General features: G+C 28.6%; 1 protein-coding gene and 3 non-coding genes across 4 annotated transcripts; 3 read left to right on the top strand and 1 right to left on the bottom strand.

Annotated features, from left to right (window-relative positions):
* Positions 1-32,504: 32,504 nt before the first annotated feature.
* On the top strand, positions 32,505-32,649 carry LOC149511374 (U4 spliceosomal RNA). The gene has a single exon (XR_016334438.1). It is a non-coding gene; the product is annotated as a U4 spliceosomal RNA (small nuclear RNA).
* Positions 32,650-33,527: 878 nt separating this feature from the next.
* Positions 33,528-33,688, bottom strand: LOC149511373 (U1 spliceosomal RNA). The gene has a single exon (XR_016334424.1). It is a non-coding gene; the product is annotated as a U1 spliceosomal RNA (small nuclear RNA).
* A 17,229-nt stretch (positions 33,689-50,917) lies between these two features.
* On the top strand, positions 50,918-51,024 carry LOC149511372 (small nucleolar RNA R71). Its single transcript, XR_016334452.1, has one exon. It is a non-coding gene; the product is annotated as a small nucleolar RNA R71 (small nucleolar RNA).
* Positions 51,025-59,235: 8,211 nt separating this feature from the next.
* On the top strand, positions 59,236-69,024 carry LOC149511371 (DNA (cytosine-5)-methyltransferase 1B-like). The gene is given in 15 exon segments (XM_089755253.1): positions 59,236-59,406; positions 61,570-63,082; positions 63,374-63,608; positions 63,610-64,177; positions 64,180-64,886; positions 65,312-65,475; positions 65,620-65,819; positions 65,921-66,032; positions 66,419-66,566; positions 66,692-66,754; positions 66,756-66,890; positions 67,213-67,491; positions 67,588-67,749; positions 67,917-68,135; positions 68,525-69,024. Coding segments are annotated over 14 exon segments (4,650 nt in total). The 5' UTR covers positions 59,236-59,406; positions 61,570-61,571; the 3' UTR covers positions 68,672-69,024.
* The last annotated feature ends 3,065 nt before the right edge of the window (positions 69,025-72,089 follow it).

Raw genomic sequence — 72,089 nt, 5'->3', positions numbered from 1 at the left:
TAGACCATTGAGAAATCTTGGTATGTAGCATATTGACTTTGTCTACACATCTTTTTGAAAGTTTTGGACAACTAAAAAGCAAAGCTAAAATGGTGGAGTTAGATTATAAATCTTAGGCACAAGTACATCGATATATTCTTTCATCATAACTCAATTGAATTGTTTCACATTTAAGGTTTCATACAAGGAAATCATTATTCTATTAAGCATAATTTTTTATATTTGTTATTCTTAATACTTTACTTTTTGCATGTAGTGAGTATAGAAACAATTTGAGAGCTCATGCATATTATTGATGATTAAACTCTTAAGAGCTTGATAAGTTGTTCACATTGAAAATTTTCATGATGGTTCAAAAAAACTATAAGTAGTGCAATACTTCCCATTATGAAAATTTTACATAAAATGCCTACGGTATAAATAAAATTAATAACATATATTTTATTCTATCTTTATAAGTTTGGAGTGAAAGGCTTGTTAGTGAAGAGGTGAAGTGTTTTTCACAAGGTCTAAAAAGATTGTGAAACAATACAAAGGTTTCATCATCAATGGATTTAGATTTCACACTAAATCCTATTAGAGATTTAAAAGAACATGATTTAGGAGTTGTTGTGACTTCGTCAATTACTAGAAAAACACAAACCTTTTGGAGTAAAATGTTGACTATTATGGCATTATTAATAACATCATAGAGTTGGATTATTATGGCAAGTGGAAGGTGGTCTTATTTGGTGTGATTGAGCTTATGTGAATAATGAAATGGGTATTAGGAAATATCAGTTTGGATTTACAATCGTGAATTTTTCTTGATTAATTCACACTAGACAACAACTCATCAATAAACCTTATGTTTTTTCCTCTTAAGTCAAATAAGTTTTTTATTTTGAAGACCCCAAAGAATCAGGTTAATTTTATTGTTCTTTGTAACACACCTGGGGACTTATTTGATATGGGGTCAGACACCAGAGATGATGTTGAACATAAAATCGAATGTTTCCCTTTTACTGAGCAAAACTTTAATGAAAATATCTTCGGTACTTTTATTTAGTGGGTTCATGAATATGTTAATAAAGACATTTATGAAGCATGATGGATCATATATATTTTGTAATTAGGATGTCAAAAACATAATGTAATAAATGCTTTTATGTAGTTTATGTGGCATTTGTTTTTCTATAATTATTGTGTTGTAAATGATACATTATCTTTTAATTTAATTAAAATGATATGTTCTTTATTCATCATTAGTTATGATTTCTTAAGTTCTTAATGTCTTTATACATGTTTTTTAGATATGTTCTTTATATATCATTAGTTATATTTACAATCTCTTAACTTTTCAACTTTTAACTAATTCATTTTTTTGATACTATTAAGTTACAATGTCAAGAAATAGATTAAGGGGAGTACATATTAAAGATATGGTTTAGAATCATCTGTAGCACTAGTTAATTTTGGTCATTGAGTGAATCTTTTGAAGAGGAATGTGTCTATAGTTGATTCTAACTCAGTCACTTTTAACCCTTTAACTGATACTGAATTTGGCAATATAAGAGGTCAAGTTTAGATAGTATCTCGTTAATCGATTCTACTTTTAATTTGAATGCAGTTATTGTAAACCCTATATTTAGATTTTGATTATAATCATTAAAGTATTCGTAATTTACTAATTGGCTTTTTATTTTTAATAGTTGACAATAATGGTCAATGAAGACCAAAGGTCCAACAACTTTGAAGAAATTGTGAACACTAACTCCGAATGAGTGTATTGTAGTGTTTGCAAACTATTATAGGCAACCAATTGGTGAAGAATGTCAACTGTTGGCAGGATTTCTAGGAATGATTACCCATAATGGAAAGAAATTACCTATTCATTACGAAACATGGCATAAAGTTTCAACAAAAGTTGAGACCGATGCTTCAAACTTTATTAAGGTATTAGTATAATTCATTAAATATAAAAAATATTAATTATTTTAAATTTGGTTTATTAATGTAACTTTTCTTTTTGTATTATTACAGTTAAGATTTTTACTTGAAATGCTTACTTCATTTGTGCTTAAGTGATTAGGAAAGAAATAAAAAAATTATAAGCATAATTTGAAGAAAAAGTACTTCGATCAAAATAGTATTGTAGAGGTTACAATGGGAAAGCTACGTTGTAGTGTGATTAGGTGACAATATGAACAGTTGGTTAAATTTTTGGTTCTTAAGGCAATGAGAGGTACTAATTTATAACTTTTAATATTATTTTTAATAATAAAGGTATTTTTTTTTTAGTTGGTAATATTTGTATTTTTTGCTATATATGTTTATTTTTTATGATAGGAAAAAGGAAAGATTAGGATTGCTAGTTGAAAGCAACAAAAATATAACCACACAAGTGGATTAAAAATCTTTGTAAGAAAGCAAAAAGAAAAAGTAAGTTAAGCATTAAAAGAGAAACTTGCAGTTTATGTTTGTTTAGAACTTTTTATGCCGTTAAAAGGCAAAAATGCAAATTTACAGTTATTGTTTTGTTTTAACAATTTCAATAGCTTCAATATATTATACTAAACAGGTCCGAATGATTGAACTTGGTTTTATAGCTATATATGTGTGAAAAAGTTACAGTTTATGCTTGTTTAGGACTTTTTGTGTCGTTAAAGGGTAAAATTATAATTATGTAGTTGTTATTCTATTATAATAGTTTAGATAGTTTAAATACATTATATTAAACTTGTCCAAATGATTGAAATTGGTTTCCGCATTTGATATGTGCAAAAAGGTTGTGGTTTATGTTTGTTTAGGACTTTGTACTGTTAAAAGGTAAAAAAGCAAGTTTGCAATTATTGTTTTGTTTTAATTGTTTAGATAGCTTCAATACATGATATTAAACTTGTTCGAATAATTGAACTTAGTTTCCACTATTGATATGTGTGAAAAAGTTGTGGTTTATGTTTGTTTATAACTTTTTGTGCCATTAAAGGGTAAAATTGTAACTATGCAGCTATTGTTTTGTTTTAACAATTTAGATAGCCTAAATAAATGATACTAAACTTGTCCAAATGATTGAACATGGTTTCCATAATTGATATGTGTGAAAAAGTTACAGTTTATGTCTATTTAGGACTTTTTGTGTTGTTAAAAGAAAAAAACGCAAATTTGCAGTTATTGTTATATTTTAACAGTTTAAATGGCTTCAGTATATGATATTAAACTTGTCGCAATTATTGAACTTGGTTTCTATGGTTGATATGCATGAAAAAGTTATGGTTTATATTTGTTTAAGAAAATTTTTGCTATTAAAAGGCAAAATTGCAAGTTTACAGTTATTGTTCTATTTTAACAATTAGATAGCTTCAATATATGATATCAAACTTATTCGAATAATTGAACTTGGTTTCTACATTGATATATTTGAAAAAGTTATGATTTATGTCTGTTTAGGACTTTTTATGCCATTAAAGGGCAAAATTATAATTATGCCGTTACTATTTTGTTTTAACAGTTTAGATAGCCTAAATACATGATATTAATATTTTTTGAATAATTTAACCTAATTTGCATTATTGGTATTTTTGAAAAAATTGCGTTTTCTATTTGTTTAGGATTTTTTGTGTTGATAAAAGGCAAAAATGTAAATTTGCAATTATTGTTTTGTTTTAATAGTTTAAATAGCTTTAATATATTATTTTAAACTTATCTAAATGATTGAACTTGTCCCACAGTTGTTATGTGTGAAAAAATTGCTATTTATGTCTGTTTATGACTTTTTGTGCCATTAAAGGGGAAAAATATAATTTTACAATTATATTTCTATTTTCACAATTTAGATAGCTTTAATACATGATACCAAACTTGTTTGAATGATTAAACTTGGTTTCTATGATTGATATGTGTGAAAAAGTTACCATTTATATCTATTTAGGATTTTTTGCAACATCAAAAGGTAAAAATGTAAATTTGCAATTGTTGTTTTGTTTTAACAATTTATATGGCTTCAATACATGATATTAAACTTATCAGAATGTTTACACATAATTGTCATGCTTGATATGCATGAATAAGTTACAGTTCCGTGTGTATAACAATAATATGTGTTTTCATGCAAAGATTGAGTCAAAAGATTAGACATGTGGAACTTTTTTGATTAACCCACGTGAAAAAAGATGGATCTTACCAAAGTGTCGAAACATAAGAAATTGTGATAATTTCTTGGATTCTTTTTATACAGAAAATAAGTATTTACTATTTCAAATATATTATAAATTAATTGTTAACCTTGATAACTTTATTTGATTAATTTACAGGAGAAAGGGATAGAGAAAATAACTGTTGAGATTAAAGTAGCATCCAATTATTCTATCAACATGTAAGAACTAGAAGATCAGATTTTTACAAAAATTATTGGAAAACAATTACACAGATGGGTCCGATGCCTTGGATTAGGTCCAACACCACCTAGCTACTATGAATGTAGCTCTCAGCAATTTACATTCTCAGTAATTCATTTCTCGCGAGACATCTCCATACCGAGAGAGGGATTGCAAACTACGCAACAACATGTCTAGCAAATGGAAGCAGAAAGAAAAGAGAAACATGCTAGAAGGGATTAAGAGTGTGTAAGATTTCAGCAGTTGCATGATTAATACAACATTTCTATGAATTTTGTGCATCAACAATTTCAAAGAACCAATCTAGGTGATCCACCAACTCAGGTATTATATTTAGCAACTATTTATGTTTTTTTAATATCAAAAATACCTTATTATGAAGTGTAAAATTTTGTTTTACTTTATTTAGTAGGTTTTTAAGTATGCTAGTGATCATGGTAGAAAAAAATTTTCATCAAATGCCAGTATTCAAAGTTTAAATGATCATCAATTTCATACATTTAAATTTTTAGCTAATGTACTGAAATAATTTGAATATTATTATATTAAATTTTGTGTTACATACACATTAGAACAAATTATGTATTTAGATATTTAAATATTTTTAATATTCAATTTATTAATTTAAATTCATTTTTATTTTTTTCAAAATGTTATATAATTATAGTAGTAAATATTGAAAGAAACAAAAAAAAAGTAAATTTCCTAATTTAGTGGCATTTGTATTGAAAAATGCCATTAAATTATAGAAATTAGAGACATTTTTCCTTAAAACACCGTTATTTTCCTCTTCAAAGGTATAGTCGACGTTCTTAGTGATTGTCTATTTCTGTAATATCTACAAGTGCACAAATCAAGTAATAAAGTGAAAGTATTCAATCATTGTCTTCTAAAAGATTATAGATTGTAATATTAGATAACTTTTCAAGTATTAAAGGTGAAATCTTAAACTCTTATATCTAAACTGATGAAAGATTGGGGTTGATTGCAAAACTAAATAAAAACAGAAAGTGAAAACAATGAAGGTTTGTTTCTTAACTGAACCAATAATCACTTGCAAGCTAGAGATGTTAGCGAAACACTAGATCTAAAAGAACAAGAATTGAAATCTTGAAAACAAAGAAACTTGTTATTGCTGAAAATAACAAGACGGTGGAGTTAGATGATAAATCTTAGCACAAGCACAATGATATATTCTTTTCATCATGAGTCAATTGAATCAATTCACATATAAGTTTTTGTACAAGGAAATCATTCATTCTATTAAGCATAATTTATTGTATTTTTCTTATTGTTAATACTTTACTTTATGCATGTAGTGAGTATAGAAACAACTTGAGAGCTTGTGCACATTATCGATGATCAAACCCTTAAGAGCTTGATAAGTTGTTCATGTTGAAAATTTTCGTGAATAGTTCAAAAAAACTATAAGTAATGCATTACTTCCCATTATGAAAATTATACATAGAATGCTTAGGGTATAAATAAAATTAATAACATATATTTTATTTTACCTTTATAGGTTTAGAGTGGAAGGCTTGTTAGTAAAGAGGTGAAGTGTCTTTCACAAGGTCCAAAAAGATTGTGAAACAATACAAAAGTTTCATCATCAATGGATTTATATTTCACACTAAATCCTATGAGAGATTTAGAAGAATGCAAAATTTAGTAGTTATTGTTACTTCATCAATTACTAAAGGAATACAAACCCTTTGAAGGAAAATGTTGACTATTATGACATGATTAATGACATCATTGAGTTGGATTATTATGACAAGTGAAAGGTGGTCTTATTTTAGTGTGATTAGGCTAGTGTGAATAATGCGAAGGGTATTAAAAAAGTTCAATTTGGATTTACAATCACAAATTTTTCTCTTTTAATTCACACTGGGCAACAACTCATCAATAAACCTTATGTTATTTTCCTCTCAAGTTAAATAAGTTTTTATTTTGAAAACCCTAAAGAATCAAGTTACTTTTTTATTTTTTGTAACACACTTAGAGATTTATTTGATATGGGATCAGATACCAGAGATGATGTTAAACATGAAACTAAATGTTTCCCTTTTGCTGAGCAAAACTTGGATGGAAATATCTCTAGTACTTATACTTAGTGGGTCCGTAAAGATATTGATGAAAACATTTATGAACCATGCTAGACCATATATATTTCATAATTATGATGTTTAAAACATAATGTAATAAATGCTTTTATATATTTTATTTAGCATTTTTTTGTATATTTGTTGTGTTGCAAATGATACATTATCTTTTAATTTAATTAAATTGATGTGTTCCTTACACATTGTTGGTTATGATTTTCTTAGGGGTGTAAATGAACAGAACTTTCAACGAACTATTCATGAACATGTTTTGTTTCTATTCGTTTATTAAGCTTAACAAACGATCTTGAAAAGTATTTTATATTTGTTTGTTAAACGAACCAAACATGAACAGAGGTTTGTTTGGTTCATTTATATTCGCAAACAAGCTCGTTTAAAGTTAGTGAACAAATTTGATTTTAATTTGTTTAAAACATTAAAAGTTGATTACTTTGAGATTTAATATCTTTTATCAATCTATAAATTATCATATAAAATTTATATCATCAAAAATTATATATGACATAAATCAAAATAATTTTTAACTTTTTTAAAATATCACTACTAAATAACTTTTTTTATATCCTTAAAAATTAGATAGTAACTTTGAAGGAAGTTTGAAAGAATAGAAACCTATTTTAACAATCCCACATCAATAGAGAATCAAAATCAGGGATGGCTAAAGTTCATAAATTCCTTCCTTTACCTTTATTATGCATGTGTGCCTATACAATGGATCCCACATGGTTTAACAATCAAAACAATGGATGGGTAAAGTGTATAAATATCCATTTCTTTCCTTTGCTGCACATCTTGAATCCCACATTGCTTAACAACTAATAAAAGGGATCGGTAAAGCCTATAAATTCTCATCCTCTTTCATTACTCTACATATGTGCATAAATAAATGAATCCTACATCACTTAAGAACTAAAACAACGGATGGGTAAAGCCTATATATTCCCATCCTCTTTTTTTCCTTGACATCTGTTCATGTTTAAATGAATCCCACATCAGTTAAGAACCAAAACAAAGGATGGGTAAAGCTTATAAATTCTGACCCTCTGCTTATCATTTATATAACCAATTTATCAGTTAGTTGTGAACACTACAGCTTTGGGCTATAATAAGGAAAAAGTCCAAGTATTGGAACTTAAAGCCTAAAGCTCATTTGTGTTCAGTTAAAGCTTATTGAAAGTAGTCAAACCGAGCTTGAACATATGTTTGTCGAGTCCATTAAGAGCTCATTTATCACTAACTAAATTAAACTTAAACAAGGGAAATTTTGGCTCTATTCGATTCATTTATAGCCTTAGATTTCTTAACTTCTCAATGTCTTTATACATGTTTTTTAGATTTTTTTTTATATATCATTGGTTATATTTAGAATCTCTTAACTTCTCAACTTTTAATTAATTCAAATTTATGATACTGTTAAGTTACAATGTCGAAAAATAGATTAAGGGGAGTGCATATCTAAGATATTAGTTTAGAACTATCTGTAGCACTTGTTAATTTTGGCTATGGAGTGAATCATCTAAATGGAAATGTGCTTATTGTCAATTTTAACTTAGTTGCTTCTAATCCTTCAACCGATACTAGATTTGGTAATACAAGAGGTTTAAGTTTAGATAATATCCTACCAATTGATTCTGCTTCAAATTTGAATGTAAGTATTGTAAACACTATATTTAGATTTCAATTATAATCATTAAAATATTGGTAATTTACTAATTTGACATTTTATTTTTTGCAGTTGACAACAATGGTCAACGAGGACCAAATGTCAAACAATTTTAAAGGAATTGTGAACACTACCTCCGAACGAGTGTATTGTAGTATTTGCAAACTCTTATATGCAACCAATTTGTGAAAAATTGTCAATTGTTGGCAAGATTTCTAGGAATGATTGCCCATAATGGAATGAAATTACATGTTCATTACAAAACATGGCATAAAGTTCCAGCAAAAGTTAAGATCGATACTTTAAACATTTTTGAGGTATTAATATAATTAATTAAATACAAGAAATATTAATTATTTTAAATTTGGTTTATCAATTGTAACTTTTCTTTTTGTATTATTACAGTTAAGATTTTTACTTGAAATATCTATTTTATTTGTGCTTATTGAGAAAGAAATGGAAAAAATATAAGCATAATTTGAAGAAAATTTTTTTTTATCAAAATAGTATTGTAAAGGTTATAATGGAAAAGCTAACTTGTGGTGTGATTAGGTGGCAATATGAACAGCTGGTTAGATTTTTTTGTTCTTAAGGCAAGAAGAGGTACTAATTTAAAACTTTTAGTATTATTTTTAATAATAAAGGTATTTTCTATTTTTAGTTGGTAATATTTGTATTTTTGTTATATATGCTTGTTTTTCATGATAGGAAAAAGGAAAGATTGTGATTGCTAGCAGAAAGCAATAGAAATATAGCCACACAAATGGATAAAAAAGCTTTTTGTAAGATAACAAAAAGAAAAAGTAAGTAAAGCAAAAACTGAGAAGCTTGTAATTTATGTTTGTTTAGAACTTTTTATGCCATTAATTGGACAAAAATGTAAATTTGCAGTTATTGTTTTGTTTTAATAGTTTAGATAGCTTCAATATATGATATTAAACTAGTTCGAATGATTGAACTTGGTTTAATAGCTATATATGTGTGAAAAAGTTACAGTTTATGTCTATTAAAGAGCAAAGTTATAATTATGCAATTATTATTCTATTTTAACAATTTAGATAGTTTAAAATCAAAATATTAAACTTGTCCAAATGATTGAACTTGGTTTCCACAATTGATATGTGTAAAACAGCTATGGTTTATGTTTGTTTAAGACGTTTTGTGCTGTTAAAAGGCAAAAAAGCAATTTTACAGTTAGTGTTTTGTTTTAACAGTTTAGATAGCTTCAATACATGATATTAAACTTGTCTAAATGATTGAACTTAGTTTTCATGGTTGATATGTGTGAAAAAGTTGTCGTTTATGTTTGTTTATAACTTTTTGTGCCATTAAAGGGCAAAATTGTAATTATGCAATCATTGTTCTATTTTAATAGTTTAGATAGGCTAAATAAATGATATTAAACTTGTCCAAATGATTTAACTTGGTTTCCACGATTGATATATGTGAAAAAGTTATAGTTTCTGTCTATTTAAGACTTTTATGCTGCTAATAGGAAAAAATACAAATTTGCAATTATTGTTTTATTTTAACAGTTTAAATAGCTTCAATATATGATATTAAACTTGTCCCAAATATTGAACTTGGTTCCCACAGCTGATATGTGTGAAAAAGTTACAATTTATGTTTGTTTAAGACCTTTTGTGCCATTAAAAGGCAAAATTGCAAGTTTGTAGTTATTGTTTTGTTTTAACAATTTAGATAGCTTCAATACATGATATTAAATTTGTCCAAATAATTAAACTTGGTTTCTACGGTTGATATGTGTGATAAAGTTATAATTTATGTCTGTTTAGGATTTTTTATGCTATTAAAGGGTAAATTATAATTATGCAGTTATTGTTATGTTTGAACATTTTAGATAGCCTAAATACAGGATATTAAATTTTTCTAAATGATTGATCTTGGTTTCCACGATTGATATTTATGAAAAAGTTGAGTTTTATGTTTGTTTAGGACTTTTTATGTCGGTAAAAGGCAAAAATGTAAACTTGTAGTTATTTTTTTGTTTTGACAATTTAAACAGCTTCAATATATGATATTGAATATGTCTGAATGATTGAACTTGGTCCCATGGTTGACATGTATGAAAAAGTTACCGTTTATGTCTGTTTAGAACTTTTGTGCCTTAAAGGGAAAAAATATAATTTTGCAGTTACATTTCTATTTTAACAGTTTAAATAGCTTTAATACATGATATCAAACTTACCCGATTGATTGAATTTGGTTTTCACGGTTGATGTGTATGAAAAAGTTACCGTTTATATTTATTCAGGATTTTTTGTCACATCAAAAGGCAAAAATGCAAATTTGCAATTATTATTCTATTTTAACAATTTAGATAGCTCTAATACATGATATTAAACTTATTCGAATGTTTACACTTGATTGTCACACTTGATATGCATGAATAATTTATAGCTGATGTGTGTTTAACAATAATATGTGTTTTTATATGTAGGAGATTGAGTGAAAAGACTAGATGTGTGGAACTTTTTTGATTAACCCACACGAAAAAAGATGGATTTTACATAATTGTCGAAATATAAGAAATTATGGTAATTTCTTGGATTCATTTTATACAAAAAGTAAATATTTACTATTACAAATAAATTATCAATTAATTGTTAGACTTGATAACTTTATTTGATTAATTTACAAGAGAAAGCGAAAGCAAAAATGGTCATTGAGATTGAACTAACATTCGATTGTTTTGTCAACATATAAGAACTGGAAGATTAGAATTTCACAAAAGTTGCTGGAAAAAAAAGACATGGATGAGTTTGAGACCTTGGATAGAGTTCAACACCATCTAGCTACTATGGACGTAACTCTTAAAAATTTATATTATCAGCAAGTTAATTCTCACGAGACATCTCTCTATTGAGAGAGAGCTTGCAAACTATGCAACAACATGTCTAGCAAATGGAAGCAGAAAGAGAAGAGAAGCATGCTAGAATGGATCAGGAGCATGTGAGATTTCAATAGTTGCATGACCGATATAACATTATTATGAAATTTGTGCAATAACAATTTCTAAGAACCAACTAGGTGGTCCACCAACTCAAGTATCATATTTAGTAACTATTTAGTTTTTTAATATGAAAAATAGCTTATTATTAAGTATAAAAACATGTTTTACTTTATTCAGTATGTTTTTTAGCATACTAGTGATCATGGTGGAAAAATTTTTTCATGAAATGCCAGTACTCTAAGTCTAAACGAACATCAATTTCATACATTTTAAATTTTTAGTTAATGTACTGAAACAATTTAAATGTTATTGTATTAAATTTTGTGTTATATGCATATTAGAACAAATTATGTATTTAGATATTTAAATATTTATAATATTCAATTTATTAATTTAAATTCATTTTTATTTCTTTCAAAATTTTATTATTTAATTATAGTAGTAAATATTGAAAGAAATAAAAAAAAAGTAAATATCCTAATTTAGCAGTGTTTGTAATGAAAAATGCCACTAAATTATAAAAATTAGCGAGGTTTTCCCTTGAATGCCACTATTTCCTTCAATGCAAGTATAACCAATGTTTTTAGTGATTGTCTATTTCTACAATATCTGCAAGCACACAAATCAAGTAATAAAGTGAAAGTATCAAGTATCATCTCCTAATGGATTATAGATTGTAATATTAGATAGCTTTTCAAGTACCGAATGGATTAGGGTTGATTGCAAAACTAAATAAAATAGAAGAGTGAAAACAATGTAGGTTTGCATCTTAACCCCACCAACTGTCACTTCGCAAGCTAGAGATAGTAGCCAAAAACTAGATCTAAAAGAACTAGAATTGAAATCTTGAAAACAAAGAAACTTGTGATTGCTAAAAATAACAAGACATAAAACAAGAATTGCATTAACTAAAACTTAAATTAAAGAAATAGGAATGATTGAACTTGAAACTTGTTGGAGAAATATAACATTAGTTGATACTTGTATAGCATAAAAGAATGAATGTAAACAACATTGCATGAAATCAAAAATAGAATAGGAGAAAAGAAAGTGATTGCCGAAAAGAATGAAGTAGAAAAACAAGATTGAAACTGAAAGTAGTGAAGTACTAATGCTTCGAAGAAAAAGAGATCTTGAAAATAAACATTTCATGAATTGAAGAAAAGAATTTGAGAAACAACTTTTGTTATTGGCAAATTTATCACCTGAGCCAATAACTTAAAAACTAAAAGAAAAAAACTAATAACTAAAGAGAAGTAAAGAATGAGAGGTGAAGGATGAGGAATGAGGAATGATGAAATTAAGTGAATGGCCTTCCTATTTATAGAAGGAGGTTCAACCATAAGGATAGGAATATACAAGAGTTTGATTCCTACTCAATTGCTAATGGATCAAACTAATCGTCATATTTAAAGAGCCTTGTCAAATGTGGTCTTTCTATGTTCAAGTTGCCTTGGCCGAATGGTACTTTTAAGAAGTAATCTTGGCTTTTGATCATGCTAGCTTTAATCTTAATCACATCTTCATCCTAATCAGCTAAGGGAGGATTACAAGATGATGAAATTTTGTTTCCATCCAAACTTGTTTGTTGTATAAACTAAAGAGTCCTTCTTGGATGAAAACTTCATTGGTCGATTGTTTTAGTGTCCATGTAGGCTTGAAATTCTTTAAATGGTGCATGTAAACTTTATCTTCTCCTTGAAACTAGATTGACCAAATGGATAAAGTCCCAATGATATTAAATTCCATGAAATTCTTTTTGAGATAGGTGCTGTCGAATATGATAAAGCATGATAGATCCTAGCACTTGCCAAATTCTTTAAACAAGCATTATCTTTTTTACATTTTGAAAAAGCCACAAGATATTCTTTTACGGCATGGCAAGTCTTCATGCAAGTGAGAGTCTTCAAATAATCTTTGCTTTGATCTTGCTTTGGCCAAATGAAAGGGTGATGTGAGAATCCATGTGCATGAAAATTTCCTTATTGGTCATACGTTTGCATGGTATTGAACCAATAAGGTTTGGCTATCCTAGTACATTACATGGCTGAAACTCTCTTGCATGCATAGAATGCATGTTTTCTTGATCCAAAGGCTTTAAACCCTAAAATGCAAGGAAATAATGTTAAGGTACCAAAAATTGACGAAGATTTAAATTTTAACACCAATTTTAACTTGTAAAAATACTATATTTTTAGGTGCTATCATATATCCCCTCACTTGAGTCATTGCTTGTCGTCAAACAAAACACTTAAATTAACAAAATCAAGAATCATTATGCATACTAACAAAGTCAAAAATTACTTAAACTTTTTTTCATGTACTGTCACATAATACAAAGTTAATTGTAAATAAAGAGTTACAAGAAATTCCTTCAAAATCAAGCTCATAATATCTTACATTCCTTACACATATGAGTTTACTCAATCTTTAATTCATACATATAACTCAAGTAAAAAGAATGCAAAACATTTCATTACATTTCACTCAAAGAATAAATAAACTTCATATGTTCACTTTCCCTTCCCTTTTCCACAATGTTAGACTTATATACTTGACTCAAGATCATAAGGTCTTTTCGACTTGTAATTTAAGGCTTGAGTCAAGGTAGGGAAAAGCATATTTGGGTTTAGAACCATTAGCTTACTTTCTTCAAATTTTATGGACTTTGATTTGAACAATTGAAAGCTTTTTGAAACTTTGAACTTTTGAGGCATCACTTTTATTTTTCATAGCTTTTTTTTTTTTAAGAATGAATATACTACTCAGCCACTTTCGGCTTTACTAGGCTTTGCCTTGTATTTGCCCTTTTCTTTTTCTTTTATTCTTTTTGCCTCCCTTTCTCCTAGATACATAAAAATATCCATTGTAGGTAGAAACAAAAGAAGAGATAATAATAATAAAAAAAAGGCTATTGGCTTATTATAAGGCTAAAATAAAGAAAGAAAATTATTAATGTAAAAGACTCAAAATAAAGGTACTAGGGATGCATTATAAAAAGTGGGCTTGAAAAAGGCTCAAATGATCCAAAAAACTACCTAGATTATCTCTTATGTCAGATATAGCCTAAAATTTTATCTTAAGGGTTGAGTAGGTGAATTATAGAGTACTTATTCAAATTTTTAAATTTCCATATAATTCAATATCTCACAAACTTTTACAAAAATCATGGCATTTTATTGAAAGAGAATAAAAACATATGTACAAAAATCATATCCAAATAGAAACATGCTTACGAATTTTTTTCAATTTCCACCATACTCATAATTAACTTCATATCACACTTAAGTCAATCTTTGAAAATTTATACAAAATTAATTAAGTGTGATTAATAATGAAATTTAGCATGCTAATTTGGTTTCATAGCAAAAATGGGGCAAAATTTTGAAAAATATTGAAGTTCAAAAAGCATTTCTTTCCTCCTCCCACACTTGAGTTGAATGATGTATTAAAACAGGACATAAGGGAAAAAGAAAGACTCCCTAAATCTTTTTTGCTTAAGGTTGAATCATCATTTTACTTGATATATCCTCTGTACTTCATTTCATCCTATCAAAACAAACTTAAAACAAAAACATCAAAACATAACAAAAAAAAATTAAGGTAAAACTTTGGTTACTTCCTAAGCAGTGCTAGTTTTGGTCAAACTTGACTATCCCTAAATCCAACAAAATCATTTTATCTTTTAAAAAGAAGTTTTCTTTATTGCATCATTGTCTAAAGAATCACATAAACTAAATTGGGCATAAGAGGTGTGCTAGCTCTCTTAGTTGGGATAACATAAACTGAGCTTGAGTTCATCATGGATTTAGCACTACTAGAGTAAGGTGTTACCAAATGATCTTGTGTCAAAAGATCAAGAGGTTTAGCCACTAAGTTAGACTCCTTAAGGTTTTTCTTTTCTCTCATTTTTGTTATTACATGTACATCATATTTATCCCTAAAGATACCATACCCACCAGTTATAAATTACATTTTCTTATTTTTAAATCTAAGTGAACGGCCATAGTTGTATACATCGATTAAGGCTTTAAAAGCCAATGGGAAAGGTTTACCTAACAGTAATGGGGCTTTATCATCCTCCATATCCAAAACCATAAAATCCATAGAAAATACATACTTATTAACTTTTATTGACACATTTTTCAATATTCCTTGCACTTTTTTAGTAGACTGATTAGCAAACTTAAGATTGCATCTCATAAGCTTTAACTCATTATAGCCTAGTTGTAAGAAAATATTTAAAGGCATTAAGTTTATACTAAATCCAAAATCACAAAGAGCTTCATAAAAATTTAAATGTCCAACTTTACAAGAAATAGTAAAATTCCTTAGACCTTTTTACTTTTTGGGTAAGAGTTGTTGAAGTTTAGAGTTGCAGTCTTTTAACAATATGACATTTTTCAATTCTTTTAACAGCTCTTTAGGAATAAACCTTGGAATAGGTGGTGCTACATCAAAACATTGCCTATGAGTAGACATTTTTATGATCATCCTTGGCTTTTCTCGTACTTCTTATTGTATCTTCTCTTCTAAAATTATTTCTTCATCCATAGGTTGGATGCTATCTAAGAGTGTTTTTTCCACTTGCAATAGCATTTGACATTCTTCAATAGATCCCTTAACATTTCTTAGGATCCTTCTCATAGTTCATCTCAAAATTTTCTTCTTCAGTGTCTTCTTTATAGGGTTGAATATCTTCAGGAGCTTCAAGTGCCATAATGTCAAAGTTTCTCAAAATTTCCCTTCCTAACCTCAATAGTTCTCATCTTTCATATATCTTATTTCCCAAGAAAGTCTACCTTAGGTTATTTTATAATGCTAGAAAGGCTTACCACTATTGGTATATTTATGATATCATCTTTATTAGAGTCATCCATCCTATCATCCCTAAATATATAGATTGCATTACAAGCTTCCTTACCTAGTCATTTAGGGTTGGATTCATTATTGTTGGACAAGTTACCTATAAGGCGATTGACTATGGCTTGGGCTAATTGACCTATTTAGATTTCAAGATTTTTAATAAATATAGGTGGGCTTTGAATATTAGCAATATTGGCTTGTATTAATTCGATTAACATGTCTTCAAAACTTAGTTTTTTTTCTTGGGATGTGAAAGTTTATGGATTAGGGTGAAAGTTATTATTTTGGGTGGTGGCTTGTTAGTTTGGTTGGTTTCAAGAAAAGTTGGGGAGGTTATGCCAACATGGATTATAGATGCTGCTAAGGAGTTGTAGGTAGGTTTGGATTGTTAAACAAACTAGGTTGGCTCTATCTTAAACTGGCATTTATAACTTGAATGGGTCTTTCATAAATATCATATGAAATAAAGGGACTTGGATCGCATTCACATGGTTAGATTAGGATTGGGCTCCTAAGGCTTTTATTTTTTTTGGTTAGGACAGCTAAAATGAATTTACGAAAGTGATTGCATCAATTTCAAATAGACTGCTTAATTTTTTGCTAACCCTTTTTTTCCATGCCCCATTGATAATTGTTAGCAGCCATCTTCTCAATTCACTCATTAGCCTTTTTAACAGCTTATTTATGATTACCCCTTCAGTAACTAAATCCAAAGTTGTTCTCATAAATGGTGTAAGACCATTATAAAATATCTGGATTTGTAACCATTGGGGTATACTATGGTTTAGGTATTTCCTTAGTAACTCTTTAATCTTTTCCATGCGTTATACAAGTTTTCACCATCTACTTGCATCAATATAGTGATTTTATTCCTTAACTTGGCTGTATTGGCCGGTGGGAAGAATTTTGCCAAATATTTCTATACCAAGTCATCCCAGGTTATAATGTAGCCAAATGCTAATTATGTCAATAACTTTTCGACATGTCCCTAAAAGAAAAAGAAAAAAGTCTTAGTGGAATAACATTGTAAAAAACACCATTATATCTAAATGTATCATATAATTAAAAAAAAATTTAAGAGATAAAGGGTAAGGTCATTGCTTGGAAGCTTTTTAGACTACATAGAAGTTTAGACCATTTGGATTATTAAAGGCTTGATTTTGAAGTTGTTTGCTTGAATGGCTGGCCTTCGAATGGATGGTTGAAATCCTTTAGAATTAGGGACTACATAATCCTTTAAGGTTCTTTGAGTTTCATTGTTTACGTTGGGCCATTAATGTTGGTGCAAGTGATTTTGATTGCTTTTTCTTTCTTTGCTTAAAAGTCATTTCAATTTCTTAATCCACGGGAGCTAAATCCACACTTTTAGATCTGCACATGCAAATAAGAAAAGATTAAAGAAAGATATTGAAAACACTACTATAATCCCTACAATGGCTTTAAAAACTTGATTGTCATTTTCTACAATATTTGTAAGCCCACAGATCAAGTAATAAAGTGAAAGTATTCAAGTATCATCTCTCAAGAAATTATAGATTGTAATGTTGGGTAACTTTCAAGTATCAAAGGTGATATCTCAAACTCTTATATCTAAACAGCTAGAAGATTAGGGTTGATTACAAAACTAAATAAAACAGATGAGTGAAAACAATGTAGGCTTGTATCTTGACTCCACCACCAGTCATTTGGCAAGCTAGAGATAGTAGCCAAAAACTAGATCTAAACGAACAAGGATTGAAATCTTGAAAACAGAAAAACTTAGTGATTGCTAAAAATAGCAAGACATAAAATAAGAATTGCATGAGATTAAAGAAGTAGGAATGATTGAACTCAAAACTTGTAGGAGAAATATAATATTAGTCGAAACTTGTATAGCATAAAAGAAAGAATGTAAACAATGTTGCAGGAAATCAAAAATAGAATAAGAGAAAAGCAAGTGATTACCGAAAAGAATAAGTAGAACAACAAGAATTGAAACCAAAAGTAGTGAAGTACTAATGCTTTGAAGAAAAAAAGATCTTGAAAATAAACACTTCTCGAATTACAGAAAAGAATTTGAGAAACAACTTTTGTTATTAGCAAATCTATCTCTTAAGCTAATAACTTAAAAACTAAGAGAAAAGAACTAATAACTAAAGAAAAGAAAAGAATGAGAGGTAAAGGATAAGGAATGATGAAAGAGGAATGATGAAATCAAGTAAATAGCCTTCTTATTTATAAGAGGAGGTTCGACTATAAGGATAAGAGTTTACAAGACTTTGATTCCTACTCAAAGGCTAATAGATCAAACTAATCTTTATCTTTAAAGAGCCTTGCCAAATGTGGTCTTTTTATGTTTAAGTTGCCTTGGTCGAATGGTACTCTTAAAAAGTAATCATGGCTTTTAATCAGGTTAGCTTCAATCTTAATCACATCTTCATCCTAATAAGCAAAGGGAGGATTACAAGATGATGAATTTTGTTTCCATCCAAACTCTTTTATTGTATAAGCTAAAGAGTCTTTCTTAGATGAAAACTTCCTTGGCTGATTGTCTTAGTGTCCATGTAGGCTTGAAATTCTTCAAATGGTGCATGTAAACTTAATTTTCTTTTTAAAACTAGATTAACTGAATCGATAAAGTCCTAACGATTTTGAATTGCATGAAATTCATCTTTGGATAGGTGGGGCCGAATATTATGAAGCATGATAGATTCCTAGTGCTTGAAATATTCTTTAAATAAGCATTATCTTTTCTTGCATTTTGATTTAGCCACATGATCTCATTTTGCCACATTACAAGTCCTTATACAAGTGGGAATCTTCAAATAATCTTTGCTTTGATCTTGCCTTGCCCAAATGAAAGGGTGACTTAGGAGCCCATGTACATGTAAACTTTTTCTTGGTCATATGGTTGCATGGCATTGAACCAATAGGTATAGCTATCCCAATACATTACATGGTTGAAACTCCCTTGCATGCATGGACTGCATATTTTCCTCATCCAAAGGCTATAAACCCTAAAATGCAAGAAAATAACATTAAGGTAACAAAAATTGACCAAAATTTAAATTTTACCACAAATTTCAACTTGTAAAAATACTATATTTTTAGGTGTTATGACTTAGTGGCCACTAAATATGAAAAAAAAAAAACCACTGTAAAACCTATTCAATTATAATAAATTAGCAAATATCTAACCTTTGAGAGATTTTTTTAAGTTCCAAAATGACTTGTAAAACCTAAAGTTTATTTGGTATAAAAAAAATGAGGTATCATCTCAAGCATTTTGTGAATTTTGGAAGAAACTCACTTTGAATTTAAATTTTTTTTTTTATCTTAGCCTTGAAATGTAGATATTTAGAGGTTATACCTTAGTCTTAAAAGATAGAGATTGTAAAGGTTGTATCTTAGCCTAGTATGTGTACATACATAAAAAAAAAAAAAAATTAAGGTGAACAAGGCCTAAGCATGATGCATGAATTAATAAGATAACTAAAAGAGGGGAAAAAGTATTAGCTCAAAAGTAATCCAATAAGACGAATTAGATTGACTTTAATTTTTTCTCAAATTAAATTTTTATGAATATATATATATATAAAATATCAATGTAAGAAATATATGAAAATTAAATCACAATTGAATTTGAAATTAAAAAAGAGAAGAAAGGATAGAGAATGAAAACCCAATAATTTAATAAGGTTTGATTTTCTTCTAAAGATACATATGTCTTCTCCTTTAACTTCTTTTGTCAAAAAGTTTAATCCACTATTTCTTCAATTTTACAAATACTTTTAGAATCATAAAAGTAATTTTTATTAATTATTTCAAAATATGGTATCATTTTATAAAAATTTTTATTAAACAATTTTTCTAAAATTTCTTGCTTTTAGTAATTTCATAATTTTTTTTTTAATAATTGCATACCCGTTCATAAAAAGGGAAATATTCTTTGAGCTAAAAGTAATATATATATATATATAAAGTGTATTCCAAGTGATTGATGCATAATTTTAGTATGTTTAAGGTACAGAGTTTGAAAACTAAATTTTCTTTTCCTAAAAAGAAAGATATTTATTAAACCAAAAATAAAATTTATTGAATTTTATATTTTTCAAATATTTTTATACTATCTTTATTTTGTCAACCCAAACATTACATTATATAGATATATATAATCAATAAATTAAAATTACATAATTATTTTTAATAATATAATAAATTCAATTATTAAATATAATATATTGCAAAATAAGATATCTTTGATCTATATGATATATATATATCATTCTTTAAACTTTAACGTATATTATAAATGTTAAAATATTATCAAATTTAGTTGAAAAATTTAGACCAGATCAATTGATTGAATAAAAAATCGAAGGCTTATTCAATTCAATGAAATAGTCAAATCATGGCCATAAAAAACTTATCAATATTTCAATTAAATTAGAGTTTTGAATTGATTAAATCAATTTACACTATCCTATTAAAATAACACCTAAAAACTTATGAAGGTGACAGTTAACCTTATTTTTGTTTGATGGACTTTTGGGTTTGTGGACTCGATGTATGTGGAATATTTACGTGGAAGGTTTATGCCTTAGTTGACAAAGACCTAGTTGTTTAGTACCTGTAGTTTCAAATGTGATAATTTATTACTCTCAAGATTTCAATGGGAAGATAGAAAAGACATCAATGATGTAAAATGGTGGACTTTTCTATGATTGCAAGAGATTTATTGTTATTATTTTTATTGCTTTTTTCCCTAGAGTTGTCTGCATCTTTCATTTTTTTTTATGGATGCTTTTTTCTTTGGGTTTTCCTTTTTTTTCATTTTTCTTTCTTATAGCATTGGACAAAAAGAGAAAGAGAATCCGAAAAGAAAAGAAAAGGAAAGCATTATGCAAGAACGGGTAGATTGGCTAGGTTGTCAATCAATCAGCTTCGAAATCAGTTTAGCACTAACAACTAAAAAGATTGAAACATGGAAAGGGAGGTAAAATTTAAGCAATTGTTTAAAAGGTAGACAATGTTTGTTAAGTTTTAATCCTTTCGACATCAATATATATATATATACATATATATATATATATATCTCTACTCTGAAACATGGCAATGTTTGAAATCCAATTGATTTTAAGAAAATTTTTCTCTTTTTTGATTTTAAACACATCTTATTATTTAGCTTTATCATTTATTTTGGTTACTAATTTTTTACATCTTACCAAAAAGTGATTGATTATTTATTTTAAATATAATTTTTGTTTTAATTATTGCCAATTATTTTTTAGCATATAATGCTATATAAGGTTTAATGTTCTTCTTGCCTTTGTATGTTGTAGATTTTTTACCAATTTTATTGGTTTTAGTTGATCAACAGCAAGAAAAAAGAGGCTTTCAGATTGTTTATTGTGATTGAGATAACTTATTGTTAGCGATTTCTTCTTTTGTATCATTTAATAATTAGTACAGTTTAGTTTTTTATTATATTTACTTTAAATTTAGTTTTCACTAAATAAAAGCATGTGCCAAGAGTCCTCACTCTTCTCATGTAATAAAAGTTTTAACTCTTTTTAAAAATCCTTTACATTTTTTTTGGTACAATAAAAACTTCATAACATGTATAAAACTCTTACTCTATTTAAATGAGAATAGAATGACCTATAAAAATTAAACCAACTTTTATTGAAATACCCGACACGATATGTTAGTAGCACACTAGCTTTTATTAAAATTTTGGCTTTAGAAAAAAGAAAAACTTAAATAAGATTTGAATTCTTACCCTTTTGATCATTAATTAAAACTCTAACTAGTTAATCAATTGATTTTTTAAAATCTTTTTATAATTTTCAAAAATGATTAAGATATTTTTTAAAAATTATTCGAAGTGATACATCATCTATTAAACATTCATCTACCTCCATATGTTCTATGTCATATTGAATACTTATTCTTTTATACATTATTGGATAGAATCGTATAGAATAGCATCAAAACATAACAATTGACATATGAGTTATTTAGTGATCTTAAACATCAAACTCATTTATACAATTGTCATATAAGAAGATTTTTTATATAAAAAACTTAAATAACATTCCAAATAGCATTTTACTAGTTAAGTGAACTTATTATTTTAAGATGTACCCTCATAGTTATTCAAGTAACCATATACTTCAATTTTTAAATCAATTGCTTATGTTAAAAGTAAAACATAACACATTTTGATCTCACAATTTTATCTTAATAATGCCTCCAATAGAAATCTCATAATTATAAATCAGTAAGATTCTCTTTACAAGACACATTTATTCCAAGAGTTTCATGATAATGATACACCTTAATTAATAAACATAATGCATGATTTGGCAAGTATATAATAGTTAATCCGTTATCAATCGAAAGGTTACCCAAGCACATGTCATGGGAGTTAAATCATGGGATTGTGGTTTTGGTTGGTATTGAAATGGTTGGCAGTGTCTATAATCACCCCTCTGTGCTTCTAAGCTTTACTTGAAAAGTTCATGAATAGTTGTTGGGATGTGTAACTAAAGTTGGGAGATTAATTAGCCTAACGAGATTATCTAAACAAGTGATTAGATAATCTCATTTATTATTTTATGTAATGTATTAATTAAGATGGAGCCAACAACGATCGTAACATGAAATATCCAAGAGATATTGGCACCAATGTTATGATAAGGAATTTTACATTATGACCAAATAATTGTCTAATCTATAGAAATGTCTGTTGTTGCTGACATAATATTATTGCCTTCAATGACTATTTTTAGCTTATGGATAATAGTCTTATCTCATCTAATGAATCGATAAGAGTAATTCGGCTAGACAATTCCTTCATTTAAAATGGATTTAAATATGAGACATCTTCTAAAGCGCGAATATAGAGAGATCAACAACCACCATTACTTTATTTCACAAGCATTTAAGTTTAAGTATTAGTTAGGCTATTTACTCTCATTGTAATGTAGCCAGCCATTTCTCCTATTCGAAACCATTTCATGTGTTATATTCCAAACCATTTCTTATGTTATGTGTTTATTTTGTTCACTATTAGTGATCTCTTCATTACTCGTTTATTATTTTATCTATTTTTCATTCCCAAAATAGGGTTTAGTAAATTTTATTCATCTCCTTTTTATAGCCTATACTATTGCCATAAACACCAATTTAACATTGTACCAAGCCACCATCAAAAGGACCTAATATTTCTCAACCATATTTGACCACTTTACATTGAGTTATGTTGTGGATTTGTTTAGGACCCAAAAAAAAAGGTGTTGGGCCAACATTTTTATTTGCGAAAACAAACAAACCAATCTTTTGAAATATTATTTCATTGCCATCCACCTTGTTTACCACATCATACATGTGAAAAAATCCCTCCCCAATAATGTCATTCAAGTGCTTGCTTTAATTCTTTCAATTCTTGTATCCAATTTTTATTCATTCTTCATGTGTCTCTCATTTTACTAAATTATCAAATATCCAACCTTTGAAAGATAATTTTAGTTTGTAAAATCACTTGTAAAACCTACAGTTTATTTGGTATCAAGAAGTAAGATATTATCTTGAGTTTTTTGTGAGTTTTAGTACTTTGAATTTAAAGGTTTTTTTTTTTGTTTTTTATCTTAGCCTTGAAAGGTTGGTATTTAGAGGTTATACCTTAGTCTTAAAAAGATAGTGATTGTAAATAATATATCTTAGCTTCCAAAAGATATTTGTAAAATTGAAGAATACTAAATTGAATTGATTGGCAAAAGAAGCAAATGGAGAGGATATATGTACCTTTGGAGAAAAGCTAAACCTATTTAAATTATTGTGTTTGCATTTTCTATCTTTTCTTCTCTATTTAATTTCAAATTAAATTGTGATTTAACTTTCACATATTTCATACATTGTTAATTTTCCATATATATTCATTAAAATTTAAAGTCAACCTAATTCATCTTATTTATTACTTTTGAGCTAGTGCTTTCTTCTTTCATTTAGCCATCTTATTAATTCATGCATCATGCTTAGGTCTTACTCACCTCAATCTTTTTTAAGTATATACACATTCTGGGTATGAATTACGGTCGATATTACTAACCTCTACCCTTTTGGTGCTAACCATCCTAAACGGTCAAATGAGTTTGAAGCTTAACCATCATAATGTAGACTACATGCAAAGGACATACACTCAAAAGATGACAAATTCTAATATTCTATGATGTTTTATTTTTCATTTACCTTAATCTATTCTTTACAACATAATATAAAATGTCGGTGATCAAAATACAAGTTTCTTTAACAAAGTGGTTAAAGCTAAGCAATCTCACAATTTTATCAAAATTCTTTATGATACCGATAGAAATAGGTTGGACTCTTTTAATCAAATGAGAAATGAGGCTTTCAACTACTGTCAAAATCTTTTTGGTAAGACATATTCTTAAATTGAGATTAATACAATTGATATACTTAAAGAAATTTTGCAAGTGACCATTCCACATGCTTTTAAAGAGTCTAAACTCTTACTATTTGATATCTCATATTATAATACTTTATACAAGTGTATTATTAGAATCTTGCAGATAACCTTAAATCGTGCCTTCTTTCCATCATTGGTCTTTGTTAAAGTGCCTTCATTAGAGGAAAAATATGGTGGAGAATATTTTCCTTGCTCAAGAAATGGTTGCATGTTATCAGAGGAAAATATTGTGACCTAGATGTGCTTAGAAAGTATATTTAAGGCATGTAACCTAGATATTCATAAGACGTATTCATATGCAACGTACATTACTACATATTATTAACCTATATCAAATAAGAGATGTTTATTAATAATTAGTCATTAAAATCTTTGATTTATAATAATACTCATAAATGTTGTTATATTTATGACTAAACATTAATATATGCTTTAAACTTGACCAAGTTGGATGCATTAGCTCATATATCAAATCAAAATTACTTACAAATTGAAGATAACAAATAGATTGAAGTCTTGAAGATATGAAAAAATTTAAAAAAATCCAAATGCGTAATAATTTGGAAAATGAGGGTTTATATTTAATTGTGGTGGTGGAATGGGGCAATCCAGCAAATTTTTCACCACTTATACATTTAAAAGTGGGATAATCCAACAAAATTCAAAGAATCCACAAGATAGACGACAATGGCTAGCGCTAAGGCAAAGGCAAGGCAAAGGCAATGGCAATGGCATGCCAGAGCAACAAATTTAAAGTGTTTCCTAAAAAACAAAGATTTAAAGCTCTAGAAAATCAAGAAAAATAATGGGTATTGAATGCTAGGAATTCATAAACCAATAAGGAATTGATGAGGTCAGCATTTGCTATTTGTTTCTTTTACTGATTTGGTTGCCTTTTTTAAGCGTTACTTCCTCTATTTTCTATCTCTCTTTTCTCTAATCTGCATTTATAAATAGAGAGAAGAAAGACTGATTTCATAAATTTTCATTTTGTTTTCAAATATTATTAATTTGAATTTAGAGTTATAATCAATTTGCTTTTCATGCTTCAATTACTACATATATTATTGCAAATTTATTTTTTTTCTTCATTGGTATATATTTTTATTACTTTAATCAACCATTTTATTTTAGAAGAATGAAGATATGTTGTTTGTTAAGGCATCAAATTAAGTTAATAATAATTCTTAATAATAGGTTTTATGTTCAATTTCATATCCCTCATAAATATAACTTTTTGGCTAATCATTCATGCTTTCAAATTTTCTATATGCTATGTAATAGTTCATGTGTTCATATCTGGGTATGCTTTAGTCTTTTGTTTAAAATGATGTAATTAAATTCATATATATATATATATATATGTATATATATCTACAATTCTTAGTTTTAATATCTCTCTGTGGCATATTGTTTTCCTTTCTTTTTTATCCTCAATATTTTTGTCACCCCAACTAGTTTGGAATATTTAGGCCTGGTTGAGTTATGTTTGATGGTTCACTGTAAAAATACATTGTTATTTCAAAGCTTATGTTCTTCCCATGTCTTATGAAGATTCTTCAAAAAGATTAGCATGGGTTATTAGAAGCTATGCATAGGAAAAGATATTTTTATCAATTGCATTTGTATTAGTTTATGCTTAAACATAAAACCATACTGGTACAAAGGGATTTTAGTGTCTTTATTGTAAAGCAAGTTTTTGGGAGGTCTTATGTAGGTTAATACAACACACACACACATATATATAATCTCACAAATTTTATTGCAACTAAAATATTTTTCTAGCATCAATAATCACTCAATGTAAGGTTTTTTTTTAATAAAGTTGAGGGTTAAATTTGTATTGGGATTGAATTTCATATGTGTGTCTCATAAGATTTCTTCACAGATAAACCATGCCAAGGAAGAATGGGAGTACATTTTCATAGCATGTAGTTTCTACTTCCTGCATGTCCTTTTTTTTCTTATCCTCGCTTATTTTACTTTAAACTTTTATGCTTGTCCTAATCTAGTGTTGTACCATGTTACAAAACAATTAGAAAGACCTAGATGATACAATAATTTAGGGAAGCTCAACTGTTATGCTTGTATGATCTAGTTTTGTACCATATTATAAAGCAATTAGCAAGATCTATATAATACAAGAATTAAGGGAAACTTACTTATCTTACTTAGTAAAAGCTAGTAATATTAATTATCCTCAATTAATTACCGTCATTATCTTAGTTAATTAATTCCTTTGAGAATATTTCTCATAGTGTAATAGTACAAAACTGTCTTGAACCATTCCAACAAGTTTCAAATGGCAAAACAAAGTTGTTCAAGTAATTATTTGGCCTTAGAAGCAAGAAAATCAAAAAGTCAATTCTTAAACTCTATATTTTATTGAAAAAGACTATTAAGATGGGTAAATATGTTTAAACTCACATTTAAGATCCTAAAACCATTTAGAAAAGTTCTATAGCATACTTTGACAAAGTCCAAATGGTTTTTATGCCAAAAAATATTCAAAAATAATATTTGATATTTTAAGCTCCAAAATCTTTTGAAACTTGCATGTAACACTTATGAAAAACTGAAACCATTGCAAGTTATCAAGTTTTCTTTGTTTGAATAAGTTTAAATCATTGAATTCAAAATATTCAAATTCATTTTAAAATTAAAAGCTTGCTAAAACAAAATTTCATATTTTAAGGCTTGCTCTAGCAAAAATCATTAAAACATAACATTTCAAATTCATTAAGCTTTGAATGTTCCCTCTAAGTTTGTGCATAAATGTAAAAACAATTTAGCACACAATTAATCACATTGAGCATATATAAAATATATCTCAAGCATTAAACACAATATCAACAAGCATATATGGGCATCTATTTTCTTCAAAACAATTTAAAATCAATCAAGATATATCAATAAAACATATAACAATTTAGCACTCAAAATTCATCAAGAATAGAGAACCAAATTCAAATTCAGAAAAGTTTAGAGGTTATCCATCTCCATTGTATATCTACAGTTTCAATCTTAAATATCATATTGTAGCTCTTTGCTCTAGCACACCTACAAGAGACTATCTCATTTGATTTTTGGTACCCAAATTGCTTTGGGTCCTTGAGAGTTAGTCACAAAGTCTCTTGTTCATTAAGGAACCCATACTTGCCTAATTCTAAATGGGACTTTTCTTCTAATAGGACAAGTAGGTGAAGTATGACCATGAAAATGACAAAAATTGTATCTAATCATTTTAGTACTTAATAAACTCTTTAAAAGCTTTTCTTTTTCATTCATCAATTCATCTATTTTTTTTTTCAAAACAATATTTTTTTTCTAAAAATTCATTTCTACTTTGAGAAGTTTCAAAATCTATTTTCAATTTTTCATTTTTTTTTTCAAAATATTTTTTGCATTCATCAAAAAATCATTTTAACATTCAATTTTGAAATCATTTTTTTTTATATTTCCTATTCATTGATTCACATTCAATATATAGCTCATTATAAGTATCTTGCAATTCATGAAAAATATATGAAATTGAATCAATAGAATTAGAGATTACCTCCGGATCTTCAAGAGCCATGTGACATGATGCATTCAATTGAATTGTTGTCTTTCATGTATTTCATCCAACTTCTACCATATCTTATTTAAGGTTGAACACTTTGATACCAAGTTAAAGTTGTGGGAGTCAAAAGCTACATATAGTAAGCACTTGGCTTTGGTATCCTCCATCATTTACCGCATTTAGTTTGCATCATTTGAAGGAATTCCAAGTCCTTTCTTTATCACATTCCAATCTCTAAAATTTTGGGCCATTATGAATACTTTCATCCTCATTTTCCATTCATAAAATTCAAATTTATCAAATATAAGAGCTTTGAGACTTCCTTACCATATTAGAACCTAAATTGAACCATAAGATATTTACTTAATGTGGTTAAACCTACAAAAAAATACCAAAGTTTTGATACTAATTATTAGCTTTTTAGGTGAGATAGTGTCCAAAAAGCGGTGAATTAGATTTCTCTAAGTTCTTCCCAAATAATAATTTCAAAATAATTGAATGAAAAATTAAAATCAATATCAAAATGCAATGCAAAAAATAACAATTGATATATCTAGAATTAAATATAATCAATAATGAAAATAAAGAGAAAGGGATAGGGATAGGGAAATCAAACATAAAGATTTATAGAGGTTTGATCTTTCTCCACAAGGCACATACGTCATTTCTTCTTGGTTGTCCACACCAAGACTTCAATCCACTAATCTTGAATTGAAAATACAACCCTATCTTTTTTTACTTAAGATAGAAACCTCTACTATTTATAGTATTTTACTTAATCTCACTACAAAGCTCCTAAGAGGATACCTCACCTCTTGTTCTCTTTCATCTTTGTATATCAAAGGTAATTTTGTAAACAATAGAACAACCTCTCTAAAGCTAGGTGTTTGCTAAGTTTAAGTACAAAGAAATGATGAATGAACAACAAATATGATTTGGATACAATAAATACAAGGATATAAACTTTAAAGCTCTAAAACTCTTGATTTTTTTTATAGAATAAATATATGGCTTGTTTGATCTTGCTTTCTTAACTCATAAACCTCTTTGGTGTGTTGGAATGCCCAATATATAGAGAAAATGAGGAACTAGCCATTTGAAGATGATTTAGAGTTGAAAATACCCATTGAAGCTTGAAAAACTAGTCGTTAAAGCACTTCTGGGCATAAGGGATCGATCCCTTTATGGGGAGATCAATTGGGTGAGTAAGAATTCAAACAATTTCATGTGTGAAAAGTCACAACAATTGATCCATAGTTTGTACCAATCAATCCTATTTTAGGTGATCAATCTTGATCAATTCCTTTTCAAAGTTTGGAGCAAAGTTTTTATTTTATGTAAAAAACCAATCGATCCCTTCAAGAGGGGATCGATCCATTCTTTAAAACCCTTAAACCAATCAATCCATACAAGAAGGGGATTGATTGATTTAGCTAGTGGATCAATTCGATCAAGCTGGGTGGTTGTTGTTTTCTATTTTGCACTCCACTCACTAATTTGATCATATCTTAAGTTATATAATTCCAAATCAAAAACCATTTGAAGATGTAGATACTAGACTTAAAAGGCTTTCTATCCATATAAAATCTATCACCTAATTCATTGCATACAAATTAAATTGAATTTTCAAATCTACCCTTTGTGCAGTTTTTAGATAATTGCAAAGTGTTTAGTAAATATTCAAAATCTTTTCTTAGAAAATTTGGATTTTGATTTTGTTTGATCCATTAAAAAGTAGACTCAAAGAGCTTTCTAATCATATGAAATTCAAATATTAAAACTTTATGAGTTAATACAAAAAAATAAAACAAGTTTCAATATTGGAAAATTTTATTCTTGTTAAACAACTTTATTAAATTATACTATTTCTCAAAACCAATATTATCAAAATTGTATTGAGTCCAAATGAATAAATTCACCTTAAAAACAAGAATTGGATTTTCATTTAAGCTCAAATAAATAATCTTTAAAGATAAATTTGGTTTAAGAAATATAAAAATAAAGAAAGGTTTGTTTACACTTTGAAAAACACATTATTTATTTAGTACAAAAAATAATAAAACTTAGGAACATGTACTAAATAAATCCTTTTCAAAATTTTATTCAAGCTTATTTAGCTTAATATTTTATCATTTCAAAATAACGATCAATTCAATGCTAACAGTAAGAGAGTATAATTGTTCATAAATAATAATTTATAATGTGTTATTTGTTGCTAACCATTGCTATTAACTAAGTATGGTATTAAATGTCTTCTTCAAATGGAGTAATAATAGGTGATCTCTTAATATCTTATATTTAAATATTTTTTTAACTAAATTTGATTCTTTTATGTTACGAAAATAGGGTTATGAAATTTCAATTAAGGAGCTGAGCAACATTGTCTCTTTCCTTGTAAAGAATAACAAAAAAATGGAACAAGAAGAAGTTGAAGAAATATGCAAAAATTGCTGAATTTTTTTTACCATGCTTATAGAAGTAAATGAAGTTCATCTACATGTAATTTTTCAATGTTTAATTTTTGTTCTTACCGATTAATTAGTGGCTAGAAGAGGTATGTGTTCAAATGATGATAATTATAATTTTTGGATTTCTTTTGCCATGTACATACTTTGCATCTTGGTTGCTGTGATGGCAATTGACGATGGCTATTTTTTTTATTTTGTATTTTAAATTTGCTTTTGTTTATGGTTAGGATGGTAAAAAATTATGAGCTAATATATGTAGAAAATGTCCAAGCCATGTTTTAAATATGAATATTAATTTTGTTGTTAATAAATGTGGTGATAGAGTGAGATGCATTGATATTTTTGCATCTAATGTAAGTGCTAAGGGAGGAGTTAGTATTGGATAGATTAAATTTCAATTTGAACAATAGTTGAGGTGTAATGGGTCATTTTATTTTTGGTAATGATTATGAGTTGTATACAATTTCAAAACAAAACTTCCATGACCGTTACTCCTCAATTTTCAATAAAAGTTGTACAAAGAAGTCAAGGTTTGACTTTTGTGTGATGGTTTTTTTTGTGGTTTGTATCTTGATTATTGTTTGTGGTTTATTGAATTTGTTATAAAGAGGACTTGAAAATAGAACATGTTTAATAGGACAAACATATTTAAAGTTAATAGATTTAGGATAGGGTGATTTTTTATTGTTTCTTCTATTTTCTTGCATGTGTGAGAAAAGGATAGCAAATTATCCTACTTAAACAAAATAAAGTATGAGCCATGATGAGCCTATTCTGCCTATTTTCAAGTTTTCATTTTGTTTGATGATTTAAAGTTATGTTCATATATAAAAAAAAATGTAAGAAATTATGTACTGCGATGGGGTTTTTGTGGGATGTGTGTCGATTATTAAAAATAAGTTGAGAAAGCTGAAAGTTATACATGTAGAGGGTGAGGAGTGTTTGTCCTGCTTAGCATGATTTTATTGAAATCTTTTGTACTTGGCATGATTTTATTGACTCCAAGTTGTAGAAAAGAGGAAAAAAAGGCAGATAGATTATTAGGTTGCTTTAACCTCATTGTCTTTGATATATGCTGAAAATTTTGGGCAGTAGTGATCATTTGAGATTTTGTTTTTGTGATTTTTTATAGTTTTATTCAAAATAGGCAGACTTGCAACTATTATGAAGATGTTTCCTTCTTGGCCAATGTGATTCCAACAAATCCCAATAGTACTTTTTGAACTATTTTCAATTGTTTGATCATATTATTGCATATATGAGTAGTAATAAATTTCTAAATAATTTCATTCTAATCAATTTATTGCTTTATTTGCAGTATATATATAAAGTAATTAGGTTGAGTTTACTAGGCCGTGCTTTAATTTCTTAGTCAATCTCCTCACAATTTTGCTCAAGTTTACAAGATAAAACTTTCCATAAGCCATGAATTTTTGGTTTAAATTTATGGCATAAGCACATTCATAAACACGTTCTTATTTCAAGGGCAATTACTAGGGCATTGGCATCCATTGCTGAAGGTATAAAACTTATAATTTATGATATCTTATATTAGACTGCGTATTACTCAATATATATCTGTAATTATTTTAGAGGTTTTTTTTTTTTCTTTTTTGAATTAGGGATAAAACACTGACTTTGTATTTATGAATTACATAATTGAGCTTATTGTGTTATTTATTTAGTATAATACACTGGGAAAGGCAATGGAATTATAGCATGAATTTTTAAGTTCTTTTGAGATATCAATTTATTAACATAAATTCGATCAAATATTTTGGCGCATAACTTGTCCCGTATATATAAATATATAATTGTTTGTATAATTTTTCATGAATCTGAGAGATAAGTAAGCTCATTACTGTAAATTGCTTTCACCTTTGCAGATCAATTAGGACAACATTTGTAATCTCCTTTTTGCTTTACTAACCCACATCAGCAAGGAAGACATCGCAATCTTTCGCCTCGTTCTATAAAATACAGACAGCAAACAGTACCAACCATCTTTGCGCTTGGGGCAATGACGCAGCTAGTGAGGTTCTAACCGAAGCGCGTCTATTGCTGGTTGAAAACTATTTCCAAACCCCCTCGTAGGCCTGGGTTCAGCCCTGGCCTTCGAGAATTTTTGGAAGGGCTCCTTTAGGGTTAAAGCCCTACAATTCCTAGTTTTAAGGGTTTGACGTGTATCTCCTAGCCCTTTCCATTTATAGGGAGGTTGGATTTCGAAATGGCTCAAGTCTACAGGCTTGTGAAAGAAATGTCTTTTCCCTAAATCCATAATTGTCCACATCGATCCCTTATCTTTTACTTGACCAGAAAACCTCCTCTCCCAGTTCACTGTCGTCTTTCTTTTTTTGCATACACAGTTCCAAATTTCCTGCTAATTTTTTATCTTATAATCAAGTGCGAATACAGAATCCATTTTGCATTCACAGATTGTGATCGGAACATCTATTTTCCTCGTGTTCTTTAGATGTTGGAAAGTAATAGACAAATCATCAAGACAAAGAGTTTCTTTTCTATTTATTTTTTCTTCTCAATTTGCATTCATTCATGTTGTAGATAAGAGGCATAAGAGAGCTTTGTTGTTCCCGATATTGCTGTTCTTGCTGCATATAATTTTCCTCTGTAATCGATTCTGTCTTCATTTTCTCTAATATAGAAATATATGATCTGCATATAAAATGTACTAACATTTAATGCACCTGAGATGGGAATTTCCGGCATGCCATTTTGCCTTCGAATTCCTACAAATAGTATCATTGAATGCTGCCATACTTAGATTCAAGCAGCTTTAATACACAACCATATGGTTGAACTGTTGCAAGTCAATTAGACACATTCTTCCAAGAGTGCTTCCAAGAATTTTTTTAAATTAAAAATTTGAGGATTCGCATCAAAATCTCATTAAAATGTTGCTTTGAAATTTGTAGGAATAAAAGAGTTTTTTAATAACATTAGAGTGACATTAGAGGCATATGGAAATAAATTCCATGGCAGGACGAACATTTCAAACTATGATTGGCTAGGGGCCGCGCGAACGCAGGCCCCTGCTGCTACAAATTATGACGTAGGCTCTCCCACTTGGGGAGACCTTAGAGCAGCACCCCTCCCAAGTGCAATGGAAGTCACTACCCTAGGCCATGGGTCTTCTTGATCGCCCATCGACCCCGTCCAGGTAAGTATGTTCTAACGTTGGGATATGATTTTCTTATACAACTTGCTTATATTTCGTTTATGATATGATAGGAATGTGGGATTCAAGTGATATTGTACATTATTGTCTATAAGTCCAAGTTTTCTCAAAAAAAAAAAAAATCAAGACATTTTGAAAAGTCTTGATCAAACAATAATGTAAAATGGCAATTCCATCGTCTTCAAATTAAATGGATCTTTCGATATTTAGAAGTTGAGATTTTAATTTGAAAGTCTTCAATTCACTTCTTAAAATAAAAGAGATGAGATTTATATTAGATTGATTGAAGAGACTTCTTCCATTATATAACCAAAAATCAAGTGAAAAGATGAATCACAATTTTATAAAGGCTTTTCCTTACTAATCTCAAGAGTCAACTTGAGATTAATTAAAATGGTTAAGAGTTATCATTTTCAATAGCAATTTTGCAAGCTGAATTATACTCAAATGCACTTGTTCAACTAATCTTTTGCTAAATTTTGAAAGAAAATTATGATGTTGATAAAAATTTGACCTTTTTTTTAATCAAGACATTGAATTATCACAACATATTCTAAAGACAATGAATTATCATAGTTTATATAGAATAGAATTATAGATAATCAACAAAATGATAGTTACATGCATGTATTCATATTCAAAGAATTATTTTTCCTCCCATCAAAAATGAAATTAACAAAATCTTGCATTTAGAAAAGTAAGACGAACACATCCTATACAAAATATTGATGTGAAAGAAAAATGAAGTCCAATAACGCAAACTAGGCCTAAAAGAGAGATCAAAACTTGCAGTGGATAGATATGAAACCTTTCAAAACTAGGAATCGTAGGGCATTAGCCTAAATGGAGCCCTTCCAGATATTCTCAAAGGCTAGGTCTAAACCAAGGCCTAATAGGGGGTTTGGAAGTAGTTTGGAAGAGCACGGTCATCATCCTCATCGATGTGGGTTAGCAAAGAAAAAAAAAGAGTACAGATGTTGTTCCAATTTATCTGCAAGGTAAAAGCAATTTACAGTAATAATCTTACTCGTATCTCAGATTCATGAAAAACTATACAACCAATCATATATATAGGACAAGTTATGCGCCAAAATATTTGATCGAATTTATGTTAATAAATTGATATTCCAAAAGAACTTAGTAAAATTCATGCTACAATTCAATTGCCTTTCCCAGTGCATTAATTATAGTAAATAAATAACTCTATAAGCTCAATAATTATGTAATTCAGAAATACAAAGTTAGTGTTTTGTTCCTAACTGAAAAAAAGAAACTAAAATTATTACATATACATTGAGCAATATGCAATCTAATCTAAGATATCATAATTGATAAGTGTCATCTCCTTAGTAATGGATGCCAATGCCCTAGTAATTGCCATTGAAAGCTTTATGTTGTAAACTTAAGCAGAATTTTGAGGAGATAAAGAAATTAGAACCAGGCCCAAACACAGTAATGTGATCTTACTCAACTAGATGAACACTAAATCAACTTTGCTTACACAAATAGGTTTATGGTTAACTTTCAGACATCTGAACATATCACCTAACTATTTTAAATATCAGATTTCCGGAGAGAGTAGCCTTTGTGGCATATGGGCTTTTAGTGTTTTAACTGGTTGTCAATGTTAAAAGTAAGATTTTTTCCTAGTACTTCTTCTTAGACAAACGGTTTCTTCACTTCTTTGAAAGAAATTGCCTCTTAGACTCGTGATACTTCTGATAATGGATCTTTCATTTCCTTTTCCATTTTAGTTTGGAATTTTAACAAGTAATTTTTGGCATTTTTGCTAGCAAATCCAATGATTTAAAACATTATGTAGCAAATATTTAAAACATTTTTAAAATTATAGATGATCATGTTTAAAACATTAATGTTTTTAAAATATTGTTTGGTGAAGAAAATAAAAGAATTTGAATGCTGAAGTTCTTCTTATCATGTTTTTCATGTTCAATCAAAATCAACAACACAAAATACCATTGTATTACAACAATTTGAAAACAGAATGCCACTTACAAAGGATAGATATCCTTTCACATCTGGGGATCGTACACTTTGTGTTTATAATTGTTTCATGGCCCTGTCAAATAGTAGAACCTAGAATTTTGAACCTTTGGCAATGGTTGGTAAGACTTGCAAAGCTATCTAGTTGATTGAACCCTAAAACCATTTCACTACAATTAGAAGGGTACACCAGGCCCTTGGAGTAGTGCAACGCATGGGCGACACATGAGAACCCAAGTAGAAGCACCAAAGTTCCAATTATCACAATTTCATGTGCCAAGCAATCTCACAATTTTATCATAATTTCACAATTTCATAATTTTAATATATTTCTTACATTGTTATTTTCCATATATATTTATTAAAATTTAATTTGAGAAAAATTTAAATCAACCTAATTCGTCTTATTATATTACTTTTGAGCTAATACTTTCTTCTCTCACTTAGCCATCTTATTAATTCATGCATCATGTTTACGTCTTGCTCACCTCAATCTTTTTATGTATATACACATTCTAGGCATGCATTATGGTTGATATTACTAATCTTTATCCTTTTGGTGTTAACCACCCTAAATAGTCAAATGAGTTTGAAGTTGAACCATCATAATGTAGACTAGATGAAGAGGACATACATTTATAAGATGATAAATTCTAATATCCTATTATGTTTTATTTTTCATTTTCCTTCATCTATTCCTTACAACATAATATAAAATGTCAGTGATCGAAATACAAGTTTTTTTAACAAAGTGGTTCTAGCCAAGCAATCTCACAATTTTATTAGAATTCTTTATGATACTGATGGAAATAGGCTAGACTCTTTTGAACAAATGACGAATAAGGCTTTCAACTACTATCAAAATCTTCTTGGTAAAACATATTCTTAAATTAAGATTAATACAATTGATATGCTCAAGGAAATTTTGCAAGTCACCATTCCACATGCTTTTAAAGAGTCTAAACTCCTATCCATTTGATATCCCATGTTGTAATACTCTATACAAGTGTATTATTAGAATCTTAGCAAATAACCTTGAATTGTACCTTCCTTCCATCATTAGTCTTTATTAAAGTGCCTTCATTAAAGAAAAATTTTGGTGGAGAATATTTTTCTTGCTCAAGAAATGGCTACATGTTATCAAAGGAAAAGACTGTCACCTAGATGTGCTTAGAAAGTTTATATAAGAAAGGCATGTAACCTAAATGTTTGTGCATTATAATATATATATGTTTCCAAATTATAATTTAAAAATATACTAATAAGACATATTCATATGCAACATATATCATTACATATTATTAACGTATATCAAATAAGAGATGTTTATTAATAATTAGTCATTAAAATCTTTGATTTATAATAATACTCATAAATTCCCAATGTTTATGACTAAACATTAATTTATGCATTAAACTTGACCAAGTTGGATGCATTAGCTCATATATCAAATCAAAATTACATACAAATTGAAGTTGACAAATAGATTGAAGTCGCAAAGATACGAAAAAATTAAAAAAAAAATCCAAATGTGTAATAATTAGGAAAATGAGAGGTTTATATTTAATTGTGGTGGAGGAATAGGGTAATCTAGCAAATTTTTCACCATTTGTACATTTAAAAGTGAGGCAATCCAACGAAATTCAAAGAATCTAGGAGACAAACAGCAATGGCTTCGACAAGGGCAAGGGTAAGGACGTGCCAGAACAGCAAATTTAAAGCATTTCCTAAAAAACAAAGATTTGAAGCGCAGAGAAAATCTGAAAAAACAATGGGTATTGAATGCTAGAAATTCAAAAACCAACAAAGAATCAATGAGGTCAGCATTTGTTGTTTCTTTCTTTTATTGATTTGGTTGCCTTTTTTAAGTATTACTTCCTCTATTTTCAATCTCTCTTTTCTCTAATATGCATTTATAAATAGAGAAAAGAGAGACTGATTTCATAGATTCTCATTTTGTCTTCAAACACTATTAATTTGAATTTAGAGGTATAATCAATTTGCTTTTCATGCTTCAATTATTGCACATATTATTACAAATTTGCATTTTTTTCTTCATTGGTTTATTTTATTATTGCTTTAATCAACCATGCTATTTTAAAAGAATGAAGATATGTTGCTTGTTAGGGCATCAAATTAAGTTACTAATAATTTGCAATAATAGGTTTTATGTTTAATCTCATATCTCTCATAAAATATAACTTTTTGGCTAATCATTCGTGCTTTCAATTTTTCTATATACTATGTAATAGTTCATGTGTTCATATCTGGGTATGCTTTAGTCTTTTGTTTAAAATGATGTAATTCATTTATATATACATATATATATACAATTCTTAATTTTAATATCTCTCTTCGACATATTGTTTTCCTTTCTTTTTTATCCCCAGTATTTTTGCCACCCCAACTAGTTTGGAATATTTAGGCCTAGTTGGGTTATGTTTGATGGTTCGTTGTAAGAATACATTGTTATTTCAAGCTTATCTTCTTCCCATGTCTCATGAAGATTCTTCAAAAAGATTAGCACTGGTCATTAGAAGGTATGCATTGGAAAAGATATTTTTATCAATTGCATTCTATTACTTTGTGCTTAAACATAAAACCATATTGGTACAAGGGATTTTAGTATCTTTATTGCAGAGCAAGTTTATTGAAGGTCTTATGCAGGGTAACACCATATATATATAATCTCACAAATTTTATTGCAACTAAAATATTTTTCTAGTATCAATAATCAATCAATGTAAGATTTTCTTCTTTTTTTTTTATAAAGTTGAGGGTTAAATTTGTATTGGAATTGAATTTCATATGTATGTCTCATAAGATTTCTTCATAGATAAACCATGCCAAGGAAGAATGGGAGTACATTTTCATAGCATGTTGTTTCTACTTCCTGCATGTCCTTTTTTTTTAATCCTCGCTTGTTTTACGTTAGACTTTTATGCTTGTCCTGATCTAGTGTTGTACCATATTAGAAAGCAATTAGAAAGATCTAAACGATACAACAATTTAGGGAAGCTCAACTTTTATGCTTGTATGATCTAGTTTTATACCATATTATAAAACAATTAGCAAGATCTATATAATACAAGAATTAAGGGAAACTCACTTATCTTACTTAGTAAAAGCTACTAATATTAGTTATCCTCAATTAATTAGCGTCATTATCTTAATTAATTAATTCTTTTGAGACCATTTCTCATAGTGTAATAATACAGAACAGTCATTCACTTTGCTTCTTTTTTTGTTAACTCTTATGTTTGTACATGCATGCACACATGTAAGCATTAAGGTTTTTGAATTATTTCATAAATTATTGCTTTTAAATTTTTGGATAATCAACTTGGGCACCTGTGATGCATGTTCTCTAAACTACTTACTATTTGATATTGAATATCTAATATGATAGACAACTTCAAATTGATAATCTAGTTTTTACAACCTTTTGGGGTTTGAAATTCATTATTTGCTACCTAAGATAGATGGAGAATTAATTGCAACTTTTGTGGTGCAACTGATTGATTTTTTCAAAACAATTAACGTAAAAATTTAGTATATTTTGCAATTTGCACTTGTATATATATTTGTTTCAAAAAGTCTTCTTGTATTGCCATCTTCAGGTGAGTGGTGACTAAACATTTTTTTGCCTTGCACGTACAGGGGTTCCTGATAGTTATAAATTTGCTGGTAACATCCAACACAAGCATAGGCAAATTGGGAATGGTGTGTCTCTTAATTTTGCTTTTGCACTGGGAAGAAAGCTCAAGGAAGCACTAGAGATAAATGCTCAATCTAAAGGCCATTAATCAAGTATACACTGAATACCAAATCTCAATATCTTATTTTTTAGGTAAGTTGTCGAAAGAGTTCCACAATGAAATATCTAGTCTAGTTATTTTCTCAGTTTAATGCAATACTCCATTGTTTTTTTTTATACACAAAAGTTTGCAACTTAAGAGAAAAAATTACAGTTATTAGTATTTAACTTTTAACTTTATTTTATATCACTTTATAAGAATAATTGTATAAACCAACTAAATTAAATTTCAGATTTAATACTCCATTGTTATTGCTAAATCACAATATTAGGCTGAGAATTTTTCCTTTTATTTTTTTTATGAAATAACCATGTAGCACCTATGAACTTTGAGTTACTGTTGTATTCAACGTTTGTTACATCAAATTTTATTTTATCCACAAGAAAATCATTTCTTAAAATAGTATTGTTTTTCTCAAAATGTATTGCTATTGGTCAATGGGTTGGAGAATATGAACTTTCATGAAGCCATAGAGAAGGGTTTATTCGATCTAATCATATCACGATATTGCTCTGTTAGGATTTGGCGCTTTTACCTCCCCAAAGGAGTCTTGGCCTACGCTCCTGATCATCATCCTCTTATAAACATTATTCATGATGGTCCGTGAGATAAAAAAAATCAAGAAAATCGGCCTATGTTTGGTTTGGTTTCCATTTTTTAATTTGGTTTGGATTAAATTCATATATTAAATATATATAATCAATTTAGATGAAAATTTTGAATTAAAAAATAAAAAATAAAAAATAATCGAATCAAATCAAATTGAATCGAATCGGATTATATATTTTTAATAGTTTATATATTTTTTAAATTTTTATAAAATAAAAATAATTATTTTATAATCAAATCTATTTAAATACAAATCATATTAAAATAATATCAAAAAATTTTAAAATAATTTTTAAAATCAAATAAACTAAACTAAACTAGTACAATTTGTTTCAGATCAATTCTAAAAAAAAAAAAGAATTCAATCTAAATTTGGATCAAATTTTAAAAATTTATAATACTATATATTAATTAAAATAATCAAATCAAATCAAATCAGACCGTTATCACCCTTATAACCTTGGATGGATTCCTCATAGCCAACATTTAGTGCATTATTTAGTCATGATAATTTGTATCATCTTATTGAGTAAAATATTGCATTAATGTCATGTTTATACAAAAATCAAGTATCACAATTCGTATTAATACGAAAATATAAAATATAATTTTTTGATTTTATTAATCTTATTTATGATTTTTTTTAAATTATAAGTCATGTTATCTCCATATCCTTTATTTGTATAATTTTCATATCGTGTTACTGTATCATATTTCAAATTACGATTATTTAATAAATTTCTTTCAAAAAAATACATTATTTATAAAATATTCTTTATAAGTATCCACCAGAATAGATATTTTTAATATTTTAATATATTTATTTTATGAGCTTTTATAAGTCTCATAATTAGTATTTGATTTTTTAATAGAACGTTTTAAGTTTGATCTTTATTATTTATAAAATTATTATTAATTAAAATTTAAAAAATATTGTTTCAAAACTTTGAATAAATTAGTTTTTAGATACATGCTTATTAAAATTTATTTTAATCAAATATTTAAAGTAGTTAAAGTCTTATTTTAAAATTTTGACTAAAACAATAAAAATTAAAACAATATTTATGAAATGTAAAGGCATCTTTAACATTTAAAAGGACAAAAAAAAAATACATATTGCACAAGAAAAAGAAACAAAAAAGAAAATTAAGTAAATTGTATTTTATTTTGAAAAAGTTTGAATGTAAAGTTTTTAAAAATCACCTTCAAATATATTTTTTTCTTTTAATTTTTAAAATCATTATTATAAAATACTACTTCAACCAAGGCTCGTTCTAATCATTGAAATTGATTCTTATTAATAAAAATATTTTAGAAGGTAAATTTGTGATGATATTAATACAATATATATAAAAGGTTGTGACGACGCCATGTAGGAGCATGTGGGGCCATGGCCCCTAAAAATTTTTAAAGTTACTTGAGTCTATAAACTGCTATGAATTGATTTTTTTAAAATATATTTTTCAAAATAAATGAATGATCCTCTCAAGGAAATATAATTATTTTCAATTTTTATTCTATAAATTTTTAACTTATTAAATCATTTTAAAATTTTAAGAATGTTATTTATTTTTCAAGTTTACATAAAAATTTAAAATTTGTTTACTCTAAAATAAAAAGATTAGTATAATTGAATATATTTGTAAAGTGTAAAAAAAATTTTCTATAAAATAATTTATCTCTAGTGTTATTAAATATATATATGTATATATGCACGTATATGTGTACATGTGTTTGATTTGACTTTCTCTATGTAAAAATTCTAGTTCTGTTATTGATAAAGGGTAAGTGAAAGATCTTTTAGCCTAATAATTCACCATTTATAAATACAATAATATAAAGGACAAGTTAATGATAAGTTAATCTCTCAGCATATCATGTCAACATCTATATGAAAATTTTAGTTCTTTTAAAAACAAAATACACGTTAAAGCTTTACAATCCATGTGAGGTAAAATGCCGTTGTTTATTTCAATTTATGAAATGGATTGTGATCCCAATGAAAAAAAACCTTTGGTTTGTTGCTTTCTTTCCTTCTTTGATTTTTTTTCATATTATTTTATTATCAATTCCAATCTCTTACTTTTTTGGTGTATTCATGATTTTAACCCATTGATTTTTAATTTTATAATTTTTTTCCTTTTGTTGATTTACCTCTTAGTTGCCCTTTCATTTTTCTCTTATCTTTGTGAGTTTTGAAGATTGATTTATTTTTTTCTTCTAATTTTTTGTTATTGTTAATCGTTTGATCACTTTTGTTTTTTTTTTTCCATATGTGTGTTTTGAAATAAATGTTAGTTATTAATCGAAAGCCAATCTGAACTAAGTTTCAATATTTAATATCCAAATCAAATTGAAAAAAATTGATTCGATCTGAATGCTATGATTTTGAATTTACCTTCGATTTTCTCAAAATTTTTCCTTCAACCATAGCTGTCATTTGTCAAATATTTCAAATCTTCACAAACTCTACTTTTATATATTGTTATAGACAGATAGATAAATAGATTGATTAATTAATTGATTGATTGATTGATTGATAAATATATAGATAGATAGATAAATAGAACATATAAATGTTAAAATATTTTCAAATTTTGTTGAAAAGTTAGGCCAAATCAATTGGTTGAATAAAAAATCAAAGGCTTATTCAGTTCAATGAAAGAGTCAAATCGTATCCATAAAAAAGCTATAAATATTACAATTAAATCAAGTTTTTAAATTAATTAAATCAATTTATGCTATCCTATTAAAAGAACCCCCAAAAACTCGTAAAGGTAATAGTTACCCTTATTTTTGTTTGATAGACTTTTGGGTTTGAGGGCTCGATGTATATGGAATATTTAGGTTGAAAGTTTATGATTTAATTAAGAGAGACCTAGTTATTTTAGTCATTTTAGTTTCAAATGTGATAATTTATTGCTCTCAGGATTTTAGCAAGGAGACATGAATGACATCAATGATGTAAAATAGTTGAGTTTTTTATGACTGCAAGGGATTTATTGTTATTAATTCTATTACTTTTTCCTAGGGTTGTCTACATCATTCATTTTTCTTTATGGATTTTTTTTCTTTTAATTTTCTTTCTTTCTTCATTTTTTTTTCTTATAGCTTTGGAAAAAGAGAAAAAAAAATCCAAAAAGAAGAGAAAAGGAAAGCAAAATGCGAGAATGGGTGGATTGATTAGATCGTAAATCAATTGTCTCCCAAATCAATCTAGCATTAACCACTAAAAAGATTGAAACATGAAAATTGAGGTAAAGTTTAAACAATTATTTAAAAGGCGGACAATATTTGTCAAGTTTTAATCCTTTCGATATCAATATATATATATCCTCAACTCTGAAATATGGCAATGTTTAAACTCTAATTGATTTCAATAAAATTTTTTCTTTTTTGTTTTTGAACTCATTTTTTTATTTGGATTTATCATTTATTTTTGTTATTAATTTTCTACATCTTACCAAAAAGTGACTGAATATTTATTTCAAATTCAAATATAAATTCTCTTTTGATTCCTACTAATTAATTTTTTAGCTTATACTGGTATTTAAAGTTTAATATTCCTCTTGCTTTTGTATGTTCTAGATTTTTTTATTACTTGTATTGGATTTAGTTGACCAACGATATAAAAAAAGGATTTCAGATGATTTATTATGATTGAGATAATTTATTGTTAACATTTTCTTTTTTGTATCATTTAATGGTTAGTACAGTTTAGTTCCTTATTTTGTTTACTTTAAATTTAGTTTTTATTGAATAATAGCATGTGCTAAGAATCCTCACTCTTCTCATGTAATAAGAGTTTTAACTCTTTTAAAAGTCCTTTGCATCTTTTTTGGTAAAATAAAAAATTTATAACATGTACAAAACTCTTAATCTTCTTAAATAAAAATAGAATAATCTCTAGAAATTAAACCAACTTTAATTGAAATACTTGACACGACATGTGGGTAGCACACTAATTTTTATTAAACTTTTGGCTTTAAAAAATGAAAATTTTTTTTAAGTAATAAGATTTGAACTCTTACCCTATTGATCACTAATTAAACCTCTAACTATTTAATCAATTGATTTTTTTAAATCTTTTTAAATTTTTAAGAATGATTAAGATATTTTTATTAATCATTTAGAGTAATGCATTGTTTGTTAAACACTCATCTACCTCTATATATTCTATGTCATTTCGAACACATATCCTTTTATACATCCTTAGATAAAATCTTATAGAATAGCATCAAAGCATAACAATTGACATATAAAATATTTAGTGATCTCAAATATAAAAATAATTTATACAATTGTAATATGATAAAAATTTTTATATAAAAACTTAAATAACATTCTAAGTAGCATTTTGCCAGCAAAGTAAACTTATCATTCCAACTGTCATAACATATTAATTTACAAACTTATAACTAGACACAATAAGAGGAGTCGCCACTAATATTTTATTAAGGTGTGATTGGCCACCTAATAAATCTATCCTTTTAAGGAGCTCCTAAGCTTGACTACTGATCTGTAAAAGAATAGGTTCTAGTATACTAATTAGAATAGGGTTCAGGAGTTTAGTTACATATGAAAAAAGGTTATAGCGCCCCTACATACCCATCCAAATGATAGTACCATTTTATTTTAAATTATCCTAAGGTCTTGATTCTAATAGTCTTAAATTTAATATTGAAAATAATTCTTAAGATTTCTCTATCAATCTGGTAGAATTTTTAAAAATACTTCCACCATTTGAGCCTAAATTAGAAACTTTTTCTCACTTAGAAATATCTTAAATAATCATCCATTTACAATCATTAAGAATTTCATCATCGGAATTTATTTTTACACTTTTTATTTCTATTTCTAAAATTTTCACCATTTTTGTCTATTTAGAAATATCTTTCTAAGAAATTGAAATCTAGTTATTTGTCATTTGTTTCTTTAGAAAGAAATAATATGACAATAATTATTCGAGGTCTCATCTAAATTCTTCCACCATGTAGGTTGAATTTAAAAAAAAAAAAAACCTTTTACCTAGAAATCTTATGAAAATTCAATTATTTGTGATTTTTTCTTAAGATTTCATCTTTGGATAATTATCAAATATTTTCACCTAAATTTTAGTTTTATTCTTAATTTTATTTAGGAAAAGAATTCAATTATTTTTATTGGAATTTAATCTAAATTATTTCACAATTTAGGATAAATTTAGAGAAATTCCTCACCTAAAGATTTCTTAGAAAATTTAACATTTGAAATTTATAAGTATATCATCTTTGGATAATTATTAATTCAATTCCAAATTTTATTGATATTTTATTTTATATATTTTTTTAAAAATTAAAAATAAATATTAATGTTATTGAAATTTTAATCTAAAATTTTCATCTATATGGGTTAAATTTAGAAAAGTTTCTCAGCTAGGAATTTTATAGAAATTAACCATTTGTAATTTCTAAAAAAAAAAATTCATCATTAGATAATTATTTATTTATTCTAAAAATTTTATTAAAATTTGGATTTTATATTTTTCTAATTATTTTCTCTAATTTTGCTACAATTTAATCATGCATAATATTTTTAAAATAAAAATAATAACATAAAACCAAAATAAATAAAACAAAAAAAAATAAACAAAATAAAAGCAGCTCCGTTTGCCTGGAGCTAAGATGCAGCTGCGGGGTAACAGACAGTTGAAATGACAAACTCTTTGGCTCAGCTTGAATCAAGCCAAGGACTAGAACGTGGGTTAAAGGTAGGCCAAGCACTTAGGTCGAACTTCCAGGTAGTAAAATGCATGAATCTTGTCAAAATAAAACTCCTAGAAATGGCATCGTTTCCTGATACTATATAAGCCCAAATTTCCTTTCTTCCTTCAAATCTTCACCAGCCCTTTATCTTTTTTCCTTTTTTCCTCTCCTTCTCTCTTTAGAAACCGATGACTACCAACCACCATGTTCTAGAATTCCTCATCGAAATCTGAAAACCTCACTGAAAAGTTCAAGTTTTGTCGGAAACTTCATCGAAAACTAGAAAATACCGCAAAAAAAAAAATGAATTTCACTAAAAATTTTCACCATAATCTAAAAATTTTTCAAAAAATTTCCAAAAAACTCATTCTAACACTTAATCTCTCTCTTAATCTTCTATAACCCTTTAGCAACAAAAAATCAAATCTTCCCAATTCTAAAAACTAAAATATTTTTTTTGCCAAAAACATTTATGAAAAAAACAAAAATCTCGCAATTGTACTCTCTCTATTTTCTATTGTGTATATTTTTTCTACCTATTCATGTTTTTTTTTTTCGTATCTTTTTTATTGTTTTTGGGTTCATACTTATAGGGTTTCAAATTATAAGAACCTTAAACTAAAAAAAGTTTCGATTTCCCTTTAATTCAAACTTCAAACTTTAATTTTAATCAAAACTATATGATTTAAAGAAACAGTCCTAAACAAATTTGACCACCCCCTAAACTTTCTTAAATTTTTTTTTTATGGTTTTTTTAGACATAAAAAAAAGAAACAGTTACAACCTTAGACAAATTAGGGTATCTACAATTGCCTCTTTTTATGTACTTTCTGTGAAACAAAAATTGTGCAAAGACATAGATAACCTACATATCTAGATAATCAACTCGACACACTTATTTCTTTTTAACTTTTTTAAAACAAATACTTAAACTTTTTGAATAACATAAAAACTCTTTTAAACAGATGTTTAACACTTTAAAAAATTATAAAAGCTCATCTCAATAAAAAGCTCAACAATTTTTGAAAAATAAGTAAAGTTCCTTTAAATAGAGGCTCAATAACTTTTGAAAAATAAATAAGGCTCTTATAAATAGAAGCTCAATTACTTTTGAAAAATAAATAAGACTCCTTTAAACGGAGGTTTGATGTCTTTTTAAAAATAAATAAGACTTTTTAACAATCATGTCCAGAGGTCTTATAGATCATGTTTGAAAACATTTTAAGAGATTATGCTCGAAGGTCTTACAAATCGTTCCTAATATTGAAAAATGCTTTTTTGAACAAAGGCTTCGCAATTTTTAAAAAAAAAAATTGAAAATTCTTTCTTAACTATGACTGATTTTTTTAAAAATATTCTCTTTCAAGGATCAGGATCTTATCTCAAAGGTTTCTTCGTAAATAAGAATTTGAAATTCTTTCATTGAAAAGTTTTCATATTTATCTTCTCCATGTGAAATCTTACAATATCCCTATTTCCTAGATTCATGCACTAGACATTCTTAAATGCAATGCATGCTATGCAAATGTCAATTAACATTGTTTCAATTATAGTACACAAGTTTTTAAGCCTCTTTCCTTTGGATTTTGAACTCTTCAATCTTCAAGCACTAAAACCAAATCAATTTGATTCTCAATCATCTTTCTTATTCAATGTTAACTCCTATATTCTCCTTTTAAAGAAATCTTTCTTCTCCAAATGCAATGTCTTTACCAAGAACTGAACACTTCATATTTGCCTTTATCACTCTCAACCTTTCCAAGGCTATTATTCATTTATCAATTATTATTTCAATTTCAAAAAGTAAAAATGCAATCACACATTTCTTCCATTACAAGGTATTTAAGGGAAAAGTCAAAGGATGGATTAGGAATAAATAGGAAATAGTCGTCAAAAGAGAGGCATGAGAAATGAAATGAAATATCTCTTAGTTAAATAGAATGGTATAACAACTTTGGCCATTAACAAAGAAGAACAGTTACAAAAATGGGTATGGGGTAACAACACCAAAAATAAACAATCAAAAAATCATTATAACATATCTTGAAAAGCTTTTCAAAAAATCAATCACTTGATGCACCTAACAACTTAGAGCTTATGGAACATGCTAGCCTTCATATTAGTGAGTTCTCAAACTTGATATTATATCCTTCTCATCTAAGTTGTCTTTTCGAGTTTTCAATTTAAATGAATCCCCTTTAACTCAAATCATGCTTTTAGGTTTTTGATTTGAGTCTTTCTTTTTCTTTTTCATTCATTTTTTCTTTTTTTCCTCTTTTTTCTTTTTTTTCTTAAACGTAATATTTCTTCACAGCATCAAAATTTATAGAATTGGGTAAATCATCTCTATCCATCTTCACTAATATTAATATTAATGCTCCACCCGAGAAAGCTTTTTCACAACATATGGCCCTTCTTAATTCAAAGTCCACTTTTCTCTATTATCATACTAGCTTGAAAGAATTTTTTTTCAAAACCAAATCTCCTTATCGAAAACAATTAGGTAGGACCTTTTTATCATAAGTTCTCATCATTCTTCTCTGATATAGCTAACCATGATACAATGTTATTAATCTCTTCTCTTCAATGAAATTCAATTGCTCATAACACTCATGAATTCATTCAACCTTTTTCAATCCAACTTCTTTTAAGACTCTTAAGGATGGGATCTTCACTTTCATCGATAATAAAGCTTTCATCCTATAAACTAAGAAAAATGGTTTACCCCAATAGAGGTACACACTAATATCCGATAAGCATGGAGGACATATGATAACTTTTCAAGCCAATCCTTATAGGTCTTGGTCATCTTTTCAAGAATTTTTTTTATATTCTTGCTTGTCGCCTTAATTGCTCAATTTATTTTCAAGCGATATGGCGCTAAATTATGATGTTTAATCTTGTATTGGGTACATATTTCCTTTATCATCTTACTATTTTAATTTTTAGCATTATCTAAAATGATTCTTTTCTTAAGTCTTTATCTATAAATAATCTCTCTCTTTATAAACTTGCAGATCATAGATCATGTCACACTTTCAAATGAAGTTGCTTCCACCTATTTCATGAAATAATCTATCTTCATGAAAATGAATCTATGCTTATTAGAAGCCTTTGGGATAATAAAACCAATAACACACATGCCCTACATGGAAAATGGCCAAAATGGTGCCAAAACATGTATAGCAATAGGTGGAGCAAGAATCTTATTAGTATATATTAGACACTTATGATATTTTCGAGCATAGTCAATGCAATTGCTCTCCATTATCAAACAACAGTGCCTAGATTTCATGATTTATCTGGCCATCATATGTCCATTAGCATGTGTTTCATATATCCCATCATGTATTTTCTCAATAATCTTTTTTGCCTCAACTGTATTTACACACCTTAATAATACTTGATCACGACTTTTTTTTTATACAAGACATCACCATTTAGGAAAAAATGCATAGTTAGTCTCCAGATGACTCTTTTCTCATTCTTAGTTGCTTGGTTAGGGTATTATCGATTCTTAATGAACTGTAAGATATCATAATATCACAACTTCTCATCCTTTTCTTCCTTTATATTAGAGTAATGAGCTAGCACATCCTTAACATCTAGTTTGATGATTGAATATTAGTATTATTATTAATTCGAATCATTGCTGCTATAGTAGCCAAGGCATCAACAATAAAATTCTCTTCGCAAGGCAAATGCTCAAATTGAATATCTTTAAATTGCTTGATCAACTCTAAAATATACTTATGATATAAGATAAGTTTTGAATCTTTCATCTCTTATTTTTCTTTCAATTGATATATAATTAGAGTTTAATTCCCAAATACTTTCAATACTCTAATCTTTTTATTTATAGTAGCTTGTAAACCTATGACACAGGCCTTATATTCAACAATGTTATTTATGCAATTGAAATTCAACCTCGTTGTTATAGGATAATAACATATTTTCGAAGAGATCAAAATTGTCCTAATCCCATGTCCTCTTTCCACTTGCAATGGCATTTGACCTTTTTCAGCAGAGCCCTTAATGTATTCCTCAGAAACCTCCTCATAATCCATCTCAAAATTTTCTTCCTCAGTGTCTTCCTCGTAAGGTTGAGTATTTTTAAGAGCTTCAAGTGCCATAGGGTCAAAGTTTCATAAAAATTCTCTTTCGAACCTTAGTAGTTCCTCATCATCCACTATATCTTCTTTCCCAACAAGGTTTACTTTAGGTTGTTATATAAAGCTAGAAAGGCTTACCACTATTGGTTCATTCATGATATCATCCTTATTAGAGTCATCCATCCCATCATCCCCAAATGTGTAGATTGCATTATAAACTTTCTTGTCTAGTCTTATACGATTGGATTCAGTATACCTACAGGGTAATTGGCTATAGCTTGGACTAATTAACCTATATAGGTTTCACGATGTTTAATGAATGTAGCTTGGCTTTGAATATTGGCATTGTTAAGTTGCATTAATTGGGTCAACATGTCCTCAAAACTTGGTTTACTTTCTTGGGATGGGTTGAAAGTTTGTGGACTATGACAAAAGTTATTGTTTTGGGTGGTGGCTTGTTATTAGGTTGGTTCCAAGAAAAGTTGAGAAGGTTATGGCAACTCAGATTGTAGGTGCTACCATAGAGGTTGTAGGTGGGTTTGGATTGTTGAACAAACTAGATTGACTTTATCTTAGACTAGAATTTATCACTTGAATGGGGTCTTTCATAAATATCACATGAAACTAAGGGATTTTGGATTTCATTCACATGGTTGGATTGGGATTTAGCTCTTAAAGCTTTTATTTTTTTATAAGGGTGACTAACAAAAATTTAATAAAGTGATTGCATCAATTTTAACTAGACCGACAAACTGTTTGCATACCTTTCTTTCCATGTCCTATTGATAGTTGTTATTAGCCATCTCCTTAATCAACTCATTAGCCTCTTTAACTGTCTTGTTGATGATTGCCTTTTAGCAATTGAATCTAAGGTTGTTCTCATATATGGTGTAAGATCATTGTAAAATATCTAGATTTGTAACCATTGGGGTAGACCATGGTGTGGATACTTCTTTAATAACTCTTTAAATCTTTCCCATGTGTCATATAAGTTTTCACCATCTACTTACATGAATATGGTGATTTCATTCCTTAACTTGGTTGTCTTGACTGATGAAAGAATTTTGTCTATAATTTTTACACCAAGTCATCCCAGGTTGTACTGGAGCTAGATGGTAAAGATGTCAACCAACTTTCACCTTGTCTTTGAGAGAAAAAAGAAAAAGTCCTAATCGAATAGCATCGCCAAAAATACCATTATATATAAATATATCACTTAATTCAAGAAAATTAGAGAGATGAAGGTTAGGGTCATCACATGGTAGCCCTCCAAACTACACAAAAATTTGGACCATTTCCATTATTAAAGGCTTGATTTTGAAGTTGTTTGCTTGAATGATTGGTCTTTGAAATGATGGTTGAAATCTTTCAAAATTGGGGATTACATAATTTCTCAAGGTTCTTTGAGCTTCATTATTTACATTGGCCATTGGTGTTAATGTAAGTGGTACAGATTACTTTTTCCTTTTTCTCCTAAAAGTAATTTCAATTTTTTCATCCACTGGAGCTAAATCCACACTTTTAAATCTACACATGCAAATAAAAAAAGATAATAGCAAATAAAAGAAAAAAATTTAGATTAGAAAAGTTTAGAAAATCCTTATTGATATTAAAAACACTGCTATAATCTCTGGCAATGACACTAAAAACTTGATTGCTTATTTCTACAATATTTGTAAGTGCACAAATCAAGTGATAAAGTGAAAGTATTCAAGTATCATCTTCTAAGGAATTAGCTTATAGCTAAATAGCTCAAAGATTAGGGTAGATTGCAAAACTAAATAAAAATAGATGAGTGAAAACAATGTAGGCTTGTATTTTAACTCCACCAACTGTGACTTGGTAAGCTAGAGATAATAGCCAAAAACTATATCTAAAAGAACAAGAATTGAAATCTTGAAAACAAATAAACTTGTGATTGTCGAAAATAACGAGACATAAAATAAGAATTGCATGAACTAAAACTTAGATTAAAAAAAGTAGGAATGATTGAACTTAAAACTTGTAGGAGAAATATAACATTAGCCAAAACTTGTATAGCATAAAAGAATGAATGTAAATGCTGCATGAAATCAAAAATAGAATAGAAGAAAAGAAAATGATTGTCGAAATGAATGAAGTAGGAAAACAAGAATTGAAATCGAAAGTAATGAAGTACTAATGCTTTAAAGAAAAAGAGATCTTGAAAATAAACATTTCTTAAATTAAAGAAAAAAATTTGAAAAAAAAATTTTGTTATTAGCAAATTTGTCACCTAAACCAATAACTTAAAAATTAAAAGAAAAGAACTAATAACTAAAGAGAAGAAAAGATTGAAAGGTGAGGGATGAGGAATGAGGAATGATGAAATCAAGTGAATGGCCTTCCTATTTATAGGAAGAGGTTCGACCATAAAGATAAAAATTTACAATAGTTTGATTCCTACTCAATTGCTAATGGATTAAACTAATCTTTATCTTTAAAGAGCTTTGCTGAATGTGGTATTTCTATGTTCAAGTTGCCTTCATTGAATAATGCTCTTGATAAGTAATCTAGGCTTTCGATCATGTTAGCTTCAATCTTAATCACATTTTCATCCTAATCAACTAAGGGAGGATTATAAGATGATGAAATTTTATTTCCATCCAAACTCTTTTATTGTATAAGCTAAAGAGTCCTTGGATGAAAACTTCTTTGGCTAATTTTCTTAGTGTCCATGTAGGCTTGAAATTCTTCAAATGGTGCATGTAAACTTTATCTTCTTTTTGAAACTAGATTAATCGAATGGATAAAATCTCAATGATCTTAAATTGCATGAAATTCTTCTTGGGATAAGTGTGGCCGAATATAATGAAGCATGATTGATTCCTAGCACTTACCAAATTCTTCAAATAAGCATTATCTCTTCTTGCATTTTGAATTAACCACATGATCTCCTTTTGTCACATGACAACATGCAAGTGAGAATTTCAAATAATCTTTACTTTAATCTTGCTTTGGCCAAATGAAAAGGTGACTTGGAAGTCTATGTACATGTAAAATTCCTTCTTGGTCGCATGGTTGCACGGCATTAAACCAATAAAGTTCGATTATCCCAGTACATTGTATGGCTGAAACACCCTTGCATCATAGATTGCATGTTTTCCTCATCCAAAGGTTTTAAAACCCTAAAATGCAAGAAAATAACATTAAGGCAACAAAAATTGACCAAAATTTAAATTTTAGCACCAATTTTAACTTGTAAAAATACTATACTTTTAGGTGATATCATTTAATGGCCACTAAATGTGAAAAAAAAAATGCTGTTAAAAACCTATTCCCCTATAGTGATTATAATAAATTAGCAAATATCCAACCTTTGAGAGATTTTTTTAATTTGCAAAATCACTTGTAAAACCTAAAGTTTATTTGGTATCAAGAAGTAAGGTGTTATCTAGAGTATTTTTGTGAGATTTGGTAGAAACTCACTTTGAATTTGAAGCTTTTGTTTTTTTTTTTTTTATCTTAGCCTTGAAATCTAGCTATTTAGAGTTTATACCTTAGTCTTAAAAGATAGAGATTGTAAATGTTGTATCTTAGCCTAGAATTTGTATATACATAAAAAAAAAAAGAAAAATTTGAGGTGAACGAGGCCTAAGCATGATGCATTTAGAGGTTATACCTTAGTCTTAAAAGATAGAGACTATAAATGTTGTCTCTTAGATTAGAATTTGTACATACATAAAAAAAAATTCCTAAGCATGATGCAAGAATTAATAAGATAGCTAAAAGAGGGAAAAAATGTATTAGCTCAAAAGTAATCCAATAAGATGAATTAGATTGACTTTTAAATTTTTCTCAAATTAAATTTTTATGAATATATATAGAAAATAGCAATGTAAGAAATATATGAAAATTAAATCACAACTGAATTTGAAATTAAAAAAGAGAAGAAAGGATAAAGAATGCAAACAAAATAATTTAAAAAGGTTTGGTTTTCCGCTAAAGGTACATATATCCTCTCCTTTAACTTCTTTTGCCAAAAAGTTTAATCCACTATTTCTTTAATTTTACAAATACCTATTGGAATATGGTATTAAGATCATAAAAGTAATTTTTATTAAATTTATAAATTTATTATTTCATTTTTATTAATTATTTTAGAATATGGTATCATTTTATAAAATTTTTGTTAAACCATTTTTTTGAAATTTCCTGTTTTTCATAATTTCGTACTCAATTTTTTTTCAATAATTACATACCCATTTATAAAAAAGGAAAATATATACTTTGAGTTAGAAACAATATATATATATATATATATATAGTGCATTCCAAGTGATTGATACATAATCTTATTGCGTTTAAGGTACAGAGTTTGAAAACTAAATTTCTTTTTCCTAAAAAGAAAGATATTTATTAAATCAAAATAAAATTTATTGAATTTTATATTTTTCATATATTTTTAAACGATCTTTATTTTGTCAACCCAAAATTACATTATATAGATATATATATATATATAATCAATGAATTAAAATTAAAACATTATTTTTAATAATATAATAATTTCAGTTATTAAATATAATATATTGCAAAATAAGATATCCTTGATTGAAATGATATAGATATCATATTGCTTTTGAATTTTAATGTATATTGTAAGTGTTAAAATATTATCAAATTTTGTTGAAAAATTAGATTAGATCAATCGATCAAATAAAAAATTGAAGGCTTATTCAGTTCAATGAAATAATCAAATCGTCTCCATAAAAAACCTATCAATATTCCAATTAAATCAGATTTTTGAACTGATTAAATCAATTTATACTATCCTATTAAAAGAACACCTAAAACCTTATGAAAGTGATAGTTAACCTTATTTTTGTTTGATGGACTTTTGGCTTTGAGGACTTAATGTATGTGGAATTTATAGGTTGAAGTTTTATGCTTTAACTGAAAGAGACCTAGTTGTTTAGTCACTTTAGTTTCAAATGTGATAATTTATTACTTCCAAGATTTAAATGGGAAGACATAAAAGATATCAATGAAGTAAAATGGTGGACTTTTCTATGACTGCAAGAGATTTATAGTTATTATTTTTATTGCTTTTTTTCATAGACGTGTCTCCATCTTTCATTTTTCTTTATGGATGTTTATTTCTTTGGTTTTTCTTTCTTTTCTTTTTTTTATAGCTTTACAAAGAGAGATAAAGAGAATCCAAAAATAAAAGAAATGGAAAACATTATGCGAGAACAGGTGGATTAGCGAGATCATCAATCAATCGGCTCTAAAATCAGTCTAGCACCAATAACTAAAAAGATTGAAGCATGAAAAGAGAGGTAAAGTTTAAGCAATTATTTAAAAAGGTGGACAATATTTATTAGGTTTTAATCCTTTGGACATCAATATATATAAAACAAAAATATATATATATATATATATATATCCCTCTACTCTAAAACATGGCAATGTTTAAAATCCAATTGATTTCAAGAAAATTTTTTCTTTTTTTTTTTTATTTTAAACACACCTTATTATTTAGCTTTATCATCTATTTTGGTTATTAATTTTTTACATCTTACCAAAAAGTGATTGATTATTTATTTTAAATATAAAATTTTGGTTTAATTGTTGCTAATTATTTTTTTAGCATATAATGCTATTTAAAGTTTAATGTTCTTCTTGCTCTTGTATGTTGTAGATTTTTTACAACTTTTATTGGTTTTAGTTGATCAACGATAAGAAAGAAGAGACTTTCAAATTATTTATTGTGATTGAGATAACTTATTGTTAGCATTTTCTTCTCTTGTATCATTTAATAGTTAGTACAGTTTAGTTTTTTATTATGTTTACTTTAAATTTAGTTTTCACTAAATAATACCATATGCCAAGAATCCATACTCTTTTCATGTAATAAGAGTTTTAACTTTTCGTAAGAAACTCCTTTGCATCTTTTTTTATACAATAAAAACTTCATAACATGTATAAAACTCTTACTCTATTTAAATGAAAATAGAATGATCTATAAAAATTAAACCAACTTTAATTGAAAGTACTGGACATGATGTGCTAGTAGCAAACTAGCTTTTATTAAAATTTTGGCTTTAAAAAAAGAAAAACTTTTTTTTAAATAGTAAGATTTGAACTCTTACCCTTTTGATCACTAATTAAAACTTTAACCATTTAATCAATTTTATTTTTTAAAAATCATTTTATAATTTCAAGAATGATTAAGATTTTTTTTTTAATTATTTAGAGTGATGCATCATTTGTTAAACACTTAACTACCTGCATATGTTCTATGTCATATCGAATACTTATTTTTATATATATAATTGAATAGAATCTTATAGAATAGCACCAAATCTTAACAAATCGCATATAAAATATTTAGTGATTTCAAACATAGAATCATTTATACAATTGTCATATGAGAAAAATTTTTATATAAAAAACTAAAATAACAATCCAAATAGCATTTTGCCAATTAAGTAAATTTATTATTTTAACATGTACCATATTTATTCAAGTAACCATATACTTCAATTTTTTAAATCAGTTGCTTATGTTAAAAGTAAAACATAACACGTTATAGTCTCACAATTTTATCCTGATAATGCCTCAAATAGAAATAATTTAAAAATATTATTTTGATGCAATAGAAATCTCATAATTATAAGTCATTAAGATTGTCTTTACAAGACATATTTATTTTATGAGTTTCATGACAACAATATGCCTTAATTAATAAATATCATGCATGATTTGGCACGTATATAATAGTTAATCCGTTATCAATTGAAACATGACCCAAGCACACGTCACGGGAGTTAAACCATGGTGGTTTGGTTGCTATTGAAATGGTTGGTGATGTCTCTAATCCTTCCTTCTTACTATTAAGCTTTACTTGAAAAGTTCCTGAATAGTCGTTGGGATGTGTAAGTAGAGTTGAGAGATTAATAAGCCTAATGAGATTATCTAAACATGTGATTAGATAATCTCATTTATTATTCTATGTGCTTCATTAATTAAGATGGAACCAACAACAATCATAATAAGAAATATCCGTGGGATATTGGCATCAATGTTACAACAGGAAATTTTACACTATGACTAAATAAAAGTCTAATCATAGAAATGTTTGACATTATTGACAAAATATTATTATCATGAATGACTAATTTCAGCTGATGGATAATAGTCTTACCTCATCTAATGGGTGGATAAGAGTAATTTGGCTAGATAATTCCTTCATTTAAAATAGCTATAAATATGAGACATCATCTAAAGTACGAATACAAAAAGATCAGCAACCACTATTGCTCTATTCCACAAGCATTTAAGTTTAAGTATTAGTTAGACTATTTACTCTCCCTTTAATATAGCCAACCATTTCTCCTCTTCCAAACTATCTAACGTGTTGTATTCCAAACATTTCTTCTGCTATGAATTTATTTTGTTCACTATTAGTGGCATTTTCGTTACTCGTCTATTATTTAATTTGTTTTGCATTCCCTGAATAAGGTCTTGTAAATTTTATTCTTCTATGTTTTATAGCCTATACTGTTGCCAGAAACACCAATTTAACCTTGTATCAAGCCACCATCAAAAGGACCTAATATTTTTCAACCATATTTGATCACTTTACATTGAGTTATATTGTGGATTTGCTTAGGACCCGATAGGGAGGTGTTGGGCCAACATTTTTATTTACAGAAACAAACTTACCAATATTTTGAAATATTATTTCGTTGCCATCCACCTCGCTTGTCACATCATGCATGTAAAAAAAAAAAACCTCCCCAATAATATCTTTCAAATGCTTGCTTTAATTTTTTTCAATTCTTGTATCAAATTTTATTCATTCTTCATGTGTATCTCATTATAATAAATTATCAAATATCCAACCCTTGAGAGATAATTTTAGTTTGCAAAATCACTTGTAAAACATAAATTTTATTTGGTATAAAAAAGTACGATATTAGCTTGAGTGTTTTATGAGTTTTAGCAGAAACTCACTATGAATTTAAGGAGCTTTTTTTTTTTTTTTAATCTTAGTCTTAAGAGGTAGGTATCCAAAAATTATATCTAAGTCTTAAAAGATAATGATTGTAAATAATATATCTTAGGCTCCAAAAGATATTTGTAAAATTATGGTCGATATAGCGGTCGATATTACTAATAATGCATGATGGTAGATATTAGTAACCTTTATCCTTTTGGTGCTAACGACCCTTAACGGTCAAATGAGTCTGAAGTTGAACCATCATAATGTAGACCATATGAAGAAGATGTCCACTCATAAAATGATTAAATTCTAATATCCTACGATGTTTTATTTTCATTTGCCTTAATCTATTCTTTACAACATAATATAAAATGTTGCAGATTAGAATATGAGTTTCTTTAACAAAGTGGTTCAAGCCAAGCAATCTCACAATTTTATCAGAATTCTTTATGATGCTGATGGAAATAAGTTAGACTCTTTTAACCAAATGACAAATGAGGCTTTCAACTATTATCAAAATCTTCTTGGCAAGACATATTCCTAAATGAGATTAATACTATTGATATACTCAAAGAAATTTTGCAAGTCATCATTCCACATTTAAAGAGTCTAAACTCCTATCCATTTAATATCCCATGTTGTAATACACTATACAAGTGTATTATTAGAATTTTGGCAACTAAACTTAAATCTTGCCTTCCTTCCATCATTAGTCTTTACCGAAATGCTTTCATTAAAAGAAGAATTTGGTGGAGCATGTTCTCCTTATTCAAGAAATGGTTGCAAGTTGTCAGAAAAAAAGGTTGTCACCTAAATGTGTTACGAAAATTTATTTCAAAGGCATGTCACCTAGATATTTATGCATTATAATTTATATATGTTTTCAAATTATAATTTTAAAAAAATTAATAAAATATATTCACATGCAATGTGCATGATTACATAATATTAATATATATCAAATGAGGGATGTTTTATTAATAGTTAGTCATTAAAAGTTTTTGATTTATAGTTATACTCATAATGCTTTAAAATTTATGACTAAACATTGTTTCATGCATTAAACACGACGGACTTGGATGCATTAACTCATATATCAAATCAAAATTTCTTACAAATTGAAGTTGACAAATAGATTGAAGTTGTGAAAATATGAAAAAATTTAAAGAAATCCAAATGTGTAATAATTAGGAAAAGAGGGGTTTATATTTAATTGTAGTGGTGGAACGTGGCAATCCAGCGAATTTCCTGCCGCTTGCACTTTAAAAGTGGAGCAATCAAACGAAATTCTAAGAATTCAGCGGACAGACGGCAATGGGTAGCCCAAGGGCAAGCCAGAACAGCAAGTTTAAAGCGTTTCCTAAAAAACAAAGATTTGAAGCGCTGAGAAAATCTGGAAAAACAATGGGTATTGAAAGCAAGGAATTCAGAAACCAACAAGGAATCGATGAGGTCAGCATTTGCTGTTTCTTTCTTTTACTGATTTGGTTGCCCTTTTTAAGCGTTACTTCCTCTATTTTCTGTCTCTCTTTTCTCTAATCTGCATTTATAAATAGAGAGAAGAGAGACTGATTTCATAGATTCTCATTTTGTTTTTAAATACTATTAATTTGAATTTGGAGGTATAATCAATTTGCTTTTCATGCTTCAATTACTACATATATTATTGCAAATTTACATTTTTTTCTTACATTGGTTTATTTTATTATTGTTTTAATCAACCATTTTATTTTAAAAGAATGAAGATATGTTGTTTGTTAGGGCATCAAATTAAGTCAATAATAATTTGCAATAAAAGGTTTCATGTTCAATCTCATATCTCTCATAAATATAACTTTTTGGCTAATCATTCATGCTTTCAATTTTTCTATATGCTATGTAATAGTTCATGTGTTCATATCTAGGTATGCTTTAGTCTATTTTTTAAGATTACGTAATTGAATTCATATATATATATACACATATATATCTACAATTCTTAGTTTTAATATCTCTCTTCAACATATTGTTTGGAATATTTAGGCCTGGTTGAGTTATGTTTGATGGTTCACTGTAAGAATACATAGTTGTTTCATAGTTTGTCTTCTTCCCCTGCCTCATAAAGAATCTGCAAAGAGATTAGCACTGGTCATTAGAAACTATGCATCGGAAAAAATATTTTTATCAGTTGCCTTCGTATTAATTTGTGCTTAAACATAAAGCCATACTGTACGAAGGGATTTTAGTTTCTTTATTGTATAGCGAGTTTATTGGCAGTCTTATGCAGGGTAATACCACATATATGTAATCTCATAAATTTTACTGCAACTAAAACATTTTTCTAGCATCAATAATCAATCAATGTAAGACTTTTTTTATTTTATAAAGTTGAGGGTTAAATTTGTATTGGAATTGAATTTAATATATATGTCTCATAAGATTTCTTAGTGGATAAACCATGCCAAGGAAGAATGGGAGTACATTTTCATAGCATGTAGTTTCTACTTCCTGCATGTTCTTTTCTTTTATACCCGCCTGTTTTACTTTCAACTTTTATGCTTGCCCTGATCTAGTGTTTTACCATGTTAGAAAGCAATTAGAAAGATCTAGACAATACAATAATTTAGGGAAGCTCAACTTTTATGCTTGTCTGATCTAGTTTTGTACCATATTATAAAGCAATTAGCAAGATCTATATAATTCAATAATTAAGGGAAACTCACTTATGTTACAAAGTAAAAGCTAGTAATATTAATTATCCTTAATTAATTAGCATCATTATCTTGGTTAATTAATTCCTTCGAGACCATTTCTCATAGTGTAGTAATACATAACGGCCATGGACTTTGCTTCTTTTTTCATCAACTCCAATGTTTGTACGTGCATGCAACCATGCAGGCATTAAGGTTTGTGAATTATTTCATAAATTGTTGCCTTTAAATTTTTGGATAACCAACTTGGGCACCTTGATGCATGTTCTCTGAACTGCTTACTATTTGATATTGAACATCTAGTATGATGGACAACTTTGAATTTGTAATCTAGTTTTTACAACCTTTTGGGGTTTGAAATTCATTATTTGTCATGAACTGATAGTTGAAAAGCTTCACATTTACAATGTTGCCTTTTAGACTAGCTAGCCATCTTTACTCATTCTTATTTCTACATTAGTATTTTAAACATTCTGTATGCATTATTAAAGCAGCATGTCCTAGCTTTTATGGGAATCGTTACAAGTAAAAGTCATATCCTTCCTTTAGATTAATGGATTGCTCTTTGAAGAGTTCTTTTGACATGATTATTATCCACTACATATTGTGGTTGCATACTTTGCAATGTTTAGCATTCCATTTCTTAGGCTAGGAAGGAGTTATGATAGGCTCCAATTACATTATCATGCATTATAACTGCCGGGCTGTTAGCAGAATAGAAGCTAATATCCCGGAGGCTTTCCACTATTTCCAGTTTTATGGTGTTCTAATTAATCGGTGCATAATTGCTGATTTAGTTTCTCATCTTGGTATATAATCCAGAATCTGCTCAATTACTTTTCCATCTATTTCTGCAGTTTCATTAATTTATGTTTTTGTGACTAACATGTGTTGTCTTCCTACTCCTCTGACTGGATAATTCTAGGGATGGAGAAAGAGACTGATGGTAAAACAAATTCTTCAAACTCTATTGCCAATAACTCAGATTTCAAACCGTCAGCTGTCGGTAAGCCAAAGCAGAAAAGAGATAGTTCTGAGAATCCTGATAAGGCATCTGGTTCTCGGAAAATGCCAAGGCGAGCAGCTGCATGCTCAGATTTTAAGGAAAAGTCAGTTCACTTTTCAGACAAAACGTTTCTTGTTGAGTCGAAAAGGGTTAACCTTGTGGAAAATGAGATTATAGCCATAGGCATGACTGCTGGAAAGGTCGATTCCGGTCGACCTAACAGGAGGTTGACAGATTTTATATTCCATGACGCTGATCAAAACCCACAGCCAGTTGAGATACTTGAATTTAAAGACTTATTTATATCTGGAAGTATTCTTCCACTGGAAGAAAGTTCTGAAAAAGGGATGCAAAGGGGTTTTCAATGCAAAAGTTTTGGAAGGATTGAATCTTGGGCAATATCAGGTTATGAAGATGGCTTTCCAGTCATTTGGGTTTCCACTGATTTGGCAGATTATGATTGTTTGAAGCCTGCAAATAGCTACAGAGGAACATATAATCTGTTCTTTGAAAAGGCTCGTGCTTGTGTGGAGGTTTACAAAAAATTATCAAGGAGTAGCGGAGGGAAACCTGATCTGAGTATTGATGAACTGCTTGCAGGGGTTGTCCGTTCCATGAGTGGTACCAAGAATTTTCCTCCTGGGACATCTATTAAAGATTTCATCATTTCTCAAGGTGAGTTTATATATAATCAACTCATTGGCTTGGATGAGACATCCAAGAAAAATGATCAGATCTTTAGGGATTTGCACATGCTAGCTGCCCTTCGTGGTGATAGTAAGAAGCATGAAAGTTTTGTGTCTTAAAGAGTAACTACATCAGACAGGGTGCTGAATACAAGTTTGAAAATTTGTGATGGCAAGCAAAGGGTGCCATCTAGTTCATCTGCTTGTCGGACTGAAGAAGATCAGGATATAAAATTGGCCAAGTTGCTGCAGGAAGAAGAGTACTGGCAATCAATGAAGCCCAAAAAAAATTGGCGACCTGTTGCTTCATTGGGAAAGTACTATACTAAAATAAATGAAGATGAGATTGCTGATGATTATCCTCTTCCTGCATACTACGAGAGTGGTATCCAAGAAACTGATGAGTATGTTATCTTTGACAATGATATGGACACAAACAATCCTGAAGACCTTCCTCATAACATGCTGCACAATTGGTCACTGTGCAACTCGGACTCCCGGATGATTTCTTTGGAGCTCCTTCCAATGAAATCTTGTGCTGATATTGATGTCACGATTTATGGGTCTGGGATTATGACAGCTGATGATGGAAGTGGCTTTTATCTTGATGCTGATCCTAGGCAGTCTACTTCTACTGGATTTCAGAATGTGGAAGGGATTCCAATTTATTTGAGTGCAGTAAAGGAATGGATGATTGAAGTTGGAGCCTCAATGGTTTCTGTATCAATTCGAACAGATATGTCCTGGTACTTTACATCTAATCTCGAAAAGGAAACCTAAAACTAAAGCTAATAATAAGCTTCTAAAGAGTACAAGAATTTTTAACTCTAAATTGCTGTTTCTTTCTCTTCTTTTCTGTTTTCTGCAAGTAAATTCTCCATAGAGTATGCTTCGTGTAGCATTTACCTTCATCTCTTTGTCTAAATTCTGAGCAAGGAAATCTGCCGTTGTTAAATGCATTTACCTTCATTTAATCTTTGCTTTGAAAATTCACTGGATGGTTAAATGCTTATTATTTCCGTTTCTATTCTTGTCAGGTATAGGCTTGGAGAGCCTTCAAAACATTATGCGCAATGGTACGAACCAGTTCTAAAAACAGCCAGGCTTGCAGTCAGTATTATCACTATGTTAAAGGAGCAAAACCGAGTGGCTCGCCTCTCTTTTAGGGATGTTATCCGCAGAATTTCTGAAAATCAGAAAGATCACCCTGCTTTCATATCCTCCAATCAAGCTGCTGTAGAAAGATATGTAGTGGTCCATGGACAGATTTTATTTGCAGCAATTTATGGAATTTCCTGACGATACTATCAGGAAGTGTGCCTTTGTGACTAGTCTTCAGGAAAGAATGGAGGAAAAGCATCATACAAAATGGTTGGTAAAGAAAAAGGTGGTGCTGAAGAAGGAAGTGAACATGAACCCAAGAGCTGCAATGCAGCTTGTGGAATCCAAAAGGAAGGCTATGCCAGCGACTACCACAAAACTGATAAACAGGATATGGCAAGAATACTACTCAAACTACTTACCTGAATTAAAGGAGATGGATACTTATGCAGTGAAAGTGGATGATGAAATTGACGATGAAAAAGAAGAAAATGGAGAAGAAGATTTTAAAGATGTTGAAGAGGAAAAGATGCTAGTTGATACAAAAAATGAAAAACCTCATTTGGCTGCAATGTCAAGAAAATTACTCTGTTTGAATGACAATGTTAAATGGGACGGTGAAATGGTGGGGAGGACGCCTAATGGTGAGACTCTTTATAAACGGGCTTATATTCGTCAGGTTTTAGTTACAGTAGGTAGTTTTGTTCTTTTGGAAACTATTGGACCTGCTAAATTGCCTTCTCATATTTTATTGAGTATATGTATGAAAAAGAAGATGGAAGAAAAATTGTTCATGGTAGGTTGATGGTGAGAGGAGTTCAAACTGTTCTTGGCAACATTTCCAGTTCAAGGGAGGTCTTTTTAACCCATGATTGCTTGGATTTTGAACTGGAAGATGTTAAAGAAGCTGTGCTAGCTGAAATCCGACTGCGCCCTTGGGGATATCAGCATCGCAAAGATAATGCCAACAAGGATAAGGCTGGCAGAGATAGGGCTGACGAGAGAAAAAGGAAAGGCTTGCCCATGGAATATTATTGTAGAAGCCTGTATTGGCCTGAAAGAGGAGCCTTCTTTCGGCTTCCATTTCCTATGGGCCTTGGAACCGGGGTCTGCAGTTCTTGTTCATTGAAGGAAACTCAAAGGGAGAAGGAAACCTTCAAGATAAATTTTCCAAGGAATGGTTTTACATTTAGGGGCATTGAGTATTACATTCATGATTATGTTTACCTAGCACCACTGTATCTTGAAACTGATGGAAAGGAACGGAAAACATTTAGGGGTACAAGAAACATAGGGTTAAAACCTTATGTTGTTTGCCAGTTGGTAGAGATTAAGGTTTCTACTGGTTGCAAACAAGCTAACCCTGAATCTGAAAATGTTAAAGTTAGGCGATTTTTTAGACCAGAGGACATTTCAGTGGAGAATGCCTACAATTCTGATATTCGAGAAGTAAGTCATATTTTATAAGTTGCTTTAAAACAATTACTTGCATTTAAACCACTGTTTAAAAAAAAAAATCCTAAGTCTCCTAGATTGATATGGAGAGTTGCAGAGTCGACCACAGGATAATGTTATGCGAAAGGGTTTTATCCCAGGTCTCTGCTATTGCATTGTATAATATTTGCAATCAATCGGCTGGCATTCAATCACCTTCTATCTTGTTGCGCACCCACGAAACTTGTTTATGTTTTTAAGTTGAAGGAGTGGTGCTTTTGGGGATTTATGTTTTCAATTCTAAGACATTTGATCTTTAGTTTGACCTGTCTTCATTATGTTGTCATTAAACTCTTTGTTTGGTTTCTTTCTTATTTTTCTGTTACACCTAAATGTCATCCATGTTCTACCTAATTGCATCTTGTAATTGAATTTTTCAGGTTTATTACAGTGAGCTAACATTGGTAGTTCCAATTGTGGCTATAGAAGGGAAGTGTGAGGTTAGGAAGAAACATGATCTTCCACCTTTGGATGGCCCTGTAATATTTGACCATGTCTTCTTTTGCGACCATTTTTATGATCCTGATAAGGGATCTATCAAGCAGGTAGCTTTTGTATCTCTACTTGTCTTATGATATATTCAAATTGTTTTTACAACCTTATCATTGATACCACAAGACATTTGTTTCCTGCTTGTTCTGGATAATCTGCATCTTCCTCTGATGATGAATTATCCTTTTTATGGCCTGTTGCCAACTAATATCAAACTTAATTCATCTAAAGAAAGGGTGGTTGATGATGCTGCATATAGAAAGAAAAAGGGAAAGTGTAAAGAAGGAGAAACTGAGTCCAGTGACATTGACAACCAGAAAGATGTTTTGAATTGCCTTGCTACCCTAGATATTTTTGCTGGTTGTGGTGGCTTGTCAGAAGGTTTACAGAAAGCAGGTAACTATTTTCAGTTATGCTTCCACCATCAACCAATTATAGCGCAAGTTTTTATTATAAAGTATAGATTTACTGTTGATTCTCTCACTAAATGCTTATAGGTGTGTCACACACGAAGTGGGCAATTGAATATGAAGAGCCTGCTGGAGAAGCATTTAAACTTAACCATCCAGAGGCTATGGTGTTTGTTGAGAACTGCAATGTGATTTTAAGGTTGTTGCTTTCAGCGGGTTATGTTTTTCCTAAATTAGAGCTGACTGCTGAGTCACAATAACAATGACTCTTCTTATTAACTGGGATGTGTTTTAGAGACATGCTTGCTGAAATTGTATTATGGACCTTAAGGTCATTCCATGTCCTATTTTAAATTAGTGTCAAGGGACAGTTAACATTCTATTTCTGAGGTCCCTTAGATTAACATCCATTCTCACCACACTTCTCTTAATAGGATTTTGCGTGAAAGACATGATGCAATCACTGACATTGTACTTTTATCTATTTAACTTTTTCACATTTGTAAATTATTTACTTTTAAAAAGGGCAAGGAGACAAGTTCTCTTTTCTCTCATTTCATTGGTAGTTAATGGGTTGATATGCAGGGCTATCATGTCAGAACATGGGGATGCAGATGACTGTATAGCAACTCCAGAAGCAGCCGAGTTAGCAGCAAAACTTGATAACGAGAAAATTAGTAATCTGCCTCATCCAGGACAAGTAGAATTTATCAATGGAGGGCCCCCTTGTCAGGTATATCTTAAATGTCACCTCTAGTCTTTTAGCATCTGATTTTGAAACTATTGTAATGATGCACAAAGGAGCTAATTAATTTTCTATCTGAGGCCATAATTATTTAATATTTTTTCTTATTACAGGGATTTTCTGGGATGAATAGGTTCAATCAGAGCACATGGAGTAAGGTCCAGTGTGAGATGATCTTTGTCATTCTTATCTTTTGCTGATTACTTTTGCCCAAGTTTTTTCCTTTTGGAGAACGTGAGGAATTTTGTATCATTCAATGAGGGGCAAACATTTCGGTTAACTTTAGCTTCACTGCTTGAGATGGGTTATCAGGTAGGTGGTTTTTCTTTTTTTTTAAAACCTTTTACTGTAGTAGGAGTTAAGCTTCCAGAAGTGAAATTATGGATGATTCTGCAAGGCACCATCCTGTTACCAATAGTTTAGATGACATATTGGAGATTTCAATTCCTTTTGCTTCAGTAACAATAAAAGTTTGGTAAAACTGAAAATGGGTCATCAGGTGTCGCTAAGTATTAGGCCTGACAGGTGTTATGTGCATTCATACGAAATGAACTTGTTGCTTCTGTTGTATTGGAGAAGAGAAGAAAAGTTTTAACCTGCTGACTGGTATATTTGTTTCTTAAAACTGTTATAGGTGAGGTTTGGTGTTTTGGAAGCTGGAGGATATGGTGTTTCTCAGTCTCGCAAACGTGCATTTATATGGGCAGCTTCTCCTGAGGAAACACTCCCTGAATGGCCTGAACCAATGCATGTATTTGCTGGTTCTGAGCTTAAGTTCACCTTATCTGGAAATTCCCAATATGCTGCTGTTCAAAGTACTGCAAATGGAGCGCCATTCCATGCAATAACTGTTAGAGATGCAATTGGGGAGCTTCCAGCTGTTGGAAATGGGGCTTCCATAGCAACTATGGAGGTAGGATTATATTGAAAACATCTGATGTAAATTTTATCTTTTTTATAACTCCACCATACTCGGTCTCTAACTATATTTTATATTTTTATTGCTCAGTACAAAAGTGATCCTGTATCTTGGTTTCAAAAGAACATCCGTAGGAATACGTTGGTGTTGGCTGATCATATTTCCAAGGAAATGAATGAGTTAAATTTGATCCGATGTCAGAGAATCCCAAGACGACCAGGTGCTGATTGGCGTGACCTCCCAGAAGAAAAGGTTTATGCTTTAGCTAAACTCCAATTAAGTTTACAGAATAATGTTCTATAATTTTAAAGAAAAATGTACTATGACGACCATTTAGCATATTGTGGTTATGTTTTCCAATTTTCATATTTCCTGCAAAACTTATTGGTTCTGTACTTATTTCGCTATTTGTGCTGTAGGTTCAGTTGTCCAATGGACAAACAGCTGATTTAATACCTTGGTGCTTGCCAAACACAGCCAAAAGACATAATCAATGGAAGGGCATTTTTGGGAGGCTGGACTGGGAAGGAAACTTCCCGACTTCTGTGACAGATCCTCAACCTATGGGGAAAGTCGGGATGTGCTTTCATCCTGATCAGGATAGAATAATAACAGTACGAGAATGTGCTCGTTCCCAAGTAAGTCTGCTCCTGGAACTTTCTTTTTATTGTAACATCTTTGGATGAGTAAAGTTTAGGAATTAGTTTCCAAATAATGAGTTAGAATACAATAGTTTACAACTAATTGTAACATCTGCAATAATTAGAAAATCCAAAGAGCGATTAGTACTTGCGAGGGCTGAGCGAGACAGCTCTCATTACACTTTATTCTAATTGTTACCTAAGATAGATGGGGAATTAATTGCAACTTTTGTGGTGCAACTGACTGATCTTTTCAAAACAATTAATGTAAAAATTTAGTATATTTTGCAAGTTGCACTTGTATGTGTACGTGGTTCAAAAAGTCTTCTTGTATTGTCAACTTCAGGTGAGTGGTGACTAAACATTGCTTTGCCTTGCACATACAGGGATTCCCTGATAGTTATAAATTTGCTGGTAACATCCAACACAAGCATAGGCAAATTGGGAATGCTGTGCCTCCTCCTTTGGCTTTTGCATTGGGAAGAAAGCTCAAGGAAGCAATAGAGACAAATGCTCAATCTAAAGGCCATTAATCAAGTATACACTGTATACTAAATCTCAATATCTTAAATTCTCCTTTCCTTTTTATTTTTTGGGTAAGCAGTCAAAGGAGTTCTGCAGTCAAATATCTGGTCTGGTTTTTTTATACATAACAGGCTGCGGCATAGGAGAAAAAATTGCAGTTGTTAGGATTTAACCTTTAACTCTATTGTATGTCACCTTTTAAGAATAATTGTGTAAGTTAACTGAATTAAATTTTAGATTTAGCATTCCATTGTTATTGCTAAATCACAATATTAGGCTGAGAATTTTTCTTTTCTTTTTTTTTTATGGAATAAATATGTAAAAAATAAATTTTAAATCCAATAAAAAAAATTGAACTGGCACAATTTGTTTCATATCAGATTGATTTAAAAAAAAAAATCAATTTGAATTCAGATTGAATTTTGAAAATTTATAATACTTTATATTAATTGAAATGATAAAATCAAATCGAACTGTTATCACTCCTATAACCTTAGGTGTTATCACTACTATAACCTTGGGTGGATTCTTCATAGTCAACATTTAATGCCTTATTTTATAGATTTCTTTAAAAAAAAACATTATTTATAAAATATTCTTTATAAATATCCTCCACAATAGATACTTTTAACATTTTAATATAGTTATTTTTCAAGTTTACATAAAAATTTAAAATTCGTCTTCTCTAAAATAAAAAGATTAGTATAATTAAATATATTTATAAAGTGTGAAAATTTCTTTTTATAGAATAATTTACTCATAGTGTTCTTAACTATATATATATATATGTAAGCATGTATGTATGTATATATGTATGCACAGACAAGTGTGTGTGCTTATTTACATTCTCATGTGTACATGTTATTTGGTTTGACCTTTTCTGTGTATAAATCATAGTTCTGTTATTGATAAAGGGTAAGTGAAAGATGGATCTTTTAGCTTGGTAGGTAACCATTTATAAATATAATAATATAAAGGATAAAAGTTAATCTCTCAACATGTCACATCAACATCTATATGAAAATTTTAGGTTTTTTAAAAATAAAATACATTTTAAAGCTTTACAATCCACATATAAATATATAAATTAAAATCACGTTGTTTAATTTCATTGTGAAAAATGGATTATGATCCCAATGAAAAGAACTTTTGGTTTGTTGCTTTCTTTTCTTCTTTGATTTTTTTATATTATTTTATTATCAATTTCAATCTCTTGCTTTTTGGGTTCACTTGTGATTTGACCTATTATTTTTTACTTTTATAATTTTTTTTCTTTATATTGATTTACCTCTTATTTGCCTTTTCATTTTTCTTTTCTCTTTGTGAGTTTTGAAGTTTGTTTTTTTTCTTTTGATTTTTTGTTATTTTTAATAATTTGATCACTTTTGTTTTTCTCACCATCATATGCGTTTTGAAATAAAATGTTGGTTATTTATTGAAAACCAATCTAAACTAAATTTCAATATTTAAATCCAAATCGAATTGAAAAGAATTGATTCAATCTGAATACTATGGTTTCGAATTTAATTTTGATTTTCTTAATTTTTTCCCTCAACCATACCTGTCATGTGTCAAATATTTCAAATCTTCACAAACTCTACTTTTATATATTGTTATAAATAGATAGATAGATAGAACATATAAGTGTTAAAATATTATCAATTTTGTTGAAAAGTTAGACAAATCAATCGATTGAATAAAAAATCAAAGGCTTAGTTAGTTCAATGGAAGAGTCAAATCGTGTCCATAAAAAGGCTATCAATATTTCAATTAAATCAGGTTTTAGAACTAATTAAATCAATTTATATTATCCTATTAAAAGAACCCTTAAAAACTTATGAAGGTAATAGCTACCCTCATTTTTGTTTGATGGACTTTTGGGTTTGAGGGCTTGATGTATAAATAACATTTAGGTTGAAAATTTATAATTTTGTTAAAAGAGACTTAGTTGTTTTAGTTATTTTCATTTCAAATGTGATAATCTATTGCTTTCAAGATTTTAGCGAAAAGACATGAATGACATAAATGATGTAAAATGGTGGAGTTTTCTATGATTGCAAGGGATTTATTGTTATTCATTTTATTGCTTTTTTCCTTAGAGTTGTCTGCATCATTTATTTTTCTTTATAGATGTTTTCTTCTTTTGGTTTTCTTTCTTTCTTCGTTTTTTTTTTCTTGTAACTTTGAAAAAAGCAAAAAAGAAAATCCAAAAATAAGATAAAGGGAAAACAACATGTGAAAATGGGTGGATTGATCAGATCGTTGATCAATCGTCTCCCAAATCAGTCTAGCATTAACCACTAAAGAGATTGAAATATGAAAAAGGAAGTTTAAGTAATTGTTTAAAAGGTGGACAATATTTGTTAGGTTTAAATCCTTTTAATATCAATATATATTGATTTCAATAAAAATTTTTTCTTTTTTGTTTTTAAACACATTTTTTTATTTGACTTTATCATCTATTTTAGTCATTACTTTTCTACATCTTACCAAAAAGTGATTGATTATTTATTTCAAATTCAAATATAATTTTTTTTATTCCTATTAATTAATTCTTTATTTCATAATGATATTTAAAGTTTAATATTCTTCTCACTTTTATATGTTGCAGATTTTTTATTTCTTTTATTAGATTTTATTGATCAACGATAAGTAAAAAGAGGCCTTCAGATTATTTATTTTATTGAGATAACTTATTGTTAACTTTTTTTTATATCATTTAAGAGTTAGTACACAGTTTCCTATTATATTTACTTTAAATTTAGTTTTCATTGAATTATAACTTGTGCCAAGAATTCTCACTTTTCTTATGTAATAAGAGTTTTAACTCTTCTTAAAAATCTTTTGAGTCTTTTTTGGTACAATAAAAAATTTTATAAAACTCTTACACTGTTTAAATGAAAATAGAATTATCTCTAAAAATTATAGCAACTTTAATTAAAATACCTAACATGATGTGTAGATAGCACATTAGTTTTTATTAAAATTTTGGCTTTAAAAAAAGAAAAAATTTTTTGGTAATAAGATTTGAACTCTTACCTTTTTAATCATTAATTAAAACTCTAACTATTTAATCAATTGATTTTTTAAAATTTTTTAAAATTTTTAAAATTTTCAAGAATGATTACGATATTTTTCTTAATCATTTAGAATGATGCATCATCTATCAAATACTTATTTACCTTCATATATTTTATGTCATTTTGAACTAGATTTGTTCATGGGTCGGGAGACCGCTCGAACCCAAAAGCTTACTCGAAATTTTGAAAGGCTTGGGCATGAACATTAAGCCTGCTAAATGGGTTTGGACAACTAAATTAGACCCGATAAAAAAATAGAGTCAAGCTTAGGTTTCACCATTTAAGGCCCAAGCTCGATTGACCAGGCTCAAAAATTAAAAAATATTTTTTCTCATATCGGGAAAAA

The sequence above is a fragment of the Durio zibethinus genome, chromosome 26 (genome assembly GCF_047325235.1).
Source record: "Durio zibethinus cultivar Kanyao isolate XHJ-2024 chromosome 26, ASM4732523v1, whole genome shotgun sequence".
Lineage (NCBI taxonomy): Eukaryota > Viridiplantae > Streptophyta > Magnoliopsida > Malvales > Malvaceae > Durio > Durio zibethinus.
The sequence above is the reverse complement of the archived record's forward strand: the minus strand, read 5'-3'. Positions and strand labels throughout refer to the sequence as shown.